The 71706-nt window shown below is 42.2% G+C and overlaps 2 protein-coding genes across 3 annotated transcripts; one reads left to right on the top strand and one right to left on the bottom strand.

Moving 5' to 3' along the window:
• Positions 1-17235: 17235 nt before the first annotated feature.
• PDIA6 (protein disulfide isomerase family A member 6) lies at positions 17236-37225 on the top strand. The gene is made up of 13 exons (XM_058178467.1): positions 17236-17389; positions 21962-22103; positions 23121-23178; positions 27124-27250; positions 27799-27905; positions 29381-29517; positions 30215-30329; positions 31785-31925; positions 34025-34109; positions 34202-34274; positions 34572-34730; positions 35328-35424; positions 36725-37225. Exons 1-13 carry the CDS (start codon positions 17356-17358, stop codon positions 36797-36799), a joined length of 1350 nt encoding a protein of 449 aa, XP_058034450.1. The 5' UTR covers positions 17236-17355; the 3' UTR covers positions 36800-37225.
• An 813-nt stretch (positions 37226-38038) lies between these two features.
• Positions 38039-71502, bottom strand: ATP6V1C2 (ATPase H+ transporting V1 subunit C2). 2 transcript variants are annotated; one of them, XM_058178480.1, is made up of 14 exons: positions 71259-71502; positions 70887-71047; positions 69015-69174; positions 67665-67732; positions 61700-61785; positions 55114-55208; positions 53425-53516; positions 52750-52848; positions 50131-50199; positions 49215-49307; positions 44183-44276; positions 41887-41984; positions 41404-41533; positions 38039-38697 (listed from the first exon to the last, which is right to left on the bottom strand). In XM_058178480.1, exons 3-14 carry the CDS (start codon positions 69141-69143, stop codon positions 38602-38604), a joined length of 1149 nt encoding a protein of 382 aa, XP_058034463.1. In that variant the 5' UTR covers positions 69144-69174; positions 70887-71047; positions 71259-71502; the 3' UTR covers positions 38039-38601. The 2 variants fall into 2 exon arrangements, with proteins under 2 accessions (XP_058034463.1, XP_058034471.1); XM_058178488.1 differs by lacking the exon at positions 70887-71047.
• Between the last annotated feature and the right edge of the window lie 204 nt (positions 71503-71706).

Here is a 71706-nt window from a genome sequence, read left to right as displayed (position 1 = left end):
AGAACGGTTGCAGGAACTCGGTATGTCTAGTTTAATGAAAAGAAGAACTAGGGAAGACATGAATGCAGTGTTCCAATATCTCAGGGCTTGCCACAAAGAAGAGGGAATCAAACTATTCTCCAAAGCACCTGAGGGTAGAACAAGAAGCAATGGGTGGAAACTAATCAAGGAGAGAAGCAACTTAGAACTAAGGAGAAATTTCCTGACAGTTAGAACAATTAATCAGTGGAATATAGTTACTGCATTCTTTTTTTAAAAATCCATTTTAAAAAAGAGAAATTTCTCATATGATATTGTGCAAAATCAGATTCATATTTAACACAAGCAGTCTTCCAACCATCATCTAATCAGAAATCATACAGGAACATATTTCTCTGTTTGAAAAGCAAATTCTGAAAATCTCTTAAATAAGGTACAAGCAGACTGTATTCCCCTAATAATTGCCTAATCCGTTCCTCTGATCACTACTGTATATATTGATGGCCCAAATTAACACCATTTTCAAATAAGAAATATAGGAAAACAGCAGTATAAATGCTTACCATAGATTTACCATAGTTTTGAAAATTATCCCACAAAACAGCTGCCTAAAACGAGGGGAACAGCTGCCTAAAACGAGGGGGAAAAAACAATCAGGATCATTGGTATTTTCACTGTGGCCCTCCAGCTCCAAAGGCAAACAACAGCAACAACAATCCTTGACAACCCAAATGTTATACTTTACTGTAATTGGCAGATTAATCTACCAAAGATACGTTGTGCACTTCGAGGCAAGCTTATTAAGAATTAAGCTTCATGATCTTCATTTGCATTATTAACACATAAAAGGACATAGGATTGTTACTTTAGTATATATGTTTTTGTGCTGAAACGTCCTAAACTTATACTCGAGTCTCATCTTCGGGAACCCGCACAGGAGGGGTACCGAGCGGACTCCATGGGAGGGGCGGGGAGGCGGGCCGCCCGGTCTCATGGGGCCCCAGGCGGCCCCATTCCCGTGTCTGGTGGGCGGCGGGCGCAAACTTGGCGGGCTGTGCATTGGCGCGGAAGCCCTGGTGGTGCAGTGTTCCGTTGCCCCTGGCCTCCGTCCTCCGATCTCCTGCGCTGGGAGGCGGCGGCGGGGCCAGCGGCAACCAGGCACGCGGACTTTGGCAAGGAGGAAGAGGAGGCGGAGCTGCCGGCTGTGGGGGTTGAGGCGTGCAAGAGGTGGCGTGGAAAGGCCTTTTGTGTGTGTGTGCGTGTGTGCGGCGCCTGTGTACTAGGAGAGCGGAGCTGCCGGCTGTGGGGGTTGAGGCGTGCAAGGCACGCCTCCTCCTCTTCCTCACGCTCGCTCCTCTTGCACGCCTCAACCCCACCATCCCCACCACGCGTGAAGGTCACCTCCTCCTCTTCCAGGCGGCGGCGGCGGCGGCGGCGGGCGCCACAGCGGCAGCCGCTCCCTCCTCCCCCAGTCAGCCGCGGTGAAAGCGACATGCGGCGCCGCTCCGCACCGCTCCACTGATTGGTGGCACGGTCCGCGGCGGCGGCTCCGGCTCAGCGGAGCGCCACAGCCGCAGCCCGCTTCTCCCACGGTCCCAGTCCAGCCGAACGGTGAAAGCGACATGCCGCGCCGCCCGCCACCGCTCGCTGATTGGGACCGAGGTCCGCGCGGGCGGGGAGCCGCCAGCCTTCTCGGCCGAGGCCGCGGCCTGGCTCCTCAGCCGAGGGCTGGCCCCCCGCCCGCCGCGACCAAGCGGTCCCAGCCGGTGAAAGCGGTGCGCGCCGATGTCGCTTTCACCGTTCGGCTGGACTGGGACGGTGGGAAGCGGAGCTGCCGGCTGTGGCGCTCGCCGGGAGCGGCGGCCCGCCGCGCCGCCTGGAAGAGGAGGAGGTGACCAGCGGAGAGGGTGGGGATGGTGGGGTTGAGGCGTGCAAGAGGAGCGGCGTGGAGGAAGAGGAGGAGGCGCTCTTGCACGCCTCAACCCCACACAGCCGCAGCTCCGCTTCCTCCCTAGGCACACAGGCGCGCACACACGCACACACACAAAAGGCCTTTCCACGCTCCTCTTGCACGCCTCAACCCCACCATCCCCCACCTCTCCAGCGTGGTCACCTCCTCCTCTTCCAGGCGGCGGCGGCGGCTCCGGCTCAGCTCAGCGGCGGGCGCCACAGCGGCAGCTCCGCTTCCCTCCACGGTCCCAGTCAGCGAGCGGTGGCGACATGCGGCGCGCTCGCTTTCACCGTTCGGCTGGATTGGCCAACTTAACAGGTCAGCGGCGGGCGGGGAGCCGCCAGCCTTCTCGGCTGAGGAGGAGGTTTCCCGAGCTCCTCGGCCGAGAGGCTGGCGGCTCCCGCCCGCCCGCGGACCCAAGCCAAGCGGTCCCAATCAGCGAGCGGTGGCGGGCGGCGCTCGGCATGTCGCTTTCACCGTTCGGCTGGACTGGGACCAGTGGGAGGCGGAGCTGCCGGCTGTGGCGCTCCGCTCGGGAGCCGGAGCGCCGCCGCCGCCGCCGCCTGGAAGAGAGAGGTGACCTTCCGCGGAGAGGGTGGGGATGGTGGGGTTGAGGCGTGCAAGAGGGCGGCGTGGAGGAAAGGAGGCGCGCTCCTCTCACGCGCCTCAACCCCACACAGCCCTCAGCTCCGCTCCTAGCACACAGGCGCGCACACACCTGCACACACACACAAAAGGCCTTTCCACGCTCACTCCTCTTGCCGCCTCAACCCCCCAGCCGGCAGCTCCTTCCTCCCACCTTCCTCCTTGCCAAAGTCGGTGCCCTGTTCGCTGGCTCGCCGCTCCCTCAGCGCAGGAGATCAGGAGGCCAGGGCGAGGGAACAGCCCACGCTCCGAAGAGAAGGGAGGGTGGTGGGTGGCTGGGACGAGACCCCACCACAAACACACACACACACGCCCGTGAGATGTCTTGCTTGCATGTCACACACACGCACCGCTCGCTGGGAAAAAAAAGGATGGATGGATGGATGGAAGTAAGGAAGGAAGGATGGATTGATGGATGGGCGACCGCTTTGAAGCGCAACCCTTCTCCCGCAACTAAGGGGGGTCAATGTTTTCCCCAATCCTAGGGTGTGGGAAACAGTCATTCTTTCTTCCCCTAGTCTCTCCGAGATCGCACTGCAGCGCCCATCATCCCCAGCCGGCAATCTGAGCTCGTGCCATGGCCGGCGTGGAGGTGTGGTGGTGGTAAACGCCAGGAGAAAGCTTTTTTCGAGAGGTCCTCTTGGAAGGCTGCCTTGGAAAGGGAAAGTGGGAGGGGCAGAGATTTCTCCTCAAGGTCCCCTTGGAAGGCTGGGTTGGAAAGGGAAAGTGGGAGGGGCAGAGATGTCTTCCTCGGGTCCTTCTAGAGTCCTTGAGAAACTGATATCATACAAGGTTAATAAATTATACTCCTCCTCCTCATTGATGAGTTTTCATCCTGAAATTGATTGAAACATTGTACCATCATATGCTGCCATAGTATAGTGTTAACAACATCTGTAAAGATGATATATGAGCATGACACTAAGTTTTTTCTATATTTCCCCCTTTATTGAAAAACTTCCATCATGCTTCTTTCTGAAAACAAAGGTCATTATAATATACCTCATTATATATTTGATTTGATGATATTTCAGTTAATAAATACCATTTAAGGTGTTAAGCTTCTTTTCTTTTTCAGCAGCAAAGTGAATTACAACTTTAAAGAACTTTATTACTTTATATTCATTTATTTTAAGTATAGATTTTAGATTTTTAAACAAATATGTTTAGAGCTTTTATATCTTTCAAGTTATTCAAATTATCCCTCAGCAGGTATATAATGGCATCCAATTCAATATCATGTTGGGGCTTTTGAGCAAGGGAGGAGGAACATGAGCACCCGCTGGCATTCCGGGATTTCCTTTGTTTAGAGCTGGGAATCCTCCTTCCCCTTGCACTCCCTCCCTCTCTCTCTCTCACTCTCACACACACACACACACACACACACACAGACTTCTAAAGTCGATTGGCACAATGAAAGGCAAAGACCACAATTGTTTTAATTGTTTTAAGAAAGAAGCTTTAGCAGGGAGGGGGGATGGGAGGGTGTTTTAAGTTTTGGCAAACAGCCAGGCCAACTGTATTGGAGAAGGTCACACAACTGGCCTTAACATTTTAGCTGCTGTCTTTTTCCTCACACTTGGGTTTAATGATATTAGAGACCCTTATTGCCCTGCCAAAAAAAAAAAAAAAGAGCCACCCCAACGTCTATGAAAATTAACCTTCTCTATTGGTGTGCATACAGGCTTAGATTTGTGCTGGGTTCTTAGTGCTTAGAGCACTGACCTTCATTGGAAGCTAAAGGAGGACTCATTTCATGCTTGCAGTTGTATTGTCAATTTCTGTGAGACAATGTTGTTGAAGTAACTCACTCACTCATTCATTCATTCATTCATTCCTTGTGTGTCCAATCACACTTAGCCAATAAAAATTCTATTCTATTCTATTCTATTCATTCCATAACTTTGGTCGCAAACTGATCTGGTCGTGACCTGAGCCTAATTTTGGAAAGTTGGTGCTTACAAAAAAATTGGCACGGAAGGAGAAATCAGCTGCAGAAAAAAAATGTGGATTTTTTGGGTTGGAACCCAATTTGGTTGTGGTCAGAAGCGTTTGTGACCAGAGGTTCTACTGTACTGAAAAAATAACATTTATAAAAGTGCTGCCGTGACATTGTTTACAACCAACATAGTGTCCCAAAACTCAGTTGTGTCTTCATTAACCTTCTAGACCAGGGTGGGGGGTGGAGGGATGCAAACATAGACAAAGATGATACTGCATACTTGGGTTTTAAAAAGCCTTTGACAAAGTCCTCAAAAGAGGCTCCTGAGCAAACTCAACTGCTATGAGATCAGAGGACAAGTAATTTCATAGAGTGATGAAACATGTTCATTCTCCACGCAGTTGAAAGCCTGTCCAATACTTCTTTATGTCATCAAGGTTCAGCTCATTGTTTAATCACAGATTTATTTTTATTAATGTATTTTATTACATTATTTTTTCTGTTTATTCATTTTGATTTTGTTACAGGTTTTTGTTATGATCGACAATAAAATGGAAAAGAACAGCCATGCATTTATGTTATCGATCTTTTGTCTAACCAAGATGAAGGGCTCCTCCTGAAGGACATCCAGTTTCTTTTCAGTGTTATCACATTAGACAGATATTGGTTGGAGGCCATTATCATTTGAAGTTTACTAACATGTTATACTTATTTTATTTATTTTATTTATTTATTTTGTCAAATACATATTAAATAATTATATAAATATAAGCATGAATTGAATACATAAAAGGCCTTTCCACGCTCACTCCTCTTGCCGCCCTCAACCCCCCAGCCGGCAGCTCCGCTTCCCACCTTCCTCCTTGCCAAAGGCTGGCCGCTCGCTCCCAGCGCAGGAGATCGGAGGGCGGAGGCCAGCGCTCCGAAGAGGAAAGGGGCGAGTGGGTGGGTGGCTGGGGCGAGACCCCACCACAAACACACACACGCGCCCGTGAGATGTCTTGCTTGCATGTCACACACACGCACCGGCTGGGAAAAAAAGGATGGATGGATGGATGGAAGTAAGGAAGGATGGATTGATGGATGGGCGACCGCTTTGAGCGCAACCCTTCTCCCGCAACTAAGGGGGTCAATGTTTTCCCCAATCCTAGGGTGTGGGAAACAGTCATTCTTTCTTCCCCTAGTCTCTCCGAGATCGCACTGCAGCCCATCATCCCCAGCCGGCAATCTGAGCTCGTGCCATCGTGGTCCTTGAACTTCCAGCTTTCGCTCTTTTGAGAGGTCCTCTTGGAAGGCTGCCTTGGAAAGGGAAAGTGGGGAGGGGGCAGAGATTTCTCCCTCAAAGGTCCCCTTGGAAGGCTGGGTTGGAAAGGGAAAGTGGGAAGGGGGCAGAGATTTCTTCCTCGGGTCCTTCTAGAGTCCTTGAGAAACTGATATCATACAAGGTTAATAAATTATACTCCTCCTCCTCATTGATGAGTTTTCATCCTGAAATTGATTGAAACATTGTACCATCATATGCTGCCATAGTATAGTGTTAACAACATCTGTAAAGATGATATATGAGCATGACACTAAGTTTTTTCTATATTTCCCCCTTTATTGAAAAACTTCCATCATGCTTCTTTCTGAAAACAAAGGTCATTATAATATACCTCATTATATATTTGATTTGATGATATTTCAGTTAATAAATACCATTTAAGGTGTTAAGCTTCTTTTCTTTTTCAGCAGCAAAGTGAATTACAACTTTAAAGAACTTTATTACTTTATATTCATTTATTTTAAGTATAGATTTTAGATTTTTAAACAAATATGTTTAGAGCTTTTATATCTTTCAAGTTATTCAAATTATCCCCTCAGCAGGTATATAATGGCATCCAATTCCAATATCATGTTGGGGCTTTTGAGCAAGGGAGGAGGAACATGAGCACCGCCTTCTGCGCATTCCGGGATTTCCTTTGTTTAGAGCTGGGAATCCTCCTTCCCTTGCACCCTCCTCCCTCTCTCTCTCTCTCTCTCTCTCTCTCTACACACACACACACACACACACACAGACTTAAAGTCGATTGGCACAATGAAAGGCAAAGACCACAATTGTTTTAAGAAAGAAGCTTTAGCAGGAGGGGATGGGAGGGTGTTTTAAGTTTTGGCAAACAGCCAGGCCAACTGTATTGGAGAAGGTCACACAACTGGCCTTAACATTTTAGCTGCTGTCTTTTTCTCACACTTGGGTTTAATGATATTAGAGACCCTTATTGCCTGCCAAAAAAAAAAAAGAGCCACCAACGTCTATGAAAATTAACCTTCTCTATTGTGCGTGCATACAGGCTTAGATTTGTGCTGGGTTCTTAGTGCTTAGAGCACTGACCTTCAGAGGCACCCTGGTCCTTGAAGCTAAAGGAGGACTCATTTTCATGCTTGCAGTTGTATTGTCAATTTCTGTGAGACAATGTTGTTGAAGTAACTCACTCACTCATTCATTCATTCATTCATTCCTTGTGTGTCCAATCACACTTAGCCAATAAAAATTCTATTCTATTCTATTCTATTCATTCATTCATTTATTCATTTTATTTTGTCAAATACATATTAAATAATTATATAAATATAAGCATGAATTGAATACATAAAAGGAATACAACTAAAGGGAACATTAGGACAGGGACGGTAGGCACGCTGGTGCTCTTATGCACGCCCCTTACAGACCTCTTAGGAATGGGGTGAGGTCAATACTAGATAGTCTTTGGTTAAGGCTTTGGGGATTTTGGGAAGAGACCACAGAGTCAGGTAGCACATTCCAGGCATTAACAACTCTGTTACTGAAGTCACATTTTTGCAATCTAGATTGAGAGGTTCACTTTAAGTTTGAATCTATTGTGTTCTCGTGTATTGTTGTGGTTGAAGCTGAAGTAGTCATTGATAGGAAGTACATTGTAGCAGATAATTTTATGAGCTATGCTCAGGTCATACCAAAAAGCGGCGAGTTCTAAATTTTCTAAAGCTGGGAATCCTCCTTCCCCCTTTTGCACTTTTATTGTTTTTCGTTCAAATAAATATTCATGTTATTTTACTTGGCTCTATCTTTATTTTTTACATTGACCAGTAGCTGCCTCATTTCCCACCCTCGGCTTATACTCGAGTCAATAGTTTTTCCCAGTTTTTGTGGTAAAATTAGGTGCCTCGGCTTATATTCGGATCGGCTTATACTCGAGTATATACGGTAAATCTTGTGAAGATAAATTTTCAGAAGGAAAGATAAGAATTTTATTACAGTTCTGTAATAAAAAAAATATTGGGCTATGTATGCATCTCATGATATTTAACTAGTTAATTGAGCAATCTGTTAAAAGGCAACCTCTTGACTATTTCTATGATTATCATTTCTGGATTGCAAACATTTGGAAGAGCACTAGATGGAAGCAACAAGTTAAGGGTTTTTTATATACCAGACCTGGGGCTCTCACAGAACTACAGACCTGCCTAGATGGTCCCATTGTTGAGGGATCCACTTCTTATTCTCCCTATTCTTAGGGTTGTATGTTGGGTTTTTCAGATATATTATTATGATTTTATAGAAGTAATTGCCGTTGCCCAGAATCATCTTCAGTGAGATGGGCAGCTACTGTATATAAATTTGATAAATAAAGGTAAGTAAATATTTCTTGGCTGCCATCTAGTGGCCATCTTAAATTTGCTTCTAAATTCTGCAGATGGTTTTGCAGAACATTGACTCACACTTCCCAAATCAGTCTAAGTAACAAATATTTCAAACAAACAATTTAACAGCAACATTCTATATAAGGATATTGAGAACTAAATCCCAGTGAATTAATGTGGGTTCATTCCCAAATCCATGTACTCTAAGTCTCCAATCCTACACCACCTACCTGAAAAGCAGCCTCAGGCAGAGAGTCTTGATTCTGACAAGACCCATATAAGATTATTCTGTATAACTTTGTGGGAAGCCCTCCCCCCTTAGAAGAATGAAATATTTTGAGGAATATTTTAAAAGGCAGAATATTATATTTCCCTAAATGAGAAATGAAGAAAAATGTTTTTTTAAAGACAGAAAGCAGACTTAGTCCTTCTTAATAACCCCCAGCAGATATTTTGTGCCCATTAAGAAAGATTGGGCCAGCCTATTCAGAAACTAGGCCCAAGCAGAAACTAAGGAGGCCAGCTTTTAGAAATGCAGATTTGGTAATCCATTCAGAAAGGCTGGGTCAAGACAGAAACTCAGATAAGAAAGAAACAAAAGGTTGACAAAATTAGGCTCAGACAAGCACCTAGGATTTGCATTTCCTCTTTTGCCTATAGAGCCAGCTATGACCCCTACATAACCCCTACATGACCCCATAGGAATCTGACAACAGCCAATAGAATACATGTTCTTGCACAGGAACAGGAAGCTCAAATACAAAACCCAGAGAAGGTATAAAAAAAACCCCACTCTCAACTCCATTTTGTCAACTGCCCAGAATCACATGTGGTTCTGCTTCATCAATAAATCATCTTTCCAATCAGTCTCCATGTTTTCCAGTGTCTTTCTCCCAGCTTGGAACTGAACCAGATTCTTCTCACAAGTTTATTTCCATTATTCCCATTATCTTTCTTTCTTCTTTCAGATGTTACAGTGCAGCCGAAAACCTGATGGATTTTTCTTTGCATTGGTATTTTGCCTTGCTGCAATTCTGTGGCCTGCTAAAGGTCACTATTTCCTACTCCAGCATCAGTTGATCCTTTTTCTAATCCCTTTTGGTTCTGCTCCTGAACTGTCATGAATCTCCTGGAACGCATTCTTTTGATGTGCAGACGTGGAATCATACTGAATGCAGACAGTGATAATTCTGTGGCGCTTTCTGATTTAATGTGACATGCTGCAAAATTAAAAAAGGATTGGGAATCCTTGACAGGATCATTTTTTTTTTAATGTCAGATCTACAGGTTGGCTGACCTTTGCTCACAATGTTGACATTTGTTCTTGATTTATTGTAAAACCTTTGAAGTATTTTTATACTGCCCTCTGCTCTCATTTTCAGGGACAATATACAGTACAAAATACTTAATTTGGCCTTCTTGGCATGGTGGCTGCATCAAAGCAAACATTGCCACCTACAGGCCTTTGAGGTAGCTTACATGAAGCTCCGGAAAAGTTATGAACCAAGAGGTCCTTTTCTTTTCTCCCTGCACAGATGTTACATCCCATCAGAGTGGTAACTGTTTCCCTCACAAAATATGCAGTACAGCTTGTGTGAGACACTGCTAGGGGGAAATGCAAGCAGGTATTGGGAATTTTCCATAGGCTGGATAAAATGACTAAGTGGGTTTAAAAGTATCAATCGTGAAACTGACTAAAAAGCAAGCTTTCTAAAAAGAAATGACAGCTCTGGTAACTGAAAGGACAGAGGCTGCCAATGTACTTTCTTACTTATTCAGTTTCTATATCTGCCCATTTCAGCCAAGTAACTCTAGGCCTGTGATGGCAAAACTATGGCATGCATGCCACAGGTGACACGTGGAGCCATATCTGTGGGCACGCGAGTGTTGCCCTAGCTCAGCTCCAGAGCGCATGCACGTGCCAGCCACTGATTTTCGGCCTTCCGGGCCCACTGGAAGTCAGGAAACCGGAGGGCCTCTAGGGGTGGGTGGGGAAGGCCATTTTCGCCCTCCCCAGGCTCCAGGAAAGCCTCTGGAGCCTGGGGAGAGTGAAAAATGGGCCTTCAGGGCCCACCGGAAGTTGGGACATGGGCTTTTTCCAGCCTCGGGGATCGGTGGGGAAGGCTGTTATTGCCCTCTCCAGGCTCCAAGAAAGCCTCTGGAGCCTGAGGAGGGCAAAAAACAGGCCTGCCTGGCCCACCGGTAATTTTTTTGCCATTGCGTGCCAAAAGCAGGGGGCATTGAATTATGGGTGTGGGCACACATGCATGCGACCCTCCACGTTTCCCCCACTTTTGGCACGCGATAGCAAAAAGGTTAGCCATTACTGCTCTAGGCTAAAAACCAGGAGACTGTGAATTCTAGTCCCACTTAGACATGAAAGCTGGCTGGGTGACTTTGGGCCAGTTACTCTCTCTCAGCCCAATCCACCTCACAAGGTTGTTGTTGTTGTAGGGGAAAATAGGAGCAGGAAGGAGTATTAGGTATCTCGCTGCCTTATGTTATTTATAAAATCAATAAAGGCAGAGGTTTTTTTCCAACAGAAACATTCTGCTTTTTTGGGGGATGAACCTATGTCTTGTCTCCTGGTTGCTAGGCTCAAACTATCCATTACCCTGTTTCATACGCTTTTGTATCCTGTTCCTCCTACCTCTGCATGCAGACTTGTTTAGAATATCTCTCTCTTTCATTCACTGGAAAAATGAGGAAACACAGTTACAGATACAGTAGAACCTCTATTCATTCCATAACTTTGGTCGCAAACTGATCTGGTCGTGACCTGAGCCTAATTTTGGAAATTTGGTGCTTACAAAAAAATTGGCACGGAAGGAGAAATCAGCCGCGGAAAAAAATGTGGATTTTTTGGGTCGGAACCCAATTTGGTCGTGGTCAGAAGCGTTTGTGACCAGAGGTTCTACTGTACTGAAAAAATAACATTTATAAAAGTGCTGCCGTGACATTGTTTACAACCAACATAGTGTCCCAAAACTCAATTGTGTCTTCATTAACCTTCTAGACCAGGGTGGGGGGTGGATGGATGCAAACATAGACAAAGATGATACTGCATACTTGGGTTTTAAAAAGCCTTTGATAAAGTCCTCAGAAGAAGCTCCTGAGCAAACTCAACTGCTATGAGATCAGAGGACAAGTAATTTCATAGAGTGATGAAACGTGTTCATTCTCCACGCAGTTGAAAGCCTGTCCAATAATTCTTTATGTCATCAATGTTCAGCTCATTTTTTAATCACAGATTTATTTTTATTAATGTATTTTATTACATTATTTTTTCTGTTTATTCATTTTGATTTTGTTATAGGTTTTTGTTATGATCGACAATAAAATGGAAAAGAACAGCCATGCATTTATGTTATCTATCTTTTATCTAACCAAGATGAAGGGCTCATCCTGAAGGACATCCAGTTTCTTTTCAGTGTTATCACATTAGACAGATATTGGTTGGAAGGCCATTATCATTTGAAGTTTACTAACATGTTATACTGTTGTTCTCTTTTGAGCATATATTGACTTTAGAATTTTATATACAGTCAATCACTGAAAGAAAATTTGACTTTGACAAGTCCACTCTCCTGAAGGGAATTTATTCTCATAGTATTCAGAAATGCATTTTCATGCTTGTGTGCTTTCACGTTATGAACTAACAGAACCTGCTAAATAAAAACATTCAAGCTGGTTCCTAATCCAAATATTGTCCTAACAACAAAAAGCTTTTTATAGGTCAATACAAGTTGAACATCAAAATACTCGTCTTCTAGGATAGCTTCTATAATGAAATTGTGTTTGTTCGCAATGGGTCAAACTTAATGGCTTTTCTCTACCAGCAGTGTTGACACACCAAGCTGATTTAGTTGCCAGGTTATTGTCCTTGATTTTTCCATACTTGATTTATGCTCATCATTGCTGTGCAATGTAGATTTATAACAGTTTGTGTGCATTTATATGTGCGTATGTAAAAGAGGCATAACACTTTGGAAGGTTGAAGGAAAGAAATTCCGCCCAATCAAAAACTGTTCTAGCTACCTGCAGACATATAGCAATAACATCTGTTTGATTCGGGCAATAACGAGGCAGGAGACCAGGGTAGTGACAACAGCTCTTTACTATATGGTGAACCCAGCAACCGGGCTGGGGAAAAACCTCTCCTTATATACAGTTTAACGGTGACTTCAACCAATCAACAACGTGCTTGTTTCCGCCAAAATATTTAAAGATACATTACACTCCTTCCCTCCCAGAAAACACTTTACCATATTTACATTTTATTTACATATTACTTTTCAACGTAATCACGTAAATAGACTGGCGTCTCCTGACTCTTCGGACCTCGCAGTTCATTCTCTGGGAGTGGGTTGAGCTGACGGAGGGCTGTTTGCTCCTCTCAGCTCCTCCTCTAGGCCATCCGGCCCTGGATTATTGCAGAGTCGTCCCTGCTGTTTTCTACAGGAACCTGTTGGCGTCGCTGGACCTCCGGAATTCAGTTAAGTCCTGCGATTTTCCGGGTTTGATTCAGCTGTTGGTTCAAACATTGTATAGTCAGGCCTGTTTCGTCACTCGGGTTGTTCGGCTAACGTTTCTCAATTGGTCTATATGTCGCCTCCATACTCGGCCATCTGTTAATTCTACCAAGTATGATTTGGGACCTGTTTTGTTTAGAATTTTCCTGCTACCCAGTCGGGCCCTCACCATAGTTGTGTGCCCACACCGTCGCCTATATCCATTCCTCTTGTCTTTTGAGTTCCCCTTGTACCCTCTGGTGTATAGTTGGGATTTAAACGGTCTAGTGGGCACCTGAGTTTCCGCCCATTAATAATTCGCAGGGCTTCTGCCGTGGTGGCACAGGGGTTCTGGGTGTTGGGCGGCAGGAAAATATCTATTTTGTTTGCCAGTCGCCTGGCTTGAGTCTGGACAATGCCTCTTTTGCGCTCGGACGGGCGCTCTGCAAGGCCATTCGTCGCAGGGTGGAAAGGCGCCGAGAGGGCATGTCGGATGCCCTCTTCTGCCAAGTATTCCTCAAACTGGGTTGCCGTGAATTGCGGGCCGTTATCGGATACTAGCGTGTCAGGCAACCCATGGGTTGCAAATAGGTGCCGTAGGACTGAGATCACGGCCTCGGCTGTCATGGATCTCATGAGAATGATTTCTAGCCATTTGGAGTAGGCATCGACTACTACCAGGAAGGTTTGGCCGTGGAAGGGGCCGGCAAAATCAATGTGGATTCTCGACCAGGGCCCTTGGGGTCTTTCCCATTCGAACCGGGGCCGTTGGGGTAGAGGTCTGGACTCTTGGCAGGCCTGGCATTTCCCTACCCTTTCAGCAATTTCTGAGTCCATTAAGGGCCACCACATAGCTTCGCTAGACCCTTCATCCTTACGATCCCTGGGTGACCCTCGTGGAGGATCCAACACCCTTTTCTTAATTTCTCTGGGATCACCACTCGATCCCCCATAGCAGGCACCCCTTGAGCCGACAGTTCCCCGTTTTTACAAATTCTTTAAAGCGCTCGCCCGGCGCAGCGGGCCACCCTCTTGTACCCAACCAGTACAGTCCTCAAAATAATGTCCGGTATGATGCCCGAGCCACCTCCTTAGATGTGACTGGGCCAGAGTCAAGAGTCAATTAGCAGGATGGGCGTCCCCGGGTGGGGTCTTGATCGCCCCTGGTAGTGGGCATCTGCTTAATCGTCCGCATGCCCCAATTCTTTTCGGTCGATGCTGCAGCTTGTAGGAATAAGCGGCTAAGAAGATAGTCCATCGGGTCAATCGTGGCGAAAGTGCCACAGGCGTTGGGCGGTCGCCAGCCAGTATCCCTAACAGCGGTCTATGGTCTGTAACAATTTCAAAGTCTCTACCAAAAGCGTGTTAGTGAAACTTTTTACCCTGACACAATTGCTGGCTTCCTTATCCAACTGGCTATAGTTCCTCTCTGTCGAGGACATCGTTCTGGAGTAGAAGGCTATTGGGGCTTCTGTGCGTTTGGAAGTCTGTGGCTGAGCACAGCCCCACCCGTAAGGGGAGGCATAAACCAGTAATAATGGCAATGAGCTATGATACTGGATCAGTAAGCTATCGCTCGAGTAGGTTTTTACTGCTTGAAAGCCCTAGCTTCGACTTTCCCCAAGACCAAACAGTATTCTTTCCCAGAACTTATGCAGCGGCTCAGCAGTTGCCTTGTTTTTTTAAAAGACCAAAAATTCACTAGACCCAGGAATGCCTGTAGCTCTGTTTTGTTTTGGGCGCTGGAGCCTTTCTTATTGCCTTGACCTTGCTTTCAGTGGGGTGAATTCCTTCTTGTCTATTCTGTGGCCCAAGAACTCTCAGTTCTACCCTATCTGGCATTTGTTCACTTTAACCTTTAGACCGGCTGACGGAAAATGCCCAGAACTTTTCTCAAGCTCCCCAATTCTTCTAAATTTTCGGCTGATATCAATACATCATCGAAGTAGGGGACTACCCCTGGGAGCCCTTGCAGAAGTCGCTCCATTAAATTTTGGAATAGCCCCGGTGCCACACTCACCCCAAATTGTAATCGGGTACACTTGAAAGCACCTCTGTGTGTCACAATCGTCTGGGCTTGGCTGTGTTGGCGTCTCACGGGCAGTTGTTGATAGGCTTGAGCCAAGTCTAACTTTGGCAAAGACTTGCCCTTGCCCCAGCGAGTGCAGCAAGTGTTGCACCACGGAACGGTAAGCTTTTCTGTAAGGCTTTGTTTAACGTTGCCTTGTAGTCAGCGCAGATTCTAACTGACCCATCTGGTTTCACTGGGGTGACGATTGGCGTCTCCCACTTTGCGTGATCGACTGGCACCAGAATCCCCTGATTTATGAGCTTGTCTATCTCCTTGTCAATTTTAGGTTTAAGGGCAAAGGACTCTCCTTGCCTTTAACCTAATGGGGGCTACCTGGGGTCTAAGTTGAAGGAAAGATATTCCACCCAATCAAAAACTGTTCTAGTACCTGCAGACATATAGCAATAACATCATACAAGCATCCATATTTAAAAGCAAGTTTCACAGAGACTATATGAAGAAAGAAACAACACTTCTGCAATCTGGTTCCCATGTTTTAATAGACACAGTGAACATTAGCAATTTACGTTTTCTTTACTTCTTTCAATTAGACAACATTCCTATGAGGGATAATTAACAGACTCAGAATCCTCTTGCACAAGACAGCCAGTTTGGTGTAGCAATGAAGGTGCTGGCCAAGAAACGAGGAGGCTGGGAGTTCTAGTCCCACTTCAGGCATGAAAGCCGCTAGATGTCTTTACGTCAATTGCCTGATCTTCGGACCTTTCGGCGTGAGCTGAAAACGCACCTATTTATTCAAGCGGGACTGGATTGAAATTTTATTGGGGTATTTATGTTTTAAGATTTTAAATGGTTTTAAAATTTCGGCCACATTATAATATTTCTTTTTAACTTCTTTTAATGTTTATATATTGAATTTTTACTTGGCTGTACACCGCCCTGAGTCCTCCGGGAGAAGGGCGGTATAAAAATCGAAATAAATAAATAAATAAATAAATAAATGTCTTCAGGCTAATCATTTCTGTTAGCCCAACCCATCTCACAGGGCTGTGGTTGTGGGGAAAATCATCTTCAGTCATATATGACCCTCAGCCACTCTATGGATCAGGACTCTCCACGTCCCTCTTTCTTGCACTGCCTCCTTCAAATTCGCCATGGTCATCCTGGTGTCATCCTCTATAGTGTCCGGCCAACAGATAGTAAGGCAATCCCTTCTCCTTTTTCCACTGATCACTTCCAGCATGCTTGACTTTTCCAGTGAGTCAGCTCTCATGACTTCACCAAAGCATGACAGCCTCTGTCCCAAAGGTGCTTTTTCAGGAGGTAACTGGACTTTCTTATTTTCCTTTTGAAGACATTTCACTTCTCATCCATTCTTCAGCTCTGACAGAATAGTGGGGAATGGAAGGATTTATATTCCTTGCAGACAGCTGGTCATTTGCATCCTTTGCTGTCTGCCAAAGTGTCAAAAGAAAAAAGAAAATCCAGGTGCCTCTTGAAAAAGCACCTTTGGGACAACCATGACCTGGGATGACTGAGAATCTCTACAGACCCTATGACAGACTCTGTTTGGCAATCTTGGCTTCAAGTGATATTTTTGGTGAGTTTCGGCTCCAGAATGTACCGTTTCCCCGAAAATAAGACATCCCCTGATAATAAGCCCAATCGGGCTTTTGAGCGCATGCGCTAAAATAAGCCTCCCCCTGAAAATAAACCCTCCCCGAAAATATTTAAACACAGAACTGGAGATCAGGTAAGATGCCAAGAGGAGCCCCAAAATAATAAGACCTCCCCAAAATAAGGCCAAGTGCTTATTTCAGGGTTCAAAAAAATATAAGACAGGGTCTTATTTTCAGGGAAACACAGTATTTGTTTTAGGACAAAGGAAAATGAGGAAAACAGGAGACAGGAATATTAGGTGTTTTCCACCTAATGGGAGGCAGGTTAAAAATCTAATGGTAACCCCCACATCTATGAAGTGCCATCTTACAAATAGGCAGGGAGAGAGATGGGGAGCAATGCAGAGCGTTGACGATCTGCAGACTCATTTCAACCTCTACTTTCTGCAAAAGTGTTAAAAGACAGGCTGTCTTATTACAGCTTGGGACACGTTCCATAAGGGTTAGGATGACGCCTGTCAAAATTCCCCGCCAGCCCAAACAGAGAATTGTGGGAACTGGACTCTGAAGTTATCTGTATGGCGCCAGGCTTTAAAGGCGCGGTAGGTTCCATTGGTCCGCAAAGGAAAACCCCGAAAGGAATCCCTCTCTTCCATATACTCTTTTCCCTTTTTCCTATCTCTATGGCCACTCAACCAAAGAGTAGCCAGTAAGAGAGGCCGGAAGCGGGTGCTCGAGCGGCGCCGGCTGCACACCCCTTGACCCTCACTCCCTTTTTTTTTTTCCCTTTCCTTTCTCCGAGGCTTCCTTAAGCCCCGCCCATCCGAAGCCATCCACACGCCTCGTTCCGGCCCTGACCCGTCCGTTTCCCATTGGCTATGCAAAAGAGGGACCGCGGCGAGAACCAATGAGCGGCAGCCACGGCGGGGCTCGCTGAAACATTTGGCTCCTCTCTCGGGAGGGGAGCGGTAGAATCGCGGTGACTCGAGCTGTGCCGGAGCTCCTCGGAGGGTAACATGGGCGCGTGGAGTGGAAAGCGGTTTTTGCTTGGTAATTGGAGGGAAGGAGGGAGGGGGAAGAGTAGGAGACGCCGCCGCGGAGGACGGATCTGGGAGCGTAGGGGAAGCGAGGACGGGTTTAATGGGGTTCAGCGCAAGAAATTCACTTGGTCAGGCTTAAAATGGGCTGCGTGGGGTTTCCAGCCGTGGGGCTCCAGATTCATTTGCTGCATCTCGTTCTAGAACAGCCGGTCCTTTAAAGGAAGAGAGCGATCGGGCTGTTACAAATACTGCATAATAATGCAGGAAGGCGATGCTAGGAGTAACTTTAGGAAAGAAGTCAGATCAGTCTTTTTTTCTTAAAGCAGGGGTCTCCAACCTTGGCAACTTTAAGCCTGGAAGACTTCAACTCCCAGAGTTCCCCAGCCAGCTTTGCTGGCTGGGGAACTCTGGGAGTTGAAGTCCTCCAGATTTAAAGTTGCCAAGGTTGGAGACCCCTGTCTTAAAAAGGCTTCTGTGATTTGCACGTTTATGGGGTTCCTCTTTGCGAGGTGGGTTCTTCCCCCCCCCCCATATCCCATCAGGCATGGCTAAATAATACCATTGTATGATGTGCTTCTTCTGTAGAAATGTTATTAGTGTTATCCCTGTGCTGTATGTCAGGGGTCTCCAACCTTGGTCCCTTTAAGACTTGTGGACTTCGCAAATCTTAAAGGGACCAAGGTTGGAGACCTCTGCTGTATGCCATACGCTGAATAACTAGGAAAGCCCGGGCTCCTTCCTGCGTCTCCCCGTGTTTTTCCCGTTTTGCTATAGGAACCGTGCTTTATTCCAGCCCCACAAGGCATGTTTGAAGGGCGGCTTTGGCACCCTTTTGGTTCGACGCCTCTCGGGACTAGCCGGGCGCCTGTATGAGGTGGGCAAAATGTATGAGGCGCCTGTATGAGGTGGGCATCTGAAGCATTTTGGAATGAGCTGGGCTGACCCTGCCAGTTTTGACTCGGAATGGTTGTTTTGAGTTCGCCTGGAGCTCTTCCCATTGATAAGTGTTTTGTACCCTGCTGGGTTAAGATAGATGCAGGCTGAATGGAAATTGGAAGTCTGGGTTTAGCTTGGTGCCTGCTGCGGTGGGTCTCTAGTTCTGCTTTTTGCATTAGAATAGAAGGAGATCCGGATGAACCTCTTGGAATGGTGTTGAACCCCTTTGGTGTGTCTCAGTGCACCAGACCTGATTAGGGTTGTGGACCTTGTTAGCGCTGACAATCCAGTAAGAACAGAAGAATGTAAAGTAGTCACTCTGAAACAGATCCTTTCTCTAGCATAGAAAAGGCAGTACAGGTAGTTCTCGACTTATGACCACAATTGAGTCCAAAATTTCTGTTGCTAGGTGAAACATTCGTTCAGTGAATTTTGCCCCATATTGCAACTTTTCTTGCCACAGTGGTGAAGTGAATCACTGCAATTATTAAATTAGTAAAACGGTTGTTAAGTGAATCTGGCTTCCCCATCGAGTTTGTTTGTATGGAGATTGTAAAAGGGGATCACATGACTCCCCAGGACACTGCAATCGTCATAAATATGAGTCAGTTGCCCAGCCTCCAAATTTTGATCATGGAGATGCTGCAACAGTTGTAAGTGTTAAAAACGGTAATAAGTCACTTTTTTCAACGCTGTTGTAACTAATCACTAAATGAACTGTTGTAAGTCAAGGACTTCCTGTATTTTAGGGTCAGTGGACACATGGAAAGTTTGCAAAATGCCATTAGAAATGTTTGCTTTAGAGCGGGGCCATCAAATTCGCGGCCCGCGGGCCGGATGCGTCACATTCTGGCCCCATCCACGGCCGGTTTAGTGAAAGGGAAAAAGTCACGATACATCACATGATGCCGCCATGATGATGTGGATTTGACACCCTTGCTTTAGAATGACTATCCTAATAGATGCAGTGCTCCCATTGGCCCACTTGAAGATCAAAGGAATCAGCAGGATCCAGTGCTTTCATCAAAATGGCAATTGTGGGTGTCACATCAGGAGCCCCACCTCTTTTGTGCGGGCATGTAATGTCATCATGCATGTATAAAAGGGGCAGAACTTCAGCACAAACCTGGTTTTATCATTTGCCCCCCTCACCTCCCAAGGATGCTCCTTGTAAACTCAGCTTATCATGAGCTCTTCTTAGATCGCCAAGCCAAGAGAAACGGAATTCAGGGCTACAGGCACCCACACTTTTTATTTCCCTGCTTTTACAGTCTATAGGGGGTCCAGAAACAGTTTTGTAAATTAGATTGATGCAAGAGATTTGTGCTTCACTTTCAATATGTCAGCAGTGCATTTATTTCAATTAAAAAGCATATTAAAAAAAAACCCTGCTGTTGCAGGGAATGTGGTGGGTGGGAATGGGATTGATCTCAGGCTCCCCGTTGCTTTCCTGCTCCTACTGTTCAGCATTTTCAATTGAACACAGATTCTTTCTGTGATGAGAGGCTTTTTTCCCCTCCTCATAAGGGAAAAACCTTACTGTAGTGTAGTCCTAAATACATATAAATTACTTTTAGAGATATACAGAATTGGTTCCGTTCCTGATTACAAATTTTGGGTATTTCTAATAGATACATACATATAAACATACATTTTCAGATGTTAGATCAGACTTGTAGTTACCTTCATATAAATCAAGTGATTGACGTATATAGGGTAATTATATGTGTGTGTACATTTCCGACAGCTTCTGGCTTAGGAAGGTGTCTTGCAGAAATAAAAGTGCTTACAATTGTATTAAATGGTCTCTGTATTGGAATGCTTCAACTATGCAGCTTGCTGATGATCAGTTTTCTTAATCACATGCAAATTTCTTTTCCGGGGATTATCTTCTATTTATTAAATTTATTTGCCACCCATCTGTGCATCTCACCAGAATTTCACCTTACCTTAGACCAGGGGTGTCAAACTCAATTTCATTTGCATCAGGGTTTGTGTTTGACCTCAGGGGGCCATGGTGGGTGTGGCCAGGGTAGGCATGACCAGTTTGACACCACTCGTATCGGGCGCCTATGGCGGCCCAAGTGCTCTGTCAGCGAAAACGGGCTCCCGAGCTCTGTTTTCGGCTGTGACGGCCGAAAGAGGGTCCTGCAACCCTCTGCCAGCTAAAATGGAACTCGGGAGCTCATTTTCACTGTTTCTGGGGCAGCCCCACAGGCCAGATCTAAGCACCCCATGGGCCGGATCCAGTCACTAGGCCTCGAGTTTGACACCCCTGCCTTAGACAAATACATTTTTGGGCTGACTAATTATTGCAAACTAACCTTCAAATAAATGGTTCAGCAAACTGATCAGGGCACATCTTTTCTGAATTAATATTTGGGTATTAAGGACTGTGTTTCCAAAAAGAACCCAATGATGACAAGGGTTTAAACTTGTTTTCTTGATTTCATTATAGAACCTTTAAGGAACAGTAACTTATGGCATATTATTCTAATAGTTTTCATTCAGATCCCAAAGCAGGATCATTTAAAGATACCATCTTAACATAGCAGTAAAAAATATAATAAAACATGCAATTCAACAGTGTTACAAAATGTGGTGTAGTCTGTTGAAAACAGAAGAACCACTCCCACATGCAATAAAATTCAGAAGGGTGTGAGTCAACACATACAGTCCTGTTTCCTTGGGAATAGTTTCATTCAGTCTAATGGAGCTTATTTTCCTGTAAATGAATTTAGGAATGAAGCCAACTTGTGCATGAAGCCCTGATTTAAGCTGTATAAAGAATGAAGTCAGAAAGATTTGAACTCTTGATTATGAGAGGTCTAAGCAAATTTAGAAACTAACAAGTTTGGAAGGGCCCATGCGCTCAAGACAGACAGACAGTGCCCACTCGCCCCGTGCCAGGAGAAGCTACGAATTTGCTTATCCAAGCAAAGGAGAGCCCTGAATGCAGTCTGGTGAGGCTCCAGCCTTGCTGAGAAAATGATTAAGGGATTTTAAAAAGGCTGGGGGCTTTCTCCTCTTGAAGGTGAACTGCTGCCATGCATCATTTAAGAGTTGTGACCACAAAATCAGAAAATGCCTGGATTAAGCAGGAAGAGCATTACCTCTAAATTACTTTGTATATGTTCGATTTATGCTGCCTGTTAATGAGTGGGCATTTTTTCATGGCAAATGGATGAGAAAAATAGCTTTTTCCTTTTCTAAAATTTAGGTGGCCACACTTACATAGAGAGGAAATGGAAGCACCAGGTTAGCAGGGAAAATTCTAGTCCTGAGATCTATTCTGATTTTAGATTTTTATTTTATTTTATTTTTTGTCTGTTCTAACTTTACTGCATTCCATTAGTATCCTGATCTTAATGGAAGAAGGCCATTCTGATTGTGAGTATGGGTCAGAAAAAATGGTCTGTTTGGGGATTGGAGGAATTCTTGTACTATCCGAGCTTGCTCCTATTCAGAATGGGATTACACTGTTGAAATGTTTTGCACACCGATTATTTCTTGTGCTGTTTGGTTTAGCAGACCAGGGTTCTTCCTACATTGCTTTACTGCTAATTTAGCAGCTGTGCATGTTTTTGACCCAAAACATATAAAGCTTGTCTGTAATTACCTGAATCTTGTTCTGTTTATATTCTAGGTACTGTAAGTTGCACACTCTTCTTGGCTGTTAACAGCTTGTATTCTTCCAGTGATGATGTTATAGAACTTACACCAACAAATTTCAACAGAGAGGTTATTCAGAGTGATAGTTTATGGCTAGTAGAATTCTATGCACCATGGTAGGTATTAACTCAGCTGTCTTGAAGAAAATGGTTGTTTGTTTTGTTTGTCGCTTGCTCATGTGTACACTTTAACTGTCTTATTTCTGTAAATAGTTTCTTGCATCTCGATGCAAAATTTCTAGCTAGACTGTTCTGGTCATATTATTCTTATGGTTAAGGAAGATGGTGTGCAGGAATACACAAGTCAGCCTTTCTCATTGTTTTTCCTTCAGAGATGTTGGTATCACAATTCCTGAAATTCACAGACAACATACAGGCCCAACACCTCTGGAGAGTTGATGAAGATAAAGTTTAGTCATCCTTTTTAAATGCAGATCTGTATGTGTTAGTCATGGTAACAATATAAATGCTGTTCCTACATCTTTCAGTTGATGAAATAAGAGTGGAAATATATATTGAAGGCTGGAGAAGTCGTAACAGTGCTCTATACCAGGGGTCTCCAACCTTGGCAACTTTAAGACTTGTGGACTTCAACTCCCACAGTTCCTCAGCCAGCTTTGCTTTGCCCCTGCCCTATACGTCGAATTTATTCTTAATTTTCAGAAGATTTGTGTTATTACAAAAGTATGGTTGCCAACTTTGGTGGTGGTGTTTTTTCTGCGGAAAAAGGATCTATAACTTTTGCAGCTAGAAATTGAAAGAATTTCAGTTACCTACTATGAAAATGCTGTGGTTGAATTATATGTGTGAACTTCAATGGTATAAAAATGTTAGGTTTTATTAATTTTTTTAAAGGACAAGAGACATGTTTGGCAGTCAATATGTCATTCAGTTTTGTGCAATGTTACACGTGTGGGAAATTGTAGCAATTAACATTGGTTACAAACCGTATGGAAAAAATAAAATAGAAAAATAAAATAGAAAAAATAAAAATGAATCTGAGATATCACTTGGAATATAATGATTGTATGTTCCCTTATATAGTTTTCAGTATGTGGAATCCTACAAAAGGGGTATTTGGTTCGGAATAAGTCAAATGTTTGAAGGTTATATTTTTATTTTATCTTCTGCAAGGTGTGGCCATTGCCAAAGACTGACACCCGAATGGAAGAAAGCTGCAACTGCCTTAAAAGTGAGTAGCATATCCATAAATAATCTTTCTTTATTAGATTTAAGCTTACTTGTCTTCCAGAAACTCAAGAGACTGTGCTAATTCCCTCCTCCAATTTTTCCCATAGCTGTAAACCTGTATGATAGGTTGGGCTAAGAGAATGTGACTAGCCTAGAGACACTTTCTGAACTTCCATAAAGGAGAACACAGTTCAGCCTGAGTTTCCTCTATCCTTATTCAGTACCTTAATCATTGCACCATACTGTTAAGTTAGGATATTTTAAGCCCACTTGCTGTAAAGGAGAATTTTTTTCTCACAGATTTCTCCAAGAGTTTCTTTATAACAGAGACCAATCTGCCCTTCTGTCAAATTGTTTACTTTCGATACCAGACCTGATCATGGCGCAGATACAGCATTCTCTGTCTTATACTGGTCTTCCATCCGAGGGCCTTTGCTTTCCTCCTGGCATCTTCTCCCAGCTTTATCAACATTTCTTGGCTTTCCAAGTATTTTATGGCTGAGCTAATAGGGTTTGTTTTCGGAGAGCCTAGAAAGGGAAGGAAATATGTGTGGTGCGTGCGTGATTGATTGATTGATTCAGTCTTAATTCTCATCGATCACAAGTTCATGAAGTTTTCGTGGCCAGATTTTTGGAAGAGGGATGAGTTCCTTCTTCCTCAGACTGAGAGAGAGGGACTAGCCCAAGCTTCATGCCTGAGCCACAATTAGGAAATACTATCTTCAAGTTCAGCCTGATGCCTTTAACCATTGGCTCTGGAAAAAGTAATGGCAGAGTGAGATATTCTGCTTGTTATCTACCTATCATCATGTTTTCTCCTGGAACTGCATAAAGTGGAATCCCTTTGTTCATAGATAAAGCTAAGTCATGTGGGTTTGTGCATTAGGATAAGATAAAGCCAAAGAAACTACTGTCTAGCCAAGTGATTCTCAGGCATTGATAGCACTGTTTCATCTAACAACAGCTTCAAAGGGACTGGCAATTCTGGGTCTTTCTCAGCCTACATGAGATAGTAGAAATAAAACTTGGGTTGTGTGCAATAAAAGCAGGTATCCTACCCATCAGCTGGTATCTTTGTCATCGAATAAGCATCTTAACAATCTTTTAAAAATTAATGACATTGAACTCAGTGACCGAGCTCAAGACCTTTTTATTCCACCGTGCGGGGCTAGCCTAACGAAATTTTAATGGGGTTTTTATGATGGTTTTATGTTTGTTTATTTGTTTATTTATTTATTAGATTTGTATACCGCCCTTCTTCCGAAGGACTCAGGGCGGTTCACAGCCAATAAAAATACAAAAAATACATATAACACAGGTTAAAAAACAGTATAAAAAACTAATTCAATATATGGCCTAAAAATTAGAATAAAGTTAAAAAACCCATTTAAAAACCTCATTTAAGAACTACTTTTAAGCTAACCCTGTGCGCTGAAACAGAAGCGTCTTCAGCTCACGGCGAAAGGTCCGGAGGTCGGGGAGTTGACGAAGCCCCGGAGGCAGCTCATTCCAGAGGGCAGGAGCCCCCACAGAGAAGGCCCTCCCCCTGGGGGTCGCCAGCTGACATTGTTTGGCCGACGGTACCCCCTCTGGAGGCCCCCTCTGTGGGAGCGCGCAGGTCGATGGGAGGCTACTGGTGGCAGTAGGCGGTCCCATAGATAACCCGGTCCTATGCCATGGAGTACTTTAAAGGTGGTGACCAACATCTTGAATTGGACCCGGAAGACCACTGGGAGCCAGTGCAGGCTGCGCAGGAGAGGTGTCACATGGGAGCCGCGAGGTGCTCCCACTATCACCCGCGCAGCCACATTCTGGACCAGTTGGAGCTTCCGGGTGCCCTTCAAGGGGAGCCCCATGTAGAGAGCATTGCAGTAGTCCAGACGGGATGTAACAAGGGCATGAGTGACAGTGCAAAGGGAAACCCGGTCCAGAAAGGGACGCAACTGGCATATCAGGCGAACCTGATAAAAAGCTCCCCTGGCGACGGCCGTCATATGTTCTTCTAAAGACAGCTGTGCATCCAGGAGGACGCCCAGATTGCGAACCCTCTCCGTGGGGGCCAACGACTCGCCCCCAACAGTCAGCGATGGAATCAGCTGATTGTACCGGGCTGCCGGCATCCACAGCCACTCGGTCTTGGAGGGATTGAGTCGAAGCCTGTTTCTCCCCATCCAGATCCGTACGGCTTCCAGACACTGGGACATCACTTTGAGGGCCTTGTTGGGGTGGTTAGGGGTGGAAATGTACAGCTAAGTGTCATCAGTGTACAGGTGACAACTCACCCCAAAACCACGGATGATCTCACCCAGCGGCTTCATATAGATGTTGAACAGAAGAGGCGAGAGAACCGACCCTTGCGGCACCCCACACAAGAGGCGCCTCGGGGCCGATCTCTGCCCTCCTGCCAATACCGTCTGTGACCGGTCGGAGAGGTAGGAGGAGAACCACCGATAAATGGTGCCCCCCACTCCAAGCCCCCCGAGCCGCTGCAGCAGGATACCATGTTAGTTTTAATCTTATCTGGCCAAATTTTAAAATCAGTTTTTTAATATGTTTTTAATTTTTGTTTATGTTTATGTTGTTTTTATTTTTGGCTGTAAACTGCCCTGAGTCCTTCGGGAGAAGGGCGGTATAAAAATGGAATAAATAAATAAATAAATAAATAAAATACAATCTCTAGGATGCTCCTTTTCTTTGATAAAAAATAAATATGTACCCTGTTCATCTCTTGAATGAATTTTCTGCCATTCCTTAAAATGGGCATGTTGATGAGGATTGATAAAAGTTGGAATTCAAATGACCTTTAGAGGCCAAATGGTACCCACTACTGCCATGGGGAGAACCATGAGGCCTTGTGAGTGCTAGCTCCATTTTTTGAGTTGTTTAAAAACTTTTTCCAGGACTATCTCTTTTTATTACATTTCATAGTGATCATGTTTATTTATTATGCCTAATGAAGTCTGTGTGTCAGAAGAAGACCTATATATCCTCCTATACAAAGTTAAATGTAAGATATTTGACTTTGACATTATAAACATTCCACACAAAAATTTCGGAGCCAGTTCAAAGCAGATACTCTACCCAGGTTGGTTGGAGCAGCGACAGGATTTGGGCCTTCCTCTTTACCGCTTCCCATGTTTTCCTTGCTGCGATGGCCAATGGCTTGTTACTGAGAAGCTGATGGAAAGCTCTCTCTACCATAGAATGGCCTTCAGACCACAATTCTTCTGTTACAGCCTCTCTGTCCAGGATTGTTATCATTAGCCTGTGCCCTACTGGTTTTTAATTCTTTTATTTATTTTATTTTGTCTTCTAAAGTATATAGCATTATTTCAGAGATGTATTGCTTGTTTGCAAATTGGACTAAATCTTATGGTTGACAGATCAATATTTTGAAACAGCTGGCAACTCTATTTACATTATATTTTCATCAGAGATTATACACAGTAGATATTTACGTTCTTAAAAGATTTACTGGACAGAAGCTTGGGAATGCTGGGTTTTTGTTAACAATGAATGGGAAATTAGTGAGTGACACCTTGACTTCCTAATGAGTAAGGCTGTGCTGTTGGAGAATTGTCTAATATTGTCTTGATCCACCACAGTCATGGCAAACCACATAGGATGCTCCCAAAGGCAGCATGTCCCTAGCAGAGAACATAGTTAATGTAGGTGCATGACTTTCTTGAATTTAAAGGAAGAATCAAGAAAGACACCATCCTTTATTTTCAAGCTGAATTCTTCTTCTAAGTTTATGAAACCGCTTAGTCAAAGGCAATATCTAAACCAAAGCCAGGATTTCTCCATGCATGTCTGTAAAATGATACATTCCATTGTTTTGACTTAAGTCAGTACACATGTATGAATTCCGCAAAACATCTTTTGCCTTCTCTTTGTGGAGTTTTTTGTCTTGTTTCTCTTACTTGAAAGCCTTCCTTTCTTCTAGGGTGTTGTGAAAATTGGGGCAGTTGATGCAGACAAACACCAATCTCTTGGTGGTCAATATGGTGTTAAAGGGTTTCCTACTATCAAGATTTTTGGTGCTAACAAGCACAAAGCAGAAGACTACCAAGGTATTTTTAAGATGATACATTCTTTTTGCTGATGTGTGTCTTAAACAAAACTGATATATATTTTTTTCTCTTGTTTGCAACAAGCCCCAGGAAGTAGAAAAGACTACTATAATATATTGGGTCCTTTTTTGTTGACTTGAAATTCCTAAGAATTTCTCACTTTTATGGCTGCCTTACATTTGATTGAAGAGCTGAGTATTTACTTTACAGTGGAAGTGAGGGACTTGTGGTCTTCCAGATGCTGCTGAACTTCAGTTCCCAGCATACCTCACTTCTGGCTGAACTGGGTGGGAGTTATAGTTCAGAACATCCAGAAGCATAGGTTCTCCACCCCTGTTGCAGGGAGTAACACCCCTGTTACTTAAAACCTGGGTTTCCAGATCAAGGCTGAAGCCTCCTGTTATTTCTCTTGATGGAGCACCAAGAAGCTGCCCAATTGGTCGTCCCCCATTGTTTAAAGGGCTGAAATGGTGGATACTGCTGCTGGAACGAATATTGATCTATGTGGAGTCTTAATGATCGCTTATGCTTTTTCTTTTGTGTCTCAGGAGCCAGGACCAGCGATTCTATTGTTGATGCTGCTTTAAGTGCTGTCCGGTCATTGGTAAAAGATCGTCTTAGTGGCAAAGGTGGAGGATACAGTTCCGGAAAACAGGTACCCCTTTTAGGCTTTGCCTCCTACTCATTGTAAACCCTCGTTCTTTCCATACCTGTATTTTGCGAAGAATGTTAACAGGACAATTTGGTAACATTGGCATTTGAATGATGGATTTAAGAAGGGCTTATTTTATGGCAGGAGTGAAAAATTTAGTAATAATAATAATAATATAATAATAATATTTTTATTTATAGACCGCCCTTCTCCCAAAGGACTCAGGGTGGTGTACAGCCACAAATAAAATACAGAAAGAAAACAACAATACAAAACTAAAAACAACCCTTAAAAAACCTATTTAATCTGGCTACTTATAGATAAAAATATTACCCTCTAAAATTTACTAAAAAATTTAAAACCCATAAATCAATTTGATAATTTAAATTTAAGCAAGTCCAGCTTAGTAGGTCATCAGGCTTGCTCATTTAAATGAGTCACATTTTGCAAAACATTGGCGCTGTAATTTCTCGGTAGAGGATAGTGACAGTTATCAGAATAAAGAAGGGGGTGGATAATGGCAGTAGATGGATGCACAAAAATAAAGAATTGGCGGGTTAAATGAATGGCAAGGAATTTCTTCAGACTTCCGATATCTCCATTGTACAGATGCTTTAGAAATCATGGCTATAAGCATTATTTAATAGCATTAGAGAAAAAACAATAACTTCATGTATGAATTTGTGATTTAAGAGTTTGATCATAAGAAAGAATAAAATGCAGGAAGAAGGAAAATACAATGTAAAAAGATTAGAAGCCACTTTATAATCTTTTTTTTTTTATCTTTTTGTTTCGTCTTTCATGTTGCATTGTTTATATCTTGTTAAAAAAATATTTTAAAAGATTTATAAAGAAATCATGGCTATAAATAAAACAGACTCATTGAAGAAGGCAAGACTTCTCGGCTGCATAGATCTCAGATAGGCAGCCGTGTAAGTCTTCGGTTGGAGGTTTTTAAGATGAGATTTGGACAACCACTTGTCTGAAATGAAACAGGGTCTCCTGCTTGAGTGGGGGTTGGACTGGAAGACCTCAGAGGTTCCTTCCAAGACTGTTGTTCTGTTATTTAAATTCCTCATTCTCAGGTCAACGTATATATCTGCTGAAATAGAGGAAGTGAAGCTCTACTGATTAGTTCCACTAGACTAGAGTATCCAGAAGTTCATTGTTGAAAAACTCAGTTTGAATAATTGATGGTTGACTTTGCTTTTACATTTTCCATCCTGTACCGACTGATCTCAAGCAGAGATGGATTGTTTTCTTATAAATTAAAATATTATATATCTTATATATTAAATATATATATTAAATAAAAATATTATATATATATATATATATTATATATTTATCTTAGGATAAAGATTTTTATCCTAATCTTTTTTTTGACTGGAAAGCATATATCCATTTATTGTCATCAATAATTAGAATTGGAGTAAAACCTGTAATACTAAATACCATTTTTAATGTTTCTTTAATAGAGCAGTTATGAAAGTGGAGGCTCTGACAAAAAGGATGTAGTTGAACTGACCGATGATAACTTTGATAAGACCGTACTGGACAGTGACAGTATCTGGCTGGTAGAATTTTATGCTCCTTGGTGTGGACATTGCAAAAAGTAAGTGTTCTGGCTGTGCTCAGGATTGTTACAGCATACTTACATACATACATACTAGGGGAAACCAGATGTTTGAGTAGTAGTTAGGTGCAAAAATATTGATAATGCAATCTGTCAATAGGTTAGTCCTGCTTAATTCAGTGGCATTAACCTCAAATACAGAAATGCAGTTTATGCTTGAAACCTCTGGAGGCACATGAGCCATCCTTTAAGTTACCTTGGGTTTTCTTTCCTTCCCTGCCCCCCCTCCCCCCCGTTTGCTTTTAATATGATTCTCCTCTGTACTCATTACTTTGTCGTCACCTAATACAAAACTGGTGAAAATCTAATCTTTTGTAAAGCAGAAGTAGGACTTTCAGGCCTCCTGGTTCCTGGAATCTGATAATTGATAATGGTTATTGGGGCTAATGTAGATTCAAGCTTTCCCAAGGATGTCAAGTCATAAGATCCTTCTGAGGAGTATTCAGTAATCGTGATCTGTTAGTAAAAGTTATCAATCACATTTCGTAATTCGGTAACTAGCAATCAACCTGTAGTAATTTTGAGCTCAGCTATGGCCTTTGGAACTATCATAATTTAACCACTCTGCTTCTTTTTTTTTTTTTAAAGTGTTTTTAATTGTAAGTTGCTGTTGTAGTTTATGGCTGTTCTTTTGAAAAGAAAACAACCACATGTTACAATGCATTTTCTTCGACAGTTTGGAGCCAGAGTGGGCATCAGCTGCAGCTGAAGTGAAGGAGCAAACAAAGGGAAAAGTTAAACTAGCTGCTGTAGACGCTACTGTGCACCAGTTGTTAGCCAGTCGGTATGGGGTGAGTAGATAATGCAAGTGGTAATGCTTTTATTTTATTACTTGCTGTCTCCCAAATAACACAGAGGGGAGAATATGTCCTTTTTAAGATGGTAACATCATATTGCATGGAATGTTTTAAGCATTTATTTAGTGGAGCATTGTTGAATAAATGTAAGTATGAAAGCATCATAGTTGGATGATAGATAAATGCTCGCGGGGGAGTGGTGAAGCTGCCCCATGCACCCCGTACCAGCTTACCACAGGGCTCCCCTAGCCAGGTCACGCCTTGACACCTGCCTTGCGGCAGCGGCACCAGCAACCGTGTGCAGCAGGAGCCCACGTGGCCTCCGGCTCACTTCTTCTGCTTGCTTGTGGCTGCAACAGAGCAGGAGGCCACACAGCACGCTAATGCCACAGCCGCAAGGTGAGGTTGGCCTGGCTGCGGGGGGCCTGAGGTAAGCCGGGGCCAGGCACGGGGGGCACTCCTGCCTCGCGACGGTGGCAATAGCACTCTGCACAGCCTCTTGCCCTGCCACGAACAAGCAGAAGTGGGATTCTCATGGGTGGGAGGAATAAGACATCCCCCAAAATAAGCCCTAGTGCTTATTTTGGGTCCCAGATGAAAATGGGACCTGGTCTTGTTTTGGGGAAAACATGGAAAGGAGGGATGGAATGATTTCTGTGATAATTTTACATACTGGCTATTTAGAGGACTTGGGTGGTGCTGCCATTCAGTGAAGCTAAGAGGTATTTTATTTTGATTTTTGTTTTGTTTTGTTTTTTTATTTTAAAATAATATTTATTGAATTTCCAAAAGTTAAAATAGACAATAGAAAAAAAAGCACAAAAACAAAAAAAATATATAAAACACACAAAGACAAATGTGTCAAAATTACATTACTCATAACAGCTTTTCCTATATCAGTATCTCTTATCCTATTTAACCTCTATATACAGATTCTACTTCTAAGTATCTCTATAAACCAACATTCTTATTTGAATTATTTTAACCTCTATTCCGAATTCAGTCTCATAACAAAAGTCTCTCTTAAGTTTTATGCTTACTCTCCAGCCAGGAATACCATCTATTCCATATTCGATAGTACTCAGTATCTTCCCTCTCCTTCATTTCCATCGATAATCTGTCCATTTGTGCACATTCATATATTTTTTTATTATAATTTGATCTGGTGGGATATCCGGATGTTTCCAATTCTGTGCTATCACAATTCTACATGCCGTCAATATGTGTAATATGATATATTGTATATTTCTTTCCATTTTCCCTTCCAGAATGCCCAATAGGAATAGTTCCATTTTTTTTTCTATTTTCTGCCCCGTTGTTTCATCCAGCCAGATTTTTATCTTCCCCCAAAATTTCTTAGTCTGAATTTTGATTTTTGGTTCACCGAATACCAAGGTGGATTACCTTTTGTGCTCACTGTGAATTGAATTCTTTGATTCTGTGTTCCAGGTCCGTGGATTTCCGACAATAAAAATTTTCCAAAAAGGAGAAGAACCTGTTGACTATGACGGTGGAAGGACAAAATCAGATATCGTTGCTCGGGCTCTGGACTTGTTTTCAGAGAATGCACCAGCACCTGAACTCCTAGAGGTATCCTTATTTTGTTCAAGCAGTTTCTTCCTAGAAAAATTGCAACAAAACATTGCACTATGAGGTACTTCTGTCCCATGAGCCACCATGCAATCTTTCAAACTACTCCATATTCCATTTCAGAGCCCTTCTCAGTTATTTTGAAGTCACAGAACTCTTAGTATTTTTTCTTCTGCAAACCTGTGCATGGCAATTACGCCCATCTCATTAGTCCTATTTGGGCTACGTAGCCGTCATAATTCGATAACCAAATTTGCTATGATGATGCTTTTTGTTGATAAAATTAAGGGAGTATCATATATACTTCAAATCATTTTCTTTGAAAATGAGAAATCGAGCTAAACTTGATTTCTTACTGAATGTCTCCCAAAACATCTTAAAATTTCCTTACTGCCTTTATTGAATTCATGTGTTTGGAAATTTCAAGCCTTTTTTGAAATGTCTGCCCTTATTATTATTTTTTTATTATTTTTTAAATTTTTATTTGCATTTATATCCCGCCCTTCTCCAAAGACTCAGGGTGGCTTACACTATGTTAAGCAATAGTCTTCATCCATTTGTATATTATATACAAAGTCAACTTATTGCCCCCAACAATCTGGGTCCTTATTTCACCTACCTTATAAAGGATGGAAGGCTGAGTCAACCTTGGGCCTGGTGGGGCTTGAACCTGCAGTAATTGCAAGCAGCTGCTGTTAATAACAGACTGTCTTAGCAGTCTGAGCCACCAGAGGCCCTATTTCATATGAGTTGCATTGATATAATAACATTTGCTTGCAAAGAACTGTCATGCCCCTGTTGGAGTCTGACTCTGAGATAGAAGAGGATCAGGTGACAGAGAGTGAGAGAGTGGCTCCGTTGGCTGTGGAGGAAACTGGGGAAGGGCAAAGTCAGACTGGGCAGAGCAGGGGAGAGGTAGAACAAGGGAGAGGAGGTTTGGATGAAAACCAAAGCCCACCCCCTCCTCATCCTAGGGCACTCAGGGAAGAGGGCCTGGACTCCCTTCACAAGATACACCTGGAGCTGGAATTTAAAAGGGAGGCAAATGGGAGAGGTGGTTGTCGGGAACAAACGCTGAGTTCGTATTGGCTGCTTTATCTGAGTTCCTGGCATCCTCCCAACTGGTTTGATTTACTGCCATGCTACTTCAAGTCTGGACTTCTTATCTTGCTTGCCCTGCTGGATTAATTACCTTATCTTGCCCTGTGGGATTTATAGTTGGAAGTTTTGTCTGCTTGCAGGTGGAAGAGTTTTTCTCCAGACCGGAGAATAAAGGGACGTTGGGGACAAAGTTTGGAGCTAATAAAGGGACTTGTACTTATTCTCTGGCTGTGTTGCCTTTGTGCCATGCCCCGGGTCATCACAAGAGCTTTGTGAGGGAGCCTCTCTTTGAAGATCATGAGGAGAATGGCATGATGTATAGGCCCTAATTTTAGTAACGTTTCTTGTGAATTAAGAAAACTTCTGGCATCCTTGCCTTAGCTGTGTAGATCAAAATTGTTTTAAAGTCTTCGGAATACAAATATTCCTCAACTTACAATCATTCGTTTAGTGAACATTCAAAGTTACAACGGCACTGAAAAATATGACTTATGACCATTTTCAAAGTTATGACTTCTGCAGTGTCTCTGTGGTCACATGATCAAAATTCAGCTGCTTGGCAACTGGCTCATATTTATGATGGTTGCCGCGTCCCTGGGGCCTGGGGGGGGGGGCGATGTCACGCGATCACCTTTTGCAACCTTCTGACAAAGTCAATGGGGAGAAGCCAGATTCGCTTAACAACCGGATTACTAACTTATCAACTGCAGTGTTTCACTTAACAACTGTGGCAAGAAAGGTCGTAAAATGGGGCAAAACTCACTTAACAAATGTCACACTTAACAACAGAAATTTTGGGCACAATTGTGGTCTTAAGTCGAGGACTACCTGTATCTAGAGATCTAGAGTCCAATTCCTATCAGGGCAAATAAATCAACCATGTTAAAAAAAAGATTGAGCAAGAGAAGGCCTTGTAGGAGAATTAACTTCGTAGTTGCAATTTAGTTGTTACTCTTTTAATCGCCTGGAGTCTGAATTGGGAAATCTGTCTCTCCTAGATTATTAACGAAGATGTCCTAAAGCAAACCTGTGATGCTCACCAACTTTGTATCATTTCTGTTTTGCCCCACATACTTGACACAGGTAAGAACAAAAGAGTTATTTTCCCTTATCTTTGGCTTTTACACTGGCCTCAAATGTGATCTTTCTTTCTTTTTATGATTTCTGTTAAACAGGAGCTGCAGGTAGAAATGCTTACCTAGAAGTCATGTTGAAAATGGCAGACAAATACAAAAGGAAGATGTGGGGGTAAGTTACAGATGCTAGCTGCCGGTGCTTCAGTTTGGGGCAGGGAGGAATACCAATCTGCACTCCTTATTGAAATGAAAATAGTAACTCAGTGGCAGCATAGACTAGGCTAGATTGCTTACGAACTGGAGGTAGGGGAGGCTTAAGGAAATGAGCTGGTTTTGATCTGCCGTCTTCATCCCTTTTGCTCTGCCACTTGCAACAGAAACGAGGTGATGCCAGGGAGGTCTGGAACCGTAGAGAAAAGTGATCTTCTGTGGTTTGCTTTGAGATAAAACACATTTCTTCTTCTCCAAGGTGGCTGTGGACAGAAGCCGGAGCACAGTTTGATCTCGAAAGCTCTCTGGGCATTGGTGGCTTTGGCTATCCAGCCATGGCAGCCGTGAATGCTCGAAAGATGAAATTTGCCCTGCTAAAAGGCTCCTTCAGCGATCAAGGGATTAACGAATTCCTAAGGTAAGGCTTCTTTGTCGGCACCTCAGATCATATGAATGTTGTGGTGCTTGATGAGTTTCAGTTAAAAATAGTCAGAGGGGGGAAAATAACTGATGTTTATTTTAGTTACAGAATTGATTCTGTAAGCATGTTTGTTGGCTTCCTTTTTGAACACAAAAAACTACCTTGCTTGAGGCATTTCTGAATCCCATATTTTTTTCTTCTTACTCTCATTTTAAAAAGAAATGACTGAAATCTCATGAAATTTTAACTGGGGGGAGGTGGGCCAGTTACCAGTCTCACTCAGTGCTATTCATTATATAATGCATCGCATCAGGCTTATTTATTTTATATCCACCTTTATTATTTTTATAAACAAGATGACCGTGCCTAGTACTCCTTCCTCCTCCTCTTTTTCACAACAACAAACCTTGTGAGGTAGGTTGGCTGAGGGAGTGATTGGTCCATAGTCACCCACCCAGCCTTCTTTCATGTCTAAGATGGCACTTAAACTCATGGTCTCCCATTTTCTAACCTGGTGCTTTAATCAAACTGGTTCTCAAATGTGAATCATGAGAGGGGTGTATGTTATGTTCCAAATGTTTTTTCCATTTCTAGGGAACTTTCTGTTGGACGAGGGTCCACAGCACCAGTTGGTGGAGGGGCTTTCGCCAAAATTAACACAGTGGAGCCCTGGGATGGCAAAGATGGCGAGGTAAAAGACTTCATTTTCATCTCTGTATGAATCACACAGAACTTAATTTGCAGGGTTCATGCATTTAAATTGGTTCCCTATCAAGTCAATCTCTCAATGTTTAAGTTAGCCTGATAAATATATACCCTAAAGCTTGTACTCAAATATTTGTTTAGTTAAAACTTTGCTGCTGCTTTTTATTTCTCCTCTTTTCTGTCACCCATCTTATCTATGAGAAGCCACCTTAGTTCTACACTTGGCTCTGTATCTTTCTTCTCTTTTGGATTTTGCTGAAAGCTTTGACATTTGTTTATCTTATCTATTTCTGGCATCATTTTATTTTCTGTATCCTGTTTGAGCTATTCTGATATGCTTCCTGTGCAGACTATTTTCTTCCTTTTTTTCTTTCCTGTCCTGATGGCAGGTTGCTCACCAAATGTTCAACTAGTCTAGCATTGTTGCATTAAGGGTTATAAAGAGGAACTTGATAATAATGCCACTCCTACTTCGTTTGTTTATCCAACTATTCAGGTTACATTCAAGCTTACATAGATTTTCAACTTTTATTGTTCGCTTAGAGTCTACTGTTGACTTCTACTTTTTTATAGACGATTTCTGCTCCATAGCTTACTGAAGCCACACAAAATGTCAACACCTGGGCTTGTTTCAATCCTGGTTTGCTTAATGAAAAAGAAACCGGCCATCATGTAGAGAGATAAAATAATAATGCCTTGTTTGGCTGATTTTGAATTAACTTTTGGTCTACTGGTTTGGCTGATTTTGCTCTACATCTCTGTAGGCATTTAGCAGCTTGGGTGAAGGACACAGAACAAGAATTAAGATGCCAAAGAGCTGTAAATAAACATGTAGCCCAATTCCCTTATCATGTTAAGCCAATGTAACATATTTGACTTAGCATGCAGTGTAAACCCACTTATTTTGAATTTAACCATCAGACACTAATCATAGTTTTAATTTTTCTGCTGATTTCAATGAGTTAAAATAACAGCGATTAGACTGAATGGTAGTGTGGGTACTGAAACTCCACTTTAATTGCATCACTCATCTGAATGGTAAAAACCTTATCTTCAGATTGTGTCTGTAGTTTATACTTTTAAGGGAAGATCAGAAAAGTAAATTGCTGGTTGTACCCAAACTAAAAGGCACATTTAGGTATCTTTAGAAAAAGTTACTTAATAGTAGTGTCATTTGCTATTGAGCAATATTTTCTCAGCATCTTAGGGGGTTTGAAACTTGTTCTAAGATGTACGTGGTGATACGTGATAAATGCCTGATCAATTCACACTCTTTTGTTTCATAGCTCCCAGCCGAAGAGGATATTGATCTCAGTGATGTAGATCTTGATGACTGGGATACTCAGAAGGATGAATTGTGAGAGCCTGAAGATAACTTGGTTTCTTGAGAGACATTGGGCAGTGGTTGGATTGGATAGAAGAACATTTTGCATCACATGGATCTACCAGTGGCCTTTTTTTGCCAAGAGAGAAACTGTTGGAAACATGGTCATGAGTGAACTGAGCATCTCTTAAGAAAAAATATCTCACAAATTCTATGAATTTTTTTTATTGAGTGAAATTGTATCCAGTGTAGCAGATATTTTGAGAACAACACTGATCTTTCATTGAAATGCTCTTGGTTTTTTGGTTGTTGTTTTTTTTTTTTAAATCTAGCTGGCATGTGGTGGTCAATTGTAACTTGAGACTTTTGTTGTACTTGGTTTTAAAATGTGATCTTTTTTCTCCTCCCCCCCACAGTATAGTTTTCATTTCAATGAAAGAATAAAACAATATTTTTGACTCTGTGTCAGTGTTGTACAGTGTACAGAGAGATCTCCCTTTAACTATATCAGTGCAGTATTTGGAGCCATTTTTGCAATGAATATTATGATGTGTGTGTGTTCATATTAAGCCAGTCACTTTTTAAATTCTGCTGTTTTGAAGAAGCGATAGTGAAATGTTTCACACAATAGTAAGCTTTGGATAGGAACCTGGTCCCTGGATTCTGTCTAAATACTTTCAACTGTTATTTTTCTTTGGGGAGCCTATAGGATTGAGAGAACTGCCCTGTTTACTGGTAACGTGTGACAGCTTTTATCTTGATGCACATCTCATCGATTGTATGGGAATCTTTAAGAACTAATGTTCCTTCATGGTAACCCAAGAAAAATAGTAAGCCATCAGCTAATTCCTGTTGTCTCTGACAAATAATGTTCTTAGATAGCCCAGAATTATGACTTGAGACTAATTTTAATATAATATTACATTATAAAATATAATACTCCTATAACAGAAGACATGATTTCTTGGAAGAATCTTAGAAAAACCCCAGTGTTAGTATTAAATTCTCCTGCCCCAAGAACGTTATGCAATATTTCTCTTTTTAAAAAGGCTCACTTTAGGGCCTCCAGGATTCCAGCATTGTTGGAGCCATTTATTGGACTCACGGGGGTTTTTCCGAAGAGCATTTAAGGATGTTTCATCTGTATTGTAACATTGTCAACCAACGGTGGTGAGAGGAAATGCCATTTATTCTAATCAAGTTGGACACTTAAAAGGCCATACTACTTTCAACAAACCGACAAAATGAGATTTCAAGTTTTGTATTATGTCTGCAATGAGTCAGTCTTCAGTGGAAGGGGAAGCTGTTTCATTGAAATGAGAGAAAAATTTTCTGACCGGATTTCTTACATGCTAAACTGAAGCAACCAGATTAAAATTAACTTCCCAAACATATTTCCCTCTGAAATTTCACTGTGTAACTGCTGTGTTGACTGAATCAATACATTAAACCAATTACAGATTTATGACTCCAGGATAGTTCTACCTTAACTGCCAGATATCTGGATTTTATTTAAAACCTTAGATGATCAGGAGCATTTTGTAATTACAACAGAATAAATACAACAATAACACAACACCTTGCGAAGCATGTTTTCTAATACAATCAAAAAAAAGCTTCCGGTATCTTTTTAATTGTCAAAATGGAAAAAAAGCAACCAGTCTACTTATAGTCAAGCCAAATCTAGGAACTACAATGATCACTTGCTTAAAATTACTTGCTCTTTCTGCACTGAAAGGGCCACATTCCTATTCTGTTTGCAGTAAAAACAAAAGGGATGTTATTTTGTTTACAAATCCTACAATACTGAAAAACAAGTCACACTTGGAGCAGCAAACTTTATCTGGAATCGAGAAGGCTGAGGTCAATCTTGAAATAGACATAGGGATAGTAGTCCTGATTGCTTAGCTGCAAGCCTGGAATGTCGACTGAAGTCTGGGGGGAAAATGAAAGTAGAGTGAGTTCCTTAAGACTTCTAGATAGATGCTACAATTTTTACAAAATGTGAGGGAATACTTCCGAATCATCAGTAACTATAACAGGAACAAGTACTGTGAAATGAAAGACTTCAAACAGTAAATACAGAGGTTAATTTGGAAATCCCCAGATTAGTGAAAGGAAGCTGATCCCCCCATTGGAAGTCTCTAGGTCAGGGGTGTCAAACTATTTCACTGAGGGCCACATCAGGGTTGTGTCTGACTTTGGGGGAGTGGAGGGATGGCCAGGGTGGGGGTGGCCAGCTCAACATCACTCGTGTCAGGGGCACCTGTACTGGCCTGAGCACACTGCCAGCAAAAATGGGCTCCCGAGCTCCGTTTTTGGCTGCGACATCCTCCTGCAACCCTCTGCCAGCAAAAACAGAGTTTGGGTGCCCACAGCCCTCTCAAGCTCCGTTTTCAGTTGCACGGCTTGCTAGCAAAAATGGAGCTCCGTTTTCATTGGCAATTGGCTGTTTACAGGACAGCCCCGCAGGCTAGATCTGGCCCCCGGGCCTTGAGTTTGACACCCCTGCTCTAGGTCTTCTGGCTGTTAACCTCATAGCTGTTACAGGAATAAGGTAGGCCAATTTAAGGGTGGGGTAACTGCAGCCCTGGAAATCCACACAGTACTCTGCTGGGAAACTACAGCCCTTTTATGACCTGTGGATTTCAACTGGCTCAGGAATTCTGGGAGTTTTTTTTTTTTTAATTTACATTTATATCCCGCCCTTCTCCGAAGACTCAGGGCAGCTTACAGTGTGTAAGGCAATAGTCTCATTCTATTTGTATATTTACAAAGTCAACTTATTGCCCCCCCAACAATCTGGGTCCTCAAGTCATAAAGGGGCCATCGTTACCCATCTCTGCTCTAAATGATTTATTACCGTTTATTATCAACGCTTCTTTGTTGGATGGGGTTTTCCCTGCCGCCTTGAAAGAGGCGGTGGTGAGACCCCTCCTTAAGAAGCCCTCATTGGACCCAGCTATTTTGGGTAATTATCGTCCAGTCTCCAACCTTCGCTTTGTTGCGAAGGTTGTAGAGAGTGCCGTGGCGCGACAGCTGCCCCAACACCTGGATGAAGACGTCTATCTAGACCCGTTCCAGTCCGGTTTCCGACCCGGATACAGCACGGAGACAGCTTTGGTCGCATTGGTGGATGATCTCTGGAGGGCCAGGGACAGGGGATATTCCTCTGCCCTGGTCCTATTAGACCTCTCAGCGGCTTTCGATACCATCGATCATGGTATCCTGCTGCGCCGGTTGGAGGGATTGGGAGTGGGAGGCACCGTATATCGGTGGTTCTCCTCCTATCTCTCCGACCGGTCGCAGACGGTGTTGACAGGGGGGCAGAGGTCGACCGCGAGGGGCCTCACTTGTGGGGTCCCACAGGGGTCGATTCTCTCGCCCCTGCTGTTCAACATCTACATGAAGCCGTTGGGTGAGATCATCAGTGGTTTCGGGGTGAGATACCAGCAGTACGCTGACGATACTCAGCTGTACTTTTCCACCCCGGACCACCCCAATGAAGTTGTTGAAGTGCTGTCCCGGTGTTTGGAAGCTGTACGGGTCTGGATGGGGAGAAACAGGCTCAAGCTAAATCCCTCCAAGACGGAGTGGCTGTGGATGCCGGCACCCCGATTCAGTCAGCTGCAGCTGCGGCTGGCTGTTGGAGGCGAGTTACTGGCCCCAAAAGATAGGGTGCGCAACTTGGGTGTCCTCCTGGATGACCGGCTGTCGTTTGAAGACCATTTCGGCAGTTGCGCCCCTTCCTTGATCGGGATGCCTTATGCACAGTCACTCATGCGCTCGTTACCTCTCGCTTGGATTACTGTAATGCTCTCTACATGGGGCTCCCCTTGAAGTGCGCTCGGAGGCTTCAGTTAGTCCAGAATGCAGCTGCGGGTTATAGAGGAGCTACGTAGCTCCCATGTAACACCGCTCCTGCGCAGACTGCACTGGCTGCCTGTGGCCTTCCGGGTGCACTTTAAGGTGTTGGTTATGACCTTTAAAGCGCTCCATGGCTTAGGACCTGGGTACTTACGGGACCGCCTGCTGTTACCACACGCCTCCCACCGACCCGTACGCTCCCATAGAGAGGGACTTCTCAGGGTGCCGTCCGCCAAACAATGTCGGCTGGCGGCCCCCAGGGGAAGGGCCTTCTCTGTGGGGGCCCCCACACTCTGGAACGAGCTTCCCCCGGGTCTACGCCAAATACCTGACCTTCGGACATTTTGTCGCGAACTCAAGACTCATCTTTTTATTCGCGCGGGGCTGGCTTAAATTGGGTTTTTAAATGTTGAATTTATTAATTTTAAACGGGGTTTTTTAGTATGGTAAATTTTAATTGCTGGGCTAATTTAATAAGTTTTTTAAATCGTATTTTAAACCTGTATATTGTATTGTCGGTTTTATTATGCCTGTACACCGCCCTGAGTCCTTCGGGAGAAGGGCGGTATAAAAATCAAATAAATAAATAAATAAATAAATAAATAAAATTCAACAGCCTCCTGATTGGGAGGCAGAAGGTGGTGTCAAAAATGAGACAAGGGGAAGGGTCGGAGAACAGGACACGTTACACATTTTGCCCTATGCTCTATGCTTCCCTCAGCCCTTGTTTGCCATCTCCATCCTTAGGCGGGACACCCGAAATGGAATACTTACGTCCATTAGGCTGGCTGCCGCTACTTCGTCCAGATGCTTGAAAATTGCATTTAATACTTCTCTCAACCTCTTCATAGATTTCTTATTAGGATGAAGTAGCATTGCCTGGAAGTTCACTGGTAATCCATACCTTGAACAGATGCAATAGAGGTTAAAAGTGGAAGCAGAGGAATGCAACGCAAGGAATTTTTACTTTACCTACTAACTATCCTCATTTTGCTTTTGTTTGTGACTAGGAATTTTTTAAGTCTTAAACTGCATCGAAGATTGTTTATTTTCCTTATTAACTCTTATCACAACCTTTGCCTAATTATAGTCTGTTTATTCCTGGAATGTTTAAGAACCCACTCCGCAGACTACCACCAAAGTATGTTTATAATCAATGAGGAAGTTAAACTGATCAACCAGGATATGTAATGATTGAATGGAGATTCCGATTGGCTTTAGGAAAAAAATATAACCTATGAAATTTCATCTGTTTACCTGAGGACAGATTCTGAAAAAACTCTTAGTGCCTTTATATGGATCCAAGCCACAAATGCTTCACTGAAGTTCACCTTCAACCATCTCAACAAAGGACCCTTTAAATGAGTAAAATATGGTATTAGACAACAAAAGAACTATAAGTGTAACTCTCCAAGGTTCCAAATTGGTGGCCCAATTTTTTGAAAATTTCACAAAATAATATCAAATATCTGAGAAGCAACAAAATCCGCTTTCTTAAATCCGCTTTCTTAATTACATTTAGGTATCGTCATGGTCCCACAATACCTAACCCAAATGGCTAATTGTGGTTCCTGGCCCCGCCCAGCAAAGTTGCTGCTAATCTGATTCAGCATTCAGTGATTAAAAAACAACTCTTTGGTAGGTAAAATAGAGTTGACATAGCAGGAATTTGACATCCATGCGAAACCTGTCACTTGTGGGCTGCATATACCTCCAATCCTATTTTATGGCCTTCGGAACCTCCAATTATGCCCCCAAATTCCACTTCTACTTCACTAATATTCAGTGGTGGGATTCAAGTAATTTAACAACCGGTTCTCTGCCCTAATGATTTCTTCCAATAACTAGTTTGCCAAACTGCTCAGAAAGTTAACAACCGGTTCTCCCGAAGTGGTGCGAACTGGCTGAATCCCACCACTGCTAATATTCAGCAATAGCAGGGTTTCATGCAAAATAAGGTTTGTGCAGGCTTCAGTTACCCATTCACTCCCTCAAAATCCAAGTCCTCCAAAAATGGGGCAAATGTGATATTAGCCAGTGACTCAAGTTATCAAGCCTCCTACAGTTCGTGGTGCTACCTCTGGCTGAGAAAAGCTTGCAGAAGAACTAGCCAACCTATTTGAATGGTGTCTGTTGGATTGCATTCTGTTCAGCATTCAGGGGATAATGATTTCCCCAGGCATTTGGGTCAGGAGGTTTATGTGACGTCCGTTGTTGTTGTTATTTGTGGGGGGGGGGAGTAGTACTAGTTGAGAGTGGGGTCATTGCTTTATCTGTGGGTGCTGGGGCTTGTATTTTGTGGGTTGTATGCTTTTAGTCCTTATATGCTGCCCGGAGTTATTTGTGTAAGATGGGTGGCCATATTAAACAAACAACATTAGGTAACATCCATTCACAGGGAAGACATTGCAAAGTCCCGCTTTTAGAAAATCAAGAGTATTATTCTGGACTACATATAATACCGTATTTAAAAACTATGTTTATGAGAGGAAACTGCACTGATTTATGCCTAATGAGGTGTGTGTGTGTGGGTGCGCATCTGTATGCATGTGTGCATCTTTGAGTCAATGTTGGCTTTGGCAACTGCTTGGACAAGTCCCTGTAATTTTCTTGGCAAGGATTTTCAAAAGTGGTTGGCCCTTGCCTCCTTCCTAGAACTGAGAGAAAGTGACAGGCCCAAGGTTACCCAATTGGCTTTGAGCTCCAACCTAGAAGTCACACTCTCCCAGTTTCTTACCTGGTGCTTTAACCACTATAGCCGTGATGGCGAACCTATGGCACACGTGCCAGAAGTGGCACGCAGAGCTGTCGCCTGTTGTTGTTCCAGGTTCTGGCGTGCCAGGCAGCTGATCTTCACGCACACAGGAGCTCCGGAAACCAGAAAAGCAGCCGCCCAGTGCGTATGTGCGCTCTAGGAAGATAATCTTCTGGGTTTTGATATGTGCATATGCACCGGGCAGCTGATCTTTGCACATGCATGCATGTCAGAAACTGGAAGACCAGGTGGCCAGAGCGCAAGTGTGCACTGGAAACAGGAACAGCAGCTACCCGGTGTGTGCATGCGCACTGGGTGGCTGCTCTTCCGGTTTCTGGCATGCGCACACACGTGCGTGCGCCATTCCCGTTTCGACACTCGGTGCCAAAAAGGTTCACCAACACTGCACTATAGCAGACTGGCTCACAAACATAAACATGCACACTCCAAATGTTTACAGCTGTAACAAGACCTGTAAACATAAACTACAAACATAATAGCGGTATTCACAATATATTAAATTTAATATATATATTTTTTTGTTTAGCCTGGGATGCAAACCTAGGTCATTGATTAATTTATGGGTCAATGAGTCATCAGGATTATGGCTCGATTAATTCAGCAATCAGGTTAAACGTGTTGCGTGAACAACACTTTCAGATAATGAATTATCTTGGATATCATCCCAAGAATACGTACAGGGCAAACCATTAATAGTGAGATCATGTGGTAACTTAGCAAACAGTCAGTAAGTCGGGAACAGAAGTTAATACGGACAACTTGAAGATGTTTACTTACATACTGTTGCTTCTTATCAGAAGCTAACTTCCTCATTTCATCCTTTTCATACTTCAGTTCTTTCTCATCAAAATAAAATTCCCGCACCATGAACCTTAAAAAAAATCAGTGTAGACATTCATCACGTGGGCTTTTATAAAGTTGTTTCCTGCCTGGGCTTTTGAACACAAATGTTCTTTCAAACCACAAGGTACAACCTAGCTGGGAAACAAGGTACATTTTGGCCATGTGGGAGTAAATCATATTAGACCAATTTTCAAAGCTTTTAGGAGCGCTTGTCATCCTTAATAAGCTTGCTTTATTTTCAGCTCTGTGAGCCCCTGCCGATGCATCAGACTGGAAAAGGTGACTCATTAGCTGAAGTTATGAAAGGTTTCTTATTTTGCTGTATATTCTATCCTTCCTCTCTGAATTTCACAGCCAACCTGTGTGTTTGGTTAGATGGAGAGCCAGTGGTTTCAATTCAGTCAAAATAAGTGATGATTTAGGCTACAGAGGCACTATTGGAGGCGGGGGTGGGGTCATCAAAACACAAAAAGACAAATTGAAGCCCCATTCCTTTGTATCAGCGGTCCCCAACCTTTCCTTTGTGATAACCCCCAAATATTTTTTTTTGATGCCTCTCCCAATGGACGCCTCATTAGGCAGCAATGCAAAACATATTTGCATGAGAATTGCGAGTCTAAGCAGGCTTTCGTCCACTTTCACTGTGTGCCTAAGCAGAGTGTGTCTCCCACAGATACCAGGTAGTCCGTGATGATTATGACAGTAATGGAGACTTCCCATCATGGTCATAATGGTCATAAAACAGGTCACCCATGTGAGTGACCCAATTTCCATGGCGATTGTTAGGCAAATACCATGGTCATTAAGGGAACTAATACTTTACAATGGGCTGGTTTAGCTGAAAACCAGAAGTTTGATGCCCGTTTTCAGCAAAATTGTAAAACGCAGCCATGTGAGTACAGAATGCCAAAAAGAGTTGAAAATGCAGGCTGGTTGCCGAGAGCCCAACATGTAGTCACATGACTGGGAGAATGGGGCGAGTGTCAGAACTTCAGGCTAACAAGTGTCCTCAGGGAGGTACATTGTAATTTTGAAGAGTCACTAAGTGATCTTCATAAGTTTTTTTTTTGTTTTACATTTATACCCCGCCCTTCTCCTAAGACTCAGGGCGGCTTACAATGTATAAGGCAATAGTCTCATTCTATTTGTATATATATATTTTTTTTTTACGAAGTCAACTTATTGCACCCCCAACAATCTGGGTCCTCATTTTACCTACCTTATAAAGGGTGGAAGGCTGAGTCAACCTTGGGCCGGGCTCGAACCTGCAGTAATTGCAGGCTCTGTGTTCTAATAATAGGCTTCTCTATTGCCTGAGCTATCCCGGCCCCTAGTTGAGGACTACCTGTAATCAAAACCTAGCCCAGAGGGGGATTTCATCCGGTTCACAGAAGATGCCATTGAGAGAGCTCTTCTCTCACTTAGCATCACATGGAAATCTGCATGTGGTGGCGTTACTAGCAAAATTTCTGTTTGTAACTAATGTGATTTGGCAGAAGGGGCTGTTTCAGGTAACCGAGTCCCTAAATTGTTCAAGGTTTAGGGTTAGGATTATTCAAGGTTTGATACGTAAGCATCAAACATTTGAAAGTGATCAGATTTGTTTAAAAAGCCATGGCATTTAAGACTGCTTTATTTGGACTTCCGGTTTGGCACCGTAGGTGATGGCGGTGATCTTTACGATCACCAACCTCTGGATTATGTGGAATCGCTAGGACAGCTTAAATCTGCTGTCCAGCGGTTCGGAAAACCCCCTCTTCGGGAGAAGGAGAAGGTGGTGAGCTGAGGGCAGAGGTTGAATTTCCCTAAAGCCCCTGAGAAAAAAGGGGTTTGAAGGGTTAAGTTCCCTCCAGTAACCCGAAGTGCTCCAGATCCGAGGATTCTTCTGCTTTGGCGGAACCAATCATCACGACCAAACGCCGAGATTTATTTTGGACAATAAAGGATTATACCGGACAGAACGAAAGTGGGAGAACTTTATGCAAGTAGCCAAGCCGATTCCCCGATACTTTGTAACAAGCTTGAAAACAGTAAAAAAATGGAGGCGAATTGTTAACAAGTTAACGAGTGGAAAGCGAAAGTGATACTTTCAGCATTTGCCGTCTGCAGTTGGTAATTTGCATGTTACTTGCTGCTTTTACTCTTTAACTCTTTGCTGCCTGCTGATAGAATCTAGGGGAGATTTTTAAATACTGCTTTAAAAGACTGTGTTTCTTAGAGGTTAAGAAGATTTAAAGTGAATATTAAGTTGGAAATAAATAAATAAATAATTTTATAGAAGATGGCAGCCAAACAATTAAAGTCTACTGTAACAAAGAGCTCTGGAACTTTATCAGCTGGTGCCTCTCCAGCTCATACAGCAGAGACTAGAACATTGAATTTAGAGGCGTTACAAGAGAACTTAAAAGGCTTTATAGAAGAAAAATTTAAAGTAATAACTGATGAGATGTCTGAAATGAAAGAGCAGATATCAGAAATTCAAGTGGGAAATAAAGAAGTTAAAGAAGGATTTGTAATGGCAGTACGAAGTTTGGCAACGAATGTGATTTTATTGGAAGAGGAGGTTGAAGAAATTAAGCAACATAATTTAAAATTAGAAAATAAAATGGATGAATTTCAAAGTAAAATGGAAAAAACAGAGGATGAAATAGTTTTGATACAATATAGAAATATGGAATTTGCTCTTAGAATTCGAGGTTTGAAAGAAAATAAGGAAGAGAATTTAAGGGAAATTTTTTCTGAAGTATTTGCTGAGATATTAGCAGCTCGTCCAGCAGATGTGGCTTATCAAATTGATAAAATATATCGTGTGAATTCTTGGATAGCAAGGCAAAAAAAGTTGCCAAGGGATGTTGTTATTTATTTTACAAACAGAACAGTGAGAAATCAGATTTTGCAAGCTTCATATAAGGGGGAGAAGATTCAGATTGCTGGTCAAGATATTTTGATATTAAAGGAAATTCCACCAAAAATGTTAAGGGCCTTCCTGGTGAATGAACTTAAAAAACATCAGATTGAATATAGATGGGATATTCCAACTGGTATAATAGTATATTATGCAGGGAAAGTACATCGTTTCAATACGGTTGGAAAAGCAAGAGAATTTTATGTTGAGGTATTAAAAGTTGGAAGTCTTCCCCCATTGGAAGCTAGAAGAAGGGAGGCTGAAGTGAAGGAAAGAGAAGTGAAGCAGGTACAAGAACAGATTGTGATGGAAGAAGATTTATTACAAGTGTTGGAAATACCTACGACGGGTTTAGATTCAAAAGAACAAAGGCTGACAAGAGCTGCTGCTAAACGCAAGGAACAAGAGATGAAGGCACAACAACAACTGGCAACTACTACAACGGAAACAGTGGGAGGAGCAAGGCCTAAAGTAAAATGTGATCTGCGGCTGGTGTTCCAAAAGTTTCCTTGACCGATAATGGCAATTAAACTATTATCTTGGAATGTTAATGGCCTGAATTCACATGAAGAGAAGGAAAGTATTTCATTATTTGAAACAATTTAAAAATGACATTACCTGTTTACAAGAAACACATATTAGATCTTGCTAAATGTTGGAGATGCGATTGTGAAGATGCTACTTATTACCATATATGGTGGACTTGTAAAAAAGTTAAAGTATTTTGGATTAAAGTATGGTGGATCATGCAGAATATTTTGAAAAAGAAGATTAAGTTTACTCCGCAGTTCTTTCTACTAGGAATAATTATGGACTATACAGCTATAGAGACTAAATTGATTTTGAACTTAATAACAGTCGCAAGACTTTTGATTGCTCAGTATTGGAAGAAAGAAGAATTACCTACAATCGAAGAATGGACACTCAAAGTATCAAATCTGGCAGAGATGACAAAAATCTCCGCTTACTTGAAAGACTATACACTAGAAAAATATATTTTAGAATGGAAAATGTGGATTGATTATATTTAAAATAAGTATCAGATAAAAAAAATATCGAATAGCATATGAGTAAATTTAGGAAATATTTTGTATTAGATATATTTTTGAAGGAGAGGGGAATTGAGAGTGTGACTAAGTGTGGTGTGACTAGAGATTATAATTTAGGAATTATTTTGGATTATGATTGTTAGTTTTGATACCCTGCATTTTGTTCTGGGAAGTCGGGGTGGGGGTGGGGGTAAGGGGAGGGAATTGGGGGGTTTGGTAGAGATGGAGTGATGGTTAATGTACAGGGATTATTGAAGAAATATAATTAATGTAGGGTCGGGTCTGCATAGTTACCATTTTAGAACGGTGAGGAGGGAGAAAAGAGAGAGTAGGAGGTAGGAAAGAGGAGAAGAGGAAGGAAGAGGGATAGTAGAGGGAGAAGGAAGGTGTAGGGTGGAGGGAGGAGCGGATGTAGATAAGAGAAGGAGAGGAAGGTTTGGAAAGTAAAAGAAGGTAGAAGAGGGAAGAGTGTTAAAAAGGGTGGTGGTGACTGGGCAAGCCCGACTAATTGTATATAACTGTACATTGGATGAATTATTTGATATGATTGTAAAAATAAAACTTTTAAAAGACTGCTTTATTTGTCATCCATTCCTCATTTATGTTCATTGAAAATACTTGGGTAAAATGGATATTTCAAAACCAACTTCCTCTCTTTTCTATCTCTTCAGTGTTGACCCAGATATTCATTTTATGAAAATATTCTTAAAACAGGTTTAAAATCTGGTTAAAACATACAAGAATGGTGTGTCCATAATGTAGGATAAATAGAAGTCCATTCATATAGTAGACATTCCCTACATCCTCAAGATTCATGGGGGGCAGAGAAAAATTTGCTGCCACCCCTTCCTGTTCTGCTGATGGAAACAGACCCACCCTTGGATCCAGCCCTGTGCAAATTATTCAAGAGCTCTGATAAATTATTGCACGGATGTGTCTTATTTCATTTCAAAACAGGAGAAAGAGCCTGAACTATTCTGGTTTTCGCACAAAAGTAGAAAGAAAGCAGTACTTGTTCTCTCTGGCTTTGGTTTTAAAGTCATCAATCACTTTTCGGAACAGGGTGACTGTGAAGAGCCCGCCCTCTGCGTCTTCAGCGATCATCCTGCAAGAATCAAATACGTTGGCCCAGTTATTCTAAAGCCTATCCTGCTTTTCCGTGATAGGTGCCAAAGCAATTAACAACAACGAGAGTGTAATTATGATTGTTCATAATTATAACATATTGTAAATTGTAATTGTCAGATTCAATTACTCCCTCAGCAGTTTCTTAATCTACACAATCATATTGTGATGCATACTCTATTGTTACACAATTTTTTTTAAAATTTCGATTTAGCCACCACCACTAAGTTTATTTGATTAACAGAAGGAACTGGGTCCTTCAAAAAACAACTGAACACACTTTCCAAAAATTGCTACCTACGTTCCCTTTAAACTCCCCTCCCTTCTCCATTCCTCTTCTCTTCTCCCCTCCCCACCCCTTGTCTCTCTTCTATTCTCCCCTCCTCTTTCTCCTCTCCTCTCCTTCCCTCCCCTCCCCTCCTCCCTTCCCCTTCTCTCCTCTCCTTGCCAATAAAAAGCAACCTTGTTATATAAGAAGAAATCTCAAAAAGGTAAAGCTCAGCAGCTTTAATACAACCTCCCCAGCACCTTTTAAAGCTTTATTCAATGAGATAGTGTTAATATTTAATACTTTTTAAAATGAGAACAAGAGATATTTCTTGTCACAATTTGCCACAATCCAAATTCTTTCTTTGTCAAAATTTCTAGTAGAAGAGGAGACTCATCACTACCTAATCCCATTTAAGTTTTTTCAAGGGTCCCCTGCAATATTCATACTTGCATGCTACCTGACTTCCAACGATTCTGAGCGAAAAGGTTGGAATCTGTTAAGAGAAACAATACAGTCCCAAAATTGTACTTACTTTGTAGAGCGAGGAACCACCATATCTGAGAGGGATTCATAGGTTTTTTGCCATTGCACATAGCTTGTTCTGCAACAAGACAGATTTTGTACAGTGTCTCTGTATGAACTTCTACCTTAAGTACAATGATTGTCACTTCTCTTTATAGAAATTCAGAAAATCTTAGTGCCAAGTTGATAAGTGGAGGGATGGGGGGCAAGACCACAAGGAAATCGATCCTGTATGACAAGAATGTTCAATTTCCATCCACTTGAGGCTCTAGGCAGCCTCTCCTGTGCCAAATTCCAGAAGTGGCTGAAACGTACTATTCAAACTCTGCAAGGCACCCATTTTACCTCATAACCGAAACTTTTTTTAAAAAAAGAACTAAAATTTTAGGCCCCGCTTAATCTCCAATGGGAGAGCACTGAGCTTCTTGAGCTGCACCTTTTATACTTTTGTTGGATCCCAAAAAAATCTGGAGAATACAGGTTGCCCGATCCCCATTTCATTTTTTTAAAAGGGATCAACCAGTTTTCAGTGTAAATAGCTGATGTTAAGAGGCTTGAATTGCGCTCCCGAAATAGTTTTCCCAACTATGTTGACAAAAGTGGACTCGAGCATGGTGCAGGACCCCAAGATTTGAGAGGTGAAAATTCAGGGTTCATACTGAAGTTTCCATACTGAGCTCTTGCAGTCTCACATGTAGGAAGTCTTCTACGTATGACTGTAATAGACCCATTACAGTCATATATTGTGATAGTAAAATTATTGTGACTTTTTTTGCAGTGATCATTAAGGGAGGGTGGCAGTTGAGAAGCGATCCCCATGGTCATTAAGCGAACCACAGCTCGGGTTTGCCCAGTTTTGATAAAAGTGTGAGGTTGTGATAACATGTGGCCATGTGATTGTAGGGAATTGCAAATGGCTGCCAATGCAGTCATATTCCAAGCACCCAAAACTCAGTCATGTAACCATGGATGGGGCCTGACCGTCGAAGTTCCCTTTTTGGGGTATAACATAAGTGAATTGCATTTTGATCTTATCTGCAAGGATTCCATGATGCCCCTTTTCCCCCTCTTCACCTCTATTTCTCTAAATCTACCTGAAGCAACTAGTAATATGATGACAGAGAGGAAGTGATGTTAATGAATATCCAGTTCTTTCAACGGGTTTTTACTTTGGAGTAAGCGTGAACAAAAGATGTTCTATGTTTGCCAGCATCCTTGGATTTATTTTGCAAAGAAAAAGCAGCATCTACAGTTTTCAAAAATAAAGAAGTCCTCATTGCAAGCAATGTGGTACAGATAGTCCTCGCCTTACGACCACGATGGAACCCAAAATTTCTGTTGCTAAGTGAGGCAGCTGGTAAGTGATTTTTGCCTCATTTTCTTGGCACAGTTGTTAAGTGAATCGCTGCAGTTAAGTTAGTAACATGGCTGTTAATTGAATCTGGCTCCCCCAGATTAACTTTGCTTGTCAGAAGTTCTCAAAAGTTGATCACATGACCCTGGGATACTGCAACCATCATGAGTCAGTTGCCAAGTGTCTGAATTTTGATCACACGACCATGAGGATGCCGCAATAGTTGTAAGTGTGAAAAATGTTCATAAGTCACTTTTTTCACTGCTGTTGTAACCTCGGTCGCTAAACTAACTGTTGTAAGCTGTGGACTACCTGCATTTTGAATCTCTCATGTGGAATTTAACATATTTGCAATACATCACTTAACAAGCACAACTGGGACCAGCAACTTCATTACTAAGCGATGCAGTCATTTAACGAGACATGTGACTGCAACAGACTTACGACCTCACTTCTGTCGGCCATGGTTGTTACGATTGTTAAGTGAAACACCACATGACCACAACTTGCAATTTTACTGCCAACTTCTTCATCGACTCTGCTTCTCAGAAGCCAGTTATGAAAGGGACAAATGGTGATTGTGTGACTGTGGGATGCTGCAACGGTCATAAATATCTGACATTCCAAAGTGCCCAAATTTTGATCATGTGGCTGCAGGAATGGCTGCTATGGTTGCAAGAGCAAAGGCCACTGATAACGTTACTTTTTCAGTGCCATTAAACTTCAAATGGTCACTAAACAGGGCAGTCGTTACGCAAAGACTACCTGTAAATACATTCACAGTGTGAATTCGAGCAAAGCTAAGCTGAGAATGTTATTATAGGCAATAAACTCTCAAACCTTGTCCTTTTCCATTAACTCATTAGTTGGTAGAGGACTTTCTATCAATTCATTGCATCGAAATTTTCCTGGCAAAACTGGCATAATGCAGTAGTGAAATCCAATTTTTTTTACTACCAGTTCTGTGGGTGTGGCTTGGTGGGCATGCCAGGGGATGGATATTGCAAAATCCCCATTCCATCCCCACCCTTGGGGGAAGGATATCGCAAAATCTCCATTCCCACCCTACTCTGGGGCCAGCCAGAGGTGGTATTTGCTGGTTCTCCAAACTACTGAAAATTTCCGCAACCGGTTCTCCAAACTGCTCAAAATTTCCGGTTCTCCAGAACCTGTCAGAACCTGCTGGATTTCATCCCTGGCATAATGTATACAGACAATTTTCTCTAAAAAGTATTACAATGAAGCCCAACCATAGGAAAACCAACTTTTTCTTACTTAGGAACTACGACAAGTAGAGTGATGAGATATTCGGAATTCAATACAAAGTCTTCTTTGTTCACTATATCCGTTAATGTACGTGTCAAAAGATTTCCTCTGGGGAAAAAAAAAGCCGGAAAAAATCAATAGAGGATTTACCTAGCACTAATATTTTCTAAGTGTTAAGTAGATGCTTAATTGGATGATTAGAAAGAAAATGTTTTCCAGGAATTTTTGGACAAACTTAAAGCAAATCCAGCCATTATATTATGGTAAGCTTAGCGGAAATGGGCACTTTTATTTACTCTGTTTAAACAGATTAATTAATGCAGATCCACTAAAGAGCTGATTAGAGAGACAATTTGGTGTAATGGTTAAGGCCCTAGGCTGGAAAGCTGGAGATGGTGAATTCCAGTCCCAATTTAGGCATGAAGCCATTTTAGGCTAATCACCCTCTCTCAGCCTTAGGAAGCAGGCAATGGCAACTCGCCCAACTTGTCCAGAGAGGCTAGAAATCATCAATATTGACCCAAAAGCACCAAAAAAAAAACCCCACTCCCTGATTAAGGCCATATTACTTGTCTGTATTACTATATTCCCAATGCAGCTAACATGTTAAGATATCATCATAGGAAGTCAATATGCCAAGGCATACAGAAAATGCAATTCATTAAAACTTATCTAAACACATACACCGTTTTTCTTTCCAGATTCTGAAGATTTCCTTTGATGTTGTTGTAGACAGCAGCTCGGCTTTTCATGTCTGCTTCGATTTGTGTAATTTGCTAAACGTAAAAAGGAAATCCAGTTCAACCACAACAATACATGAGCAGCACACAATAGATACAAACTTAAGGTAAACTGCTCCAAACTCAATTGCAGAAAATACTGTATGACCTCAGCAACAGAGTTTTTAATGCCTGGAATGCACTACCAGACTCTGTGGTTTCTTCCCCAAACCCCCACAACTTTAACCTTAGACTGTCTACTGTTAAACTTACCCCATTCCTAAGAGGTCCGTAAGGGGCGTGCATAAGCGCACCAAAGTGCCTACCATCCCTGTCCTAATGTTCCTTTTTATCCATATCCATTTCATGTATTCATAATTCATGTTTATACTTTTATCTGTTATATATGCTTGACAAAATAAATATTATTATTATTAATATAAACTCTGCATAAATTTTAAAGTTGAGATAATTTCATACATGCAAAAGTCTATAGAGAATATAGATTCTATTGTTAGACTTACCAAAGGGACCAAAACTAAACTTATCTTCCATTTTAGGGGCCACTTAAATAGATACAGCTGTCTTTCTCTCATAACAAGTTGGATGGGGAAGGAAAGGAGGAAACTGATTTATAATAAAATCATTTATTCTTGCTTTGTTATGGTCCTGAAGAAAATCCTTTCTTCTACTAGGGTGAAATCCCTCATTAAATACACACTTGCAATTCAGATTTACAGATACAGAAATAAATGCTTTCTCTCTGCTGAAAGCTGCTGTGTGACAGACTTGTGACTGCTTTTAAGACAGACTTAAAATTTATATTTAGAATTATAAACTACTAAATAGCCTCCTTAGGTTACAGCAGATACTTCTTAGGATGACGTAGATATTACATATTTATTTTTCCCTTTCCTCTCAGACAAGAATATCTTTGTGGGGAGAAAGATGAGGGAGAAGATATTTACCTAATGCTAGAATTGGACAATTTATTTTATTTATTTATTTATTTATTTAGATTTCTAGACCGCCCTTCTCCCGAAGGACTCAGGGCGGTGATAACCGAGATAAAATAAACAATGTACAATTAAAAACAAATTAAAAAACTTATTATACAGTTTGGTCGATAGATTAAAATATATAAAAATCTAAAAAACCCCAATTTAAAAACTTAAATAACATTTAAATTTAAAATCTAAACAATTTAAGAAAGCCCCGCGCGAACAAACAAATATGTTTTCAGTTCGCAGCGAAAGGTCCGAAGGTCAGATATTTGGCGTAAACCCGGGGGAAGTTCATTCCAGAGAGTAGGAGCCTCCACAGAGAAGGATCTTCCCCTGGGGGCCGCCAGCCGACATTGTTTGGCGGACGGCACCCTGAGAAGTCCCTCTCTGTGTGAATGTACAGGTCGGTGGGAGGCATAAGGTAAAGCAGGCGGTCCCGTAAGTACCCAGGCCCCAAGCCATGTGGAAAAAGGGCCCAATTTGCTTTCTGATAAATTTCAAAGTGAGTCAATAGCCATCATATCCAGAACTGGGTTCCTGAGAAAGCTGTCCTCAGTAATTAAATACACTTTAATGAACAGCACTTTATTATCATTCCTGGGATGAGGGTGTTTCTGAATACAGGAGAAATGAGGAAACAGAGTGATTACCTTTGCTAATCCTTCTGAAATGTTCTTCAGTGGCTGTTTTATTGGATACTTAGCCATGTCCCATTCAAACTTTGTTAGATAACTAATCAAGTCAACTGAAATGATAAAAGTAAATCCAGTGAGAATTCTGAGAATAAAGTAGTCTTTTCTCATGAAAACCTGCATCCAGACTAGCTTGCATTTAGGATATAAATTGGGAAGTGTTGCCATCTTGTATTTATTCCCTTTTCTGGATACTAATTCATATATCAAGTTCCCCTACTGCCAATTCTTTACAATTTAAAAATAAAGGTTTACCTAATTAGTTTCATGAAGAGGAATATATTTATCTTGGGGCTCATCTTGTCAATATAGTTAGCAAATAAGAAAGTAAAGATTTTGATTAAAAGTAATCCCATAGTTAGCTTTAATTTAGGGCAGGGTTAGACAATCCATGGCCCACACAGTGTGCCACTGAACTAAAATGCTTCACAGCTACAATCAGAAGATCTGGGGGCCTGAAAGATGTAGTTCATATTGGCTAGAGCAGGGGTCTTCAACTTTGGAAACTTTAAGACTTGTGGACTTCAACTCCCAGAATCCCTCAGAATCCCTCAGAATTCTGGGAGTTGAAGTCCACAAGTCTTAAAGTTACTAAGGTTGGAGACCCCCAGGCTAGAGGACCATAAAGCCCCCTGACTTGTTTTATTTTTAAAAAAACTGCTTTTGTAGTTTTAGCCCTCTCCTTTTGTGGGTTGGTCTTTTGAGCCAGTTTGGTCAACTGAAAAAATCTAATAAATAATAATAATAACTTAAAAGCTGTTCAAGGGACTTTTGCTATGATGTCAAAAATAGCGTGGAGACACTGCAAGGGGTTAGAAATGATCAAGAGGGGGTTCTAATGTGGGGCAAGGTACTTTTTTAAAACCACGTTTTAAATAATACATGTGTGCCAGAACAAACAGATGGACACACACATAGTTGGAGCTGGGGGGGGGGGAAAGAGGAGAAAGAACATTTGAGATGCTTCTAGACATCTCAGCAACTTTGTATAGTTCTTAGCAAGGCCTTAACAACACACAAAAAGGGAATTCTTAAGTGAAACCTTCTTCACTTAGAGGTCCATGACATGTGTGTGAGATGGTATGTCTGCAAGAAATATATGGGACTAAACTTTCACAATGCATTTGGATACATACACAGTGCAAATCCAGGTGATCTAAAGAAATGAATGCTTGGCTAGCACATAAGCATGTGTGGGGACCTCTTCCTTAGAGGATGGTATGCCTCTTTCAAATGCCTACAATAACCCTCTACCTTTGTGGTATCAGAATGGCTCCCTTTTGGTATCTCAAAGTCTTTCTCTAGACTAGTGTTGCTTCTCCTAGAAAGAGTCACCTTACCTTCTTATATTTCCTGGGTGTCGAAAATCTAATGCGCACATCAAGAATTAAGGACTTGGAGACTTGAAATCAACAGGCTACATCTTTAGCCTCCCTCTATAAAATATGGATGAGGCAGCTCAGTAGGAACATACAAGAAGCAAATGGGACTCCGTCCAAAAATGTTTGTAAAATTCCTAAATGCACAGCCTTAAACTGATAAACTGTTAAACTGATTGGCCCTTTCCTTTCCCTTAAACTAAGGATGTCCAACCCTGGCAACTTTAAGACTTGTGGACTTCAATTTCCAATGGGATTCTGGGTGTTGAAGTCTTAAAGTTGCCAAGGTTGGCAACCTTAAGCCTTTTTGCCACATTCCTGAAAGAGAATGAAATGGATTTCAGACAGAACTATTCCACCATGCAGCACTTCATTGTAGTTGTCACATATCTTATTTTGGAATCCGTTCTTCTGTGCTCTTTTCTTCTGAATAAACCATGAATACAAATAATAGGTTACAGCCCAAGGTCACTCAGCCGGCTTTCGTGACTAAGGCAGGATTAAAACTCACGGCCTCCCTTACATTGTGATTTAAATATATATAACATGGGTTCAGTGCTTTTTTTGAAAGAGCACTAGTCCTGTACTGCAGAGAAGGAAAAGAGAACCAGGTTCTGCCAGACATGTGCTTTTATGGTCCGTCTGTCATCAGTGGGTGCATTAAAAGCTTTCCATTGCTGCTGCTGACAAGAGGGCTACAACTGTTATCCCCAGTGGCCAATGCTCCCAGATCACTTTATGCAGCTTCATTTCTTGTGACTCTTGGCAAACTGCATCACAGATATGTATGTCCCCCCTGGTGGGAGAGGAAAGGATTGTTTATTCCCTCTGTTTTGGCTTTGGCAACAGTAGTGTTGTGATTATGTGTCAACCATCCAGAATTGTGTGATTCAGGAAGTCAGTTACCATACACATGTTCTGGATGGTTGTCCTTTGGTTACTGCCAGATGCATAAAATGGAAAGTTACTTGCTGACAGCATCACAGCTCCTTTCTGTTTCACTTGTCCCCCATACTTGTGGATCCAAGCTACCTTTGAACATGGGTTTAGCATTTTTTCAGTACACCCTATACATGTTCAGAAATGATCGGACTGATAGATATAAATGATCGAAGGAGCTTTGGCAGAGGTCCCTCTTATGTCTCCCCATGTCCCAATTTCATACTTTTACAGGTAGTCCTCGACTATTTGCGTAACTACAGTCCAGAATTACTATGGCGCTCAAAATGGCGCTTTATCCGGCCTCCAAGATGGAGTGGCTGTGGATGCCGGCACCCCGGTACAGTCAGCTGCAGCCGCGGCTGACTATTGGGGGCGAATCATGGGCCCCGGTGGAGAGGGTGCGCAACTTGGGCGTTCTCCTGGATGGGCGGTTGTCTTTTGAAGATCATTTGACGACCGTCTCCAGGAGAGCTTTTTATCAGGTTCGCCTGATTCGCCAGTTGCGCCCCTTCCTTGACTGGGATGCCCTATGCACGGTCACTCATGCTCTTGTTACCTCTCGCTTGGATTACTGCAATGCTCTCTACATGGGGCTCCCCTTGAAGAGCACCTGGAGGCTCCAGTTGGTTCAGAATGCAGCTGCGCGGGTGATAGAGGGAGCCGCTCGTGGCTCCCATGTAACACCACTCCTGCGCAGGCTGCACTGGCTACCTGTGGTCTTTCGGGTGCACTTCAAGATTTTGGTTACTACCTTTAAAGCGCTCCATGGCTTAGGGCCGGGGTACTTACGGGACCACCTACTGCTACCGAATGCCTCCCACCGACTCGTGCGCTCACACAGAGAGGGACTCCTCAGGGTGCCGTCCGCCAAGCAATGTCGGCTGGCGGCCCCCAGGGGAAGGGCCTTCTCTGTGGGGGCTCCCACCCTCTGGAATGAACTTCCCCCAGGACTTCGTCAACTGCCTGACCTTCGGACCTTCTGCCGCGAGTTGAAGACTTACTTGTTTATTCGCGCAGGACTGGCATAGAAATTTTTAATAGTTTTTAATATTTGATATAAATTTTATGGGGTTTTTATGGTTTTAAATGGCTTTAATTTTGGCCGTATCTAATCTTATTATTGTGTATATAATTGTTGTTTTTACTTTGGCTGTGAACCGCCCTGAGTCCTTTGGGAGAAGGGCGGTATAAAAATCCAATAAATCTAATCTAATCTTATCTAATCTTATGGCCCATAAAGCACTTCCAACTGTCACAAGACATTGCTTGGCACCCTGTTTGCATTTTACAACCAGTTGCCAAGCACCCTTCAGTCATGTGATCACCACAGTCTTTTCAATCGACTTCCCCAGAAAGTCCCCGAGAAAGCTGGCAGGGAATATTCAAGCTGCTTCTGCTGCCTGCCTCTCACCTCCAGGGGCTGCCTGAAAGAGCTACCGGCCAAGAGGAGCTGAACTCCTTCAGTAGGGTGAAGAAACAGAGCTGAAATCCTTAAGATTTAAGCTCTCTTCCTGCATCCCCACTGAAGGAGTTCCCTTCCGTGTATGGAGGGAAGCTGAAATCCTCCAGCAGGCAGCTCTTTCAGCCAGCTCCCAGGAACAAGGGGACCCGAAATCCAAGCAGAGTGCAGAGGGGCAGTGTGGTAAGGTAATGAGCATGGGATACCTCAGGCAGGTGCAGGGGTGTGTGTTTGGGAGGCCTGATGCCGGCTGTGAGTGAGTGTCATTTTACTGAAGGACTGAAAATCCTGATTTTGGCAAAAGGATTTTCAGCATCTGAGAGGAGAGGCAGAGCAGTAAGGAAATGAGTGCATGATGTCTCAAGAGATGAGGGAGGCCTGGGAGATACATAAGTTTGTTTAATGACCGCAACTGCAAATGCCGGGATTGTGTCCATTGAACAAAGCAGTCATGTGGGCATCTTGCTTAATGACCACTTCACTCAACGACTGTGATTTTGGTCCCAGTTGTGGTCGGGAGGACTAAGTGTAAGGCAACTTCACAGTGGGCTAATCTGCCATTCTAACCAATCGTCTAATTCAGGGGTCTCCAACCGTGGCAACTTATTCGCACAAAGTGTGAATAAAAGTGTGAATAATAAACTTTGAGACTTCTGGACTTCAGCTCCCAGAATTCCTCAGCCCGCTGGCTGAGGAATTCTGGGAGTTGAAGTCCGCAAGTCTTAAAGTTGCCAAGGTTGGAGATCCCTGATCTAATTCACCCATTCTCACTCCCCACCCGTGAGGGAAATAGATTGGTGACTGTTTCCTAATCAGCAAGCATTGCTTGGTGGGCAGGAAATGAAACAAGGGGAATCACCACTTCCTTTCCCTAAGATGGCTACAATAGCTACATAAGGAAAATACCTGGAGCCAGCGAGAATGTAGAATGGCAAAGACTGTAGATTGTTGATGCTAGCTTAGTGTGTGTTGTGGTTTATGTGTTTTGTTTTCCTCTGTAAGGACTAATGAATAGCTTTCACCTGTAAGGAAGAGCTCTGGGTACAGGTAGTCCTTGACTTATAACATATAACCGTTTGTTTAGTGACTATTCAAAGTTACAGCAGCCCTGAAAAAAATGATTTACGATCATAAGATGCTGCAACTTATGACTGTTGCAGCATCTCCATGGTCATGTGATTTACATTCAGATACTTGACAACTGATTCAATGTCTCGGGGTCATGTGATCCCATTTTTGCGACCTTCTGACAAGCGAAGTCAATGGGGAAGCCAGATTCACTGAACAGCCGTGTTACTAACTTATCAACTGCAATGATTCCCTTAACAAAAGTGGCAAGAAAAGTTGCAAAATGAGGCAAAATTCACTTCACAAATTTCTAACTTAGTAACATAAATTTTGTTCTACTGTGGTCGTACATCAAGGACTACCTATGTACCAGATCCAGGCTGCAAAATCTAAATAACTACTAGATGGCAGCAGCAAGCTATATTTGCTGCCATTAAACTCTGATCTGAGTTTTTACAGTTTAGATCAGGGGTCTCCAACCTTGGCAACTTTAAGACTTGTGGACTTCAACGCCCAGAGTTCCTCAGCCAGCAAAGCTGGTTTAGATGGGGTAACCTGAACTAATCTATCCAGTAAAAACTGTAGTAACTTGTTTTGCACGCTGAAGAATGCGCGTGATACAATTGATCATAAGAAAACAGATGCATGCAAAAAGTTTCACACACTTCAATAGTCCCTACAGTTCCTTTCACTATACATGCAGAATAAGTTAAAAAGAAAGAAAAAAGACTGAAGGAAAAGAAAAATCAACAGTAGTATAAAGGATGCAGACCTGCAGTAATCTGAGTCATAGGGAGTTGGTGATCAAGCTACGGGGTTGTTACTAGAGAAATCCATCGTAACCTGATCACTGTACCCCTACAACCAGATGTGGGCTCGACTCTATTATTAAACACACTAGTGCATGCTGGCCAAGACACATTGCCACCCAAACACAACATACCCTTTAGACATTTCATTTTGTCCTTTGCGCCTGAAATACAGTAAGTTCAATTATTGATCTTCAAAAAATACCTGGCTTAAAAAGTAAAGTTATCAATTGGCACAAGATATCTGCCAAAGAACTAAAATTCCATTCTGGTTTTATGCTATCGATAAGACGTTTCAACAGTTCATGAAAGGTGGTTTTCAGTAGATTGCACAAAAGCTTCTATGCGTAGATATGAACTAAAGCAGAATTTGGGGCAATTTGCGTCTCACTTTAGCCTGTGACAATTGCAACGTTCTCAAGACATTGCAGTTTAAAGTGTCATTTTAGCCTGAGTTTTCTTCTTCCTGTCTGTTAAATTTACTTTCCTTGTGCTAAGTGTTTCACTGCTGACTGACGTTAAGGGCTTTTCTGTATCATTAGAAATAATTAAATACTTTGTGATCTGTAGAATAGAACTGTATGGAATTGTAGAGTAATAGCCACTTCTCAGTAAATTGGGACTCCTTGTAAAATAATCACAATTTTTAAATCTTATAAATAGTGAAGAAAAAAATCATTTCATCCATAACACAGTTATGAGTTGACAGGAATTTGTCCTAAAACTAATGAAAAATGCAACCTACAAGCATTATTTTCTAAAACGAGAAGCATCATCTAATTTCCTAATAAACGAGTATATTAATTCCAGTGCTTTTTACTAGAAACTGAGTGAAAACAACAAACTATATCCAAATACAACAGTATATCCATGATTTCAAGGCCTACCTCCATTAGCCAGCAGGTTTTCCTGTACTTTATCTTTTGAATCTTCTAAAACTTCTCCAATATACTGGGCAATTTTCTTTATTACACTTCATACAAGAACAAAACAGTAACAATTTAGTTCAAATTAATTCGAGAAGCATGAAATAACTTTACAGCTAGTAAAAACCATCACTTTCACAGTCCTTAAGGTGAGAACCAAGGTGTAGACAGAAGTGGACAAAAGACAGATCAGTGATGGATCAACAGGAAGTTTCATTAAGAACAAAGGGAACTGGCTATTTTTTAAAGTGTGTTTGGGGTACTGTGTTAAAGGCCTATTGAGTTCTGGTACAAAAAATAAGAAGATAAAGCTTTTTAAAAAATTCTATGTGCATGATCTTCTGTTATTTTGCACCCAATTCTGATTGATGGACTAACAATTCAGTCCTAGTAATTTCTCTATGTTACAAAGTTTGTTTCCCAACTGCTACTGGGTGTCAAGAACATAAGGTGTGGCTTGTTCAGGAACAGGAAAAAGCAAACTTGGAGTCAGAGTGTGTATATGAAGTTTGCTTTAAACTGTAGCCTACAAGCAACCACGAATGGAGGAAGCATTGCTGAAGCCTATGGGATCCACAGATGTTCCTTCAGGTAGGCATTTGGGCATGTAACTGATGTAGCAGAATGGGAAAAGTCCAAAAACACTTCTTTCAGAATAAACGTATTTACAAATGGACATTAGTTTGCTTTTGAAATATTCAGTCTCTACACAGATTTCCTAGGATTCTCCTCTTAATTCCACACCATTTTAACTTTGGTGAGCATTTAAAAATAGGTTTGCAAAGAGAGCGTGCCATCCGAGATGGAAACAGCTCACAAACGGACAGGCAAGAGAGCATCAGAATGCCACGGGCTGCTTCAAAGTGACATGGAAAAATATTCTGCCTCCTTGTGTAAATAAGTAATAAAACTGCACGGAAACAAGAGACCCTGAAAACTCTTGCCCCTTCCCTGCTACGCTGGTCAGAAGCAGTGCCGGCTGGTTTCTGCTGCCTAGCTAGATGTACCAGGATTTCTTGCATATGTTGATCGAATAACAATTCTACTAACAATCTGCTTCTCTGCAACTATAATATAAATGCTGAGTTCATTGGCGTAGCTTCAGACCTAATTCTCTCGTTGTCCAAGGGGTTCGGCATCTGTTGCATTCATTTTTATAATATGCTAATCTCACATTTAATTCTGTTCTCTCATCAGATGAGCTTCTCCATCAGACCTTCAGCTTCTTCTATAAAAGAACGCAGTTAATAGGAATGTGGGTTGAAATCGCAGGGCAAAAATGCTTGCTATTATGAGGCATCTCTGCAGTTGCCTCTGCCCTTTGGAAAATCTTGCCCCCAGAGATAAGGCAAACCCCTGCCCCACTCTCCTGGTTTTCCAGAAGAGAATTAAGAACTGGCTCTTCCAATTAGCATGGGGATCTAAGAGTCTGATGCAATCCTGAGGATGGCTGCTGGCTTGAGGGTACTCCTGTTTCCTCATTAAACTTTTTAGCCTTCTGAAAATTTTTAAAATTTAAACAGTTTTTTTTTTTTACTTTTAACTCGTAAGCTTTAACTTGTTTTTAATTCTGTTTTTAGCTGTGCTTTTATATTCGGGTGTTTATATTGTTTTATTATGCTACTGTAAACCACCCAGCGTTACTTAGGTGAGATGGCTCATGCAGAAATGCAACTCATAAATAAAAATGAAAATCTGCACCTGGGGCAGCGCAAGAGATTAAATGTGCATCACGGTGTGGGAACCCATTTCTTGTAGTTTTGGCACCAGCTTGGTTAGGAATGGATGTCTATGCATAGAGCAAAGTTGAATTATTTAATTCTTGGTGACCATGATATTATTATTAAGGAGCCTGGTGAGAAAACAGATGGATTCTGAGAAACAATACCCCACTGAGGAGCAGCAAATCTATTTCTTAATAATAGGCCTGTGTGTTCTGCACTAAAAAAAAAAAAATTCCAAGCCCTCAATAAAATACACAGCTTCATACTTCTAACTTTTCATCTAGATACAAGGAACAAGAAGAAAAGGGGAAAGACTCAAAGGTGCTTTTTCAAAAGGTAACGAGATTATATACATATATATATATATATATATATATATGTATGTATGTATGTATGTATGTATGTATGTATGTATGTATGTATGTATATGTAGGTCTTTGGTTATTCAGGTTTTCTCCCGCGTAAAATTGGAAGTGTCTTGGCGACGTTTCGACGAAGTCTCATTCGTCATCTTCAGGCTTCAGCTTCGTGCTTCTGGGAGCAATGTGAGATTGCAGCTGTTTCTTCCTTTTTAACTGCTAGTGGGGGTTTGACACAAGTATGTATCCAACACATACTTCATCTATAACGGACAAAAATACAAACAAATAGAAGGAGCACCTATGGGATCACCCCTCTCACCTGTCATTGCCAACCTCTACATGGAACACTTTGAAACCCAAGCACTAGAAAAATCTGATCACAAACCCAAACTCTGGCTCAGATACGTAGACGACACCTTCATAATCTGGCCACACGGGAAAGAAAAACTTGACAACTTCCTTACACACCTCAATAGCCTACACCCCAAAATACAGTTCACCATGGAAACAGAAGTTAACAACCAACTTCCCTTCCTAGATGTCTTAGTCTACAAGAAACCCAATGGCTCCCTAGGACACACCATCTACCAGAAGAAAACACACACAAACCGCTATCTGCACGCACTCTCACACCACCACCCAGCACAGATCAACTCCGTAGCCAAGACACTCATCTCTAGAACAAAACGCTTAGCTGACGAACAACACCTAAAAACCGAACTACACACTCTCACAAACATACTAACATCCAATGGATTCCAGAGAAATAAGATTACCAAACTAATCCAAAAAGAACCCCCCACTAAAATCCAAGACAGAGAACAAGAAAACGGCACAGCCCTCCTCCCATATATAAAAGGCACCACAGACAGAATCAGCAAGATCCTCCACAAACACAACATCAAGACAGCATTCTGCACAAACCGAAAAATATCCACCATCCTAAGAAACCCCAAAGACAAAATTGAGTTAGAAAATCAAGGAGTATATGAAATCCCATGCACCGCCTGCCCCACCACATACATTGGACAAACCAACAGAAGAATAAGTGCACGCATTGAAGAACACAAGAACTTAGTCAAAAAAGAGGAACCAACTTCTTCCCTGGTCCAACACCTTAAAGCCACAGGACACGATATTGACTTTAAAAAGACCAGAACTATCGCCAAAACTGAACACTTTAACAACAGAATAATCAGAGAAGCCATTGAGATAGAAAAACGCCCACACAGCATGAACAAATGAGATGATACCTCCCGCCTACCAGCCATTTGGAAACCCGCCCTTATTGACAAACGAGTCCCTAACACGAGGAATGACACCAGACCCACACTCACGAGGTCCACACAGGATGTCACCACCACACATCCACCCAGAAAGCAGACCCAAACCCACACTGATCAGGAAGCACAACCAAGGACCAGAAGCCAGACCGCAGCTGCAACATTAGCCATTTCAAACCCCTCCAATCCATACATACAGCAGACAGACACCCACTATGAAGATGTAGCACGACCACAAACACGAAGCCAAACAACAGCAATGCAGCTCACCAGCTCAAATCCCCCTGCAACTCAGACTAATCTGAGCACAACCAAGCCCCCACCAACACAGGACACACCCCCAGCCAATCAGAGCATAAAAAAACCCCCATCCAATCAGAGCACAGCCAAGCTCCCACCCAATCAGTTCAAATCCCCACTAGCAGTTAAAAAGGAAGAAACAGCTGCAATCACACATTGCTCCCAGAAGCACGAAGCTGAAGCCTGAAGATGACGAATGAGACTTCGTCGAAACGTCGCCAAGACACTTCCAATTTTACGTGGGAGAAAACCCGAATAACCAAAGACCTACACACACACACACACACACACACACACACACACACACACACACACACATATATATATATGAAGAAGAAGAAGATGTTTCGCTTTTCATCCAAGAAGCTTCATCAGTTCTGGCTGGTGGGTGGTAGGTGGTGGGGAATGAAAGAATTAGGACTAACTCTTCCATTCCCCCACATCCAGCCAGAACTGATGAAGCTTCTTGGATGAAAAGTGAAATGTCTTTTTCCTCAAGGGAAAAAGAAAAATATATATAATCCAGTTGTCTTTTGGAAAAAAGCACCTCTGAGACAACCATGACCTGTTTGACTGAGAATCTCCAGAGACAAAAGGGGAAAGAGAATTGGAAAGTGGGCATTTAGAAAAAGAAATGAGAGAAAACAGGGTCTCTGATCTGTCTTGCCTGTTTGACTATGCTTCTCAGTGTAAAATAGGAGGAGGACTGGGGAGCATCCTATACCTCCCCCCACCACACCAAATCCGACTTTTGTTCCAGGCTGCCAAATCTCACTAAAGCGTTTCAAGTATACACTTCATTTTTCACCCCTATATCTTCTTTCCCAAATTCTGTGTTGTGTGTCTTAGTAGTCGTCCTGTATCTCTTAGTGGTGGCTATACCGATGGAGGAGGACTTGCTATTAGGACCTTGCTTAGGACCGGGCTACTTACAGGACCGTCTACTGCCGGCCTCTATCTCCCAGCGTCCGGTGCGTTCCCACAGAGAGGGACTCCTCAGGGTGCCGTCAGCCAAACAGTGTTGACTGGCGGCCCCCAGGGGGAGGGCCTTCTCTGTGGGGGCTCCTACCCTGTGGAACGAGCTTCCCCTCGGGCTTCGACAACTACCTGACCTTAGGACCTTTCGCTGCGAACTTAAAACCTATTTATTTCATATGGCTGGACTGGCCTGATTTTAAATTCTAAATTTTAAATTTTAATTGAATTTTGATGGGTTTTAAATTTCTGTAATTTTATGGGGTGTAATTTATTTTAAATTTTCTGGCAAATTTGAATCAGTTTTTTAAGGGTTGTTTTAATTATTGTGTATGTTTCTGTTTGTATTTTATTTGCCTGTTCACCGCCCTGAGTCCTTCGGGAGAAGGGCGGTATACAAATTAAAACATTATTATTATTATTATTATTATTATTATTATTATTATTATTATTATTATTATTATTATTATTGTTGTTGTTGTTGTTGTTGTTGTTGTTGTTGTTGTTATTGTTATTGTTATTGTTATTATTGTTATTATTGTTATTATTGTTATTACCAATGTGGGAGAAAAATGTTCTCCCTGATTGACTTTGGCTTCCTCCAATGCTTCTGGGTTAAGAAATAAACCAAGAAGGCCATCCTTCAGATATGTGAAGTCTGGACAATGAAGATTTTGGGGCAGGGGGGGATTTAGAGAAGATTCAGCTCTAGATGGATATATTTCCAAATAAAACAGAACAGAGCTATTTAGATATTCTTAAAAGCATTTGTAGTGCTTCTGGGGAAAAAAAAATCCTATATATCCCCACCCCCACCCCCAGCCTCTCTGTAAATGGCTCCTCAGAATTAGTGTATAGAATAGATCAGGGTTCTCCAACCTTGGCAACTTTAAGCCCGGCGGACTTCAACTCCCAGAATTCCCCAGCCAGCTTTGCTGGCTGGTAAATTCTGGGAGTTGAAGTCCGCCGGGCTTAAAGTTGCCAAGGTTGAAGAACCCTGGAATAGATCAATGAAGAGGCAGGGACCACTTTTCCCAGGGACTTGCTGGTTACCTTGCAATAAACCTCACTGCTTCCCTAGATCTAAATATATTCAATTCAAAATAAAACACAGGAGTTAGACCCAACTCTTCTTTAAAAAGAATAAAGCCAAGCCTGCCTGATCTGGCTGACCTCTAGGACCAAGCTTAAACAAGTCAGAGTTAGGTTGAGGCGGGAACTCTGTGGCCTGGAGAAACAACTTCCATTTGTGTTTGTGTGCAGTAAATAAGTTCTATTTTACCTTTCAGCAAAACTATCGAGTTTTCCCAACTCATCTGAGAGGCCAACCAGCGTGTCCAGAGTTCCTACCTGTGGAAGGGAACACAAATACTTTTAATACAAACAGAAGAGCTGCACAACTGTTTTACCAGAATGATATAGTTTTATTATTTTTGGCACGAATAATGAGGTGTATGGTGTAATCAAAGTATTAAGGGCACTTGCAGGAAGCCAAAGTCAATCAGGGAGAACATTTTCTCTCAATGGAAAATGACAAAAATGCCTCTTCTTCTATTCTAAATAAGGAAAAACTGTATGTTAGCATGTGATTATAAATCCACTTCTATAAGACTTCTTCCCTATTTTTATTCTCAGTGTTCCTCAACAGATTTATTGCTCACAGTATATTGCATATGCAATCATAAGACACTGAATAGAATATGTATTTTCTTGCCAACTTCAGTAGGAAAAAACATTTAAGCCTTAAGATGGGGAGCCTTCCCTCATTTATATATAATCTAAACAGAAACTGGTTGCAGCAGATAAATTCATTGCATCTCTTCCTGAAATTATTACACTTTTAAGATTCCAACAGTGAAGGTGGTTTTCAGATATCAGCCAACACTTCTATCATAGTCATATTATTAATCCCTATATTTTTTTACATCTAGTAGTTCACCAAAATTAGCTAACATGTTAGTGCAGGATGATATTGAAGAAGTAATTTATATTCCAAGCTCTGTTAACCATGAGAAAGTTTACACAGCATACTAAGACTTATTTGGAATGGACATGCTAACGGCATTGGTAACACATTATGATTTATCAATTATGGTAAAATATGATGCAATGACATTATGTACATATTATAACTCCCATGCAGTCCTGCTTCCTTGCAGACATCTCCATTCAAAGTGTATGCTCAATGAAATGTATGGTTCCTTGGAACTAGGTCCCATTGAATTCATTTGGATTTAGTTTATTAATGCTACAATTCCATGTACTTAATTTCTCTCTATAGAAGATATTTATGGCGGAGTTCCACTTTGATTAATTGCAATCTTGACAATTAAGGATGCTCATAGATTGTTTAAACTTAAATTATTTAAGATTTACTGCAAACAATGGGCTTGAGTAGAACCAAATTAAACCTCCAGATTTTTCTGCTAGTAATTAACCCACTAATTAATAATAATGGTCCACATTATTCAAGCATTTCAGAAAGCAGCAAATTATATATATATTATTCAACTAATTTTCCCTGTACAGAGATCCACTCTATTAAAAAAGAAGAAATATGCTTGATCCCTGCTCTGTTCTTGTCTTGCTCTTCCTCCTTCTCTCCCTCCTAACTTTTCATCCCACTTTTTACCTTGAGATCAGGGATGGCAAACTTGCTGTTGCTGGACAGGTTGGCTTTCGAAGTCACGGTATTCATTCTGTCCCAGGCAAGCAAATTTGCCTTATCCCCTGGAGCTGAGATTAGCCAGAACTCTGACATGTTGGGAAAGGATCCTTGAGTACAAAAATCACTATAACAAAAGAAGGGGAAAAAACTCAGGAACACAAAAATAGATCAGCTAAAACTTTAAACCAATTTTTAAAAAATTTAAAAGGTATTGGTATATCAGTCCATACAGGGAAACATCCATCACCTTTCAATCTAAATCTAAAATTAAATGTGACCTTCTCTTCAATGTCACCAACAGGCAGTAGTTCCTCTTTTCTTTCCCCTCCCTGCCCTGGGTTGTTTCATCTTGTTAGTAGGGAGGAGTTTTTAATCGCAAGGAGGGTGCGGGTACATGGAGCCATTCACAATTATTTGCAGAAGTAATAGGCTGATCTGTTCATAATTCCAATCCAAGCACATAAGAGCTTAAAGCATTTTTTTTCAATCTTGGCAACTTTAAGATGTGTGGACTTCATCTCCCAGAATTCCAGCATGTTAGCATAAAGACAGACAGACAGACAGACAGAATAAATAAATATAAATAAAGGGATGTGGTGGTTCAGTGGCTAAGATGCTGAGCTTGTCAATTGAAAGGTCAGCAGTTCAGTGGTTCGAATCCCTAGTGCCACGTAACAGAGTGAGCTCCCGTTACTTCTCCCAGCTTCTGCCAACCTAGCAGTTCGAAAGCACATAAAAAATGCAAGTAGGAAAATAGGGACCACTTTTGGTGGGAAGGTAACAGCAATCCATGAGCCTTTGGGATTTAGTCATGCCGGCCACATGACCATGCAGCCGTCTTCAGACAGCGCTGGCTCTTAGGCTTTGAAACGGAAATGAACACCGAAGGGCTAGCACATATGTGCGAGGGGAACCTTTACCTTTAGCATAAATATTCTATATGTTTTTGTCCTTCATCTTTATACTAGAAATATCAAAACAGATAACAAAAATTAACTTAATTGTAAAAATCTAAATGATAGGCAGTTAATCTATATCTATTGTCATAGTGGCATGACCATGATTTAGATTTTTTTTTAAAAAAAATTCAACTTCTATTTAGAAACATCTGACCAGTGAAATGTATATATAAAATTACTAAGGCATTATGAGAAAGAGTGCAGAAGAAGCAGTTTTCTCCTCCGCATTTCATATATGAGCATCTATGATGATTTTTATCAATTTTAAAAAAGATAAATATTATCTACATTGAGCTTGACTCCTGGTTATTAGATGGATACATCTACATTCATAGTAAGGATACCGAAGGTGTTTGCCACAGTTGTCTTTTCAGAAACTTTCAATTTTCCAACCTAGCCTTCAGCCCTGGGGTTTCCTAGTGGTCTCCTATCCTATCCTTAACCAAACCCCTCCCTGTTTAGCTTTTTCAGGGAAAGCCAGGTTAGTTGGCGGCTGCCACCTGCAAAGAACTGCCCACTACCACTAGGAACAAACGAATTTGGTTGATCCTATGTATCCATGTTTTAATCCAGAAGAAAGATCATTAAAAAACCAGAGCGCGTAATGAAAAGAAGGGGAAACAGTTGACTATAGCTTTCATAGGTGTAAAAAGTGCTCATCATCAACGTTCTTCAATTTCTCCCTTCATCATTTAATCTTTAATTTATCTAAAAATTGGCCTTCGAATGCTGATTCCAAGACAAAACTGACACCTTTCTAAAAACGACCTGGGACGGATCCCTGCCTTTTGCCTTTCGACACAAAACAACCAAAGCCTCATTTAAAAAAAAATAATCGCGAACTAGGCTTGCGATCCGTTTTATTGGGATGACTCACGTCTACTTGGGATGTTGAAAGTAGCTCAAGACGGCTGGGCGAAAAAGCCTTTTCCCCATCATTCCGAGCTGCTTTTCAGAAACAGAGGGAGCGTAAACGGCCAGGCTCAACGACCAACAAACCGCGCGTTCTGTTCCCACGACGCAGCGCCGACCTCCGAGCTGAATCAAATGGACCAAGGGGTATATACATATATATATATAAAGCCCACCGAGGCCGATCCGATCCCATCATTTCGTTTGAAGTGTTTTCGGGTCTCCTTTCCAAACCAGCGACGCAGCGCGCCCCCTTCCCAGTCTGAGACTCCAGCGCAGCGCAGCCACCGGCTTCTCTAAGGAGGCGGTGGGAAAAGTTTCCCATCGCTTTACTTACCCCAAGCAAGTCCCTCGGGAGACGCGGCAGGTGCTCCTCACCGCGTAGCGGCGGCCCCTTCCATCGCCGGCAGCAGGCGCGGCTCCAAGAGAAACGCTCTTCCCCTCCTCTCAGGGGACGCCGGAGGGGAGGAATGGACTTTGCAGGGCGCGGAGCCGACCGGCTGAGCCGCCGCCGGCTGCGGCTTCGCTTTTTTGCAGGAGGGAGGGGAGAGGCCCACCCCGCCGCCTTTCTCTGGCCGGCGGCGCTTGAGGAAGCTCCTCCTTGGCCTCCTCCTCCTCCTCCTCCTCCCAGCCTTTGCGTGGTTCAGATCTGGAGGTGCCTGCCAGGGATGGACGATTCCTCAGGGAGGCCCCGTCCTCTGTCAGACGGTGGAGGCGCCCACACGCCCCGTCTGGGAAGCTTTAGAACTTTTTTAGGGCTGGTGCATGATTTATTTATTTCCTTC

This window comes from Ahaetulla prasina, chromosome 1, assembly GCF_028640845.1.
Source record: "Ahaetulla prasina isolate Xishuangbanna chromosome 1, ASM2864084v1, whole genome shotgun sequence".
NCBI lineage: Eukaryota > Metazoa > Chordata > Lepidosauria > Squamata > Colubridae > Ahaetulla > Ahaetulla prasina.
Note: the sequence above shows the minus strand (reverse complement) of the source record. Positions and strands in the feature narration are given on the sequence as shown.

What these genes read in the sequence shown, in the direction of transcription:
- ATP6V1C2 (XM_058178480.1), bottom strand. Translation starts at nt 69,143, where the DNA reads ATGTCAGAGTTCTGGCTAATCTCAGCTCCAGGGGATAAGGCAAATTTG. An exon ending in CTGATAAGAAGCAACAGTAT is followed by an intron (nt 41,985 to 44,182) that starts GTAAGTAAACAT and finishes ACTCATTTAAAG; the next exon opens with GGTCCTTTGTTGAGATGGTT. An exon ending in TTTTCAGAATCTGTCCTCAG is followed by an intron (nt 41,534 to 41,886) that starts GTAAACAGATGA and finishes CATCTGTTCAAG; the next exon opens with GTATGGATTACCAGTGAACT.
- PDIA6 (XM_058178467.1), top strand. Translation starts at nt 17,356, where the DNA reads ATGGGCGCGTGGAGTGGAAAGCGGTTTTTGCTTG. An exon ending in CAAAGCAGAAGACTACCAAG is followed by an intron (nt 27,251 to 27,798) that starts GTATTTTTAAGA and finishes TTTGTGTCTCAG; the next exon opens with GAGCCAGGACCAGCGATTCT. An exon ending in TACAAAAGGAAGATGTGGGG is followed by an intron (nt 34,275 to 34,571) that starts GTAAGTTACAGA and finishes TTCTTCTCCAAG; the next exon opens with GTGGCTGTGGACAGAAGCCG.